Source organism: Pteropus medius, unplaced genomic scaffold (genome assembly GCF_902729225.1).
Source record: "Pteropus medius unplaced genomic scaffold, Ma_sr-lr_union100, whole genome shotgun sequence".
In the NCBI taxonomy this organism is placed as follows: domain Eukaryota; kingdom Metazoa; phylum Chordata; class Mammalia; order Chiroptera; family Pteropodidae; genus Pteropus; species Pteropus medius.
In genome coordinates this window covers 18,281,524-18,353,612 of record NW_024352785.1, presented here as the reverse complement: position 1 = coordinate 18,353,612, position 72,089 = coordinate 18,281,524, and the positions used below count along the sequence as shown (strand labels likewise).

The window sequence follows — 72,089 nt, the reverse complement described above, 5'->3', positions numbered from 1 at the left end:
TGCAAGGTTCCCCATTTATTCAACTCTCTCAACTTTGTCTGTGGTATGCTTTGTTGAACAGAAATCCTTAACTGTGACATGGTCAAATTTTTTTTTTTTCTCATGTCCTATGGGTGGTCTTATTTAAATTTTAGAAGCCCTTCTCATTCCAAAATCATGTAGATAGTCTCCCTTATTTTCTTCTTTTAGATTTATGGTTTTATGTATTACCTTTAGACCTTTAATCTATCTAGAGTTCACCATATATTTGATATAAGGTAGGAATCTAACTTTATCTCCCTAAGCAGGCAGTTTTCCATCACTGTCTACTAAACAAACTCCCTTTCTTCATTTACTTGTGGTGTCACCCGTATCATATGTCCAGTTTCATGTAAACATGGGTCTGTTTTTGCGTAGTCAACCTATGGAGTCAGCCTATTTGTCCATTCTCACATTACTTCACTGTTCTTACTATGGCTTCGTAGTATGTTTCAATATTTAGTGGAATGAGCAACTCATCCCCAATCCCCCGCCAACTTCACTCTATTTTTTTTTTCAAAGTTGACTTTGTTATTTGTGGACAAGCTTTTTATTTTTGTGTGTAAATTTTAGAATAGTTTTGTTAAGTCATATGAAAGGTCTTGATGGAATTTTGATTGAAACCGTATGAATTTATACATTATTTTCATGAAAATTGACGTTTTTATGAGGTTTAGTAATCCCATATGATGATCATAGCATAACACCATTTATTCAGGTGTTCTTTGTGTCCTGAAATAGAGTTTTAATAACAATAAAATTCTTACACATTCTTTGTTAGTTTAATTTCTAAATAGTTTATAACTATGTTACTATTGTAAATATTTTCTATTATCGTCTATTCTCTATCATATTTTCCAGCTGGTTAGTGCTGACATAGAGGAACACTTGTTCTCCTGTGCTAGCACCTTTGCTTAACTCTGGATTAGATCCCCTTCTAAGCCTGCTCTTTCCTGTCTCAGTGCTGTGGCCAGGAGCTCCAGCATGCAAGCTTCCACTGCAGTCCTGCCAGCAGGCATGTGTTTGCTGGTTTCACAGTCTTAAAGCAGGTTCAAAGTCTCTCCACCACGGATATTTATTTTGTTTTTCTTATATAATTTCACTGAGTTATTCTGTTTCTTTTCTATTTCTGGTACTCTGTGAGTTTTAACACTATTGTTTTAAATAACAATTGTTATTTTAAATAACAATTAAATAACAACTAAGTATAACAATTAAACAATTAAATAATAATATTGAGAATGTATGACTCTCTACTTTAATCCTTATAGTAAGTACTGTTGAACCATCCTTTCATTCATGGATAAATCTTAAGACTTTTTCTGTATCTTGTCTATATTCACATTGAAAATGAAGAGTCCCGAACAAAACCACCGATTTCAATCCAATAGCAGAGTTCCATTTATTTTGTCCATTTCCATACTTACAGAGCCCTTTTCTACCGTGAGAAACCTGGCTTTCCTTGCCCGTAATTTATTTACCTATTAATCAATCTCTCTGCATGTAACCCATCTCTCATCCCCACAGCCATCCCCTCCCCTGTGTAGATGTCCCCCTCATCATTCTCAGGCTCTGACACCACATGCCAGGCCACCCCTCTGTGGGGACGCCTGCCTCAGCCCACGCAGATTCTGGTGCAGCCAGTTGATATTTTTCACCTTCATTCGGTCTGTACTTATTTCCTTCTTCATGGTGTTTTATTCCCATTCTCTTCGTTTATTCTTTTGTCTAGCCAATCTGAATTAATGGTGTATTTCATCAAACTTTTTAAAGAATAAGTTTAGAACTTTTTTAATCTTCTTGTTCATCCTCTTTTGTCCTCTGTTTCATTGTTTTTTAATCTTATCTTTATTATTGCTTTCCCTCTGCTTTTTTAAAAAAACCCACTCTTGTTTTAGGCTTTTTTTTTTTTTTTTTTTTTTTTGGTTTTTGGTTAAATGGTTTAGAACTATAAGTTTTGCTCTAAGTATTTCTTTATCTTTCACAATTTTTAAAAATTTTCAATGTTCAAATTTTATCCTAAGTATTTTTAAATTTTTCATGTTTCTTTCTTTAACCCAGGAGTCATCTGCAGTGAGTTTTTTTAGCTTTTAGCAAATGAGCGTCAGGTGGAGAGTGTTATTCTTTTGTATTCCAATTATTATTACATTATGGTAAAAAAAAAAAAACTATGGTCTCGATGTTGTTGAGTCTGAAATTATGGCACTTTTTGTGGCTTAATACATGGTTGATTCTTGCAAATATATAGTATATATATCTATATCTAAATATAGATATAGATATATATGTGTGTGCTCCAAAAAATAAGCTACCATGTATTAATTGTGTAGTTCACATCTATCTTTGCTTTTTTTCATGCTCTGTCAGTTTCTGGAGAGGGGGATAAAAAATTTCTGATTACAATTGTTCATTTATTTATTTTTCTCTTTAGTATTGTTGGTAGCTGCTTTATGTATTTGAGACAATATTTATAGATTTATCTTGGCCATTAGTTCTTCTGGGTATATTGTTCCTCTTACCAAAATTTAATATTCTAATATTCTGCTTGTCCGTTTTGATGTTCTAAAATTCTCTTTTGTCTGAATTAATATTAAACATTTCTGTATCCTTTTATGTCTCCTGTAGGCAGCATACTGTTAAATATTCTTTTTAAAATTTAATCTGAAAATCTCTGTCCTTGGATTCGTGAGTTTAATCCATTTATATTTATTTTACTATTACGTTGGGTCTTAATTCTACCATCTTATTTCATGTCTCATTATTTTTCCCTGTGATCTCATATTCTCCTGGAGATCTTGACTGCCTTGGCTAGGGACGTGTTCCCACAATAGGAGGAGCTAAATCCCTGGGGGGCCAGCAGAGAGTGGGCCAGACACCTAGAGCGGGAGAGTCCCCCGAGCTGCGATTCAGACTCAATCACTCTCCACTCAGCAAGTGGCTCTGCCTCTCAGGGCACATCCTCACCCTTCTATCCCGATCACCATTTTCTAAGTCCCATCTGCCTGGCTTCAATCAACTTGCCTTCGAAGCACAGAGGGCTGGGAGGGGGAACTCCATGTGGCTGGCAGATCTGTCTGCGCACATGTTGTATGCACCTGCCCCTTGGGGAGGTCGAAGCCCGGTGTATGTGGAATGCAGCCCTGGTGTTACCGCCACCTAATGGTGGCACAGGACTGGCGCTGCTCTTCTGTTTTCTGGGATGTGATGAAGTAGGCAATGATCCAGATGTGAGAAAAGAACACGACACCCCGCAATGCCTGTCTTCCAGGTGTGGCATCCAGACCTCTACCCATACTTTCTGTAGACAGAGTGTCTCTTATATTCTTTTTCAGACCCACCATCTAGTCTCTCACTTCTTTAGCACTTCAAGGGTGATAGGGGGAGGGGACAGGGAAACCAAGAGTCAGGGTGAGTTTTCCATACTCTCTGCCATCTCAAAAGTCCTTGGAGCCCTGGAGTTTCTGCAGAGGACAGGGCCTGGAAGGACACCCACATCGTTGGCTCTGGTCCCCCAGCTCCATTCAGCCCCTTTACCTCTCTCTGTAGAGTGGGGATCTGTTTGAAGTCTCTTAGGTCCTTTCTTATTCCACAAATCTGGCTCTCTGGCTCTAAGGGACCCTGTGTTTGCAAAGGACGATGAAGAGCTTGACAGGGAAGGATCTGTGCCACGTGGGTCTCTCCTGTGTAAAAATGACTAGCCATGTGCTCCCTGGCACTCTCCCTCCCCTCCCAGGTTACAGAAAGAAGGCATCTGTGACTTTCAACCCAGCTGCAAATAAGTAACACTTAGTAAGACATGTGAACTGCATTTTATTCTCAGATAGGGCTTAATGGCTGCTGACGTTAGGATTTTTTAAAAGTCAGTCTTGAGATTTGTGAGAGAAAATGTCTAGGAGCTGCTGTGAGGGCAACTCTGCAGAACATCCATTACAGAGCGGCTGGTGCCACTGAGACCCCCTCAAGGCCAGGGAGGTGGCAGAGAGGCCTACGGTGAGGGCGCCCCCCCATGGTGGGCGAGTGGCATTACTTTACAGTATAACAATTGGAACTATGTTTTCCTGCCCTTTAAACATGAAGCTCAGACTGATTTTTGGGAAATTTGCAATCTACTTTACTAACACATATATGTACTTCCACAGAGCTCAAAAATGTCACTGGCTTTTCTCCTTCATTTACCTTCCTTTCACATCCCTGCCTAGTAAACGCAGGGCCGACCATTCTTGATGCCTCCCATTCAGCAGCTGAAGGTGCTGGGAAGCTGATTGGAGTCCACAGGACACCACTCGGAGCGTACCCTCTGCAGGGCCTCTCAGCAGCTAGGGGCTACTGGCAAACCGGCCCCAGAACACGGAGACAGATTCTGGGGTGTCTATGGTAAGTGAGCTAAGACCCGCACGTGGATCTATTCTGTGGTCTCGGTCCTTGTGGACAACATCTTACAACAAAATTAGCAATCGAGTTAGGAGGTCTGTGTATGGAGAGAAACCCCCAACATCACGCACCATTCTGGAAGTGGGGCACAGCCCCTCCGGGCTCAATACGTGGGGCAGCTCTGGCTGGGGCAGCTCTGGAACGCTGCAGAACCTTGCAAATGCTGGGCCTGAAGCTCCTGCCTCAGAAGCCTGTACTAGCTGGTAGGGCGAGAGGAAAGAATTTTTAAAGTTGCTAGTAAATCTGCTTTATCTCTCAGATGAGAAGGACTAGGAATCAGACTCAGGCAAAGTCTGCAAAGATTAAGGGACTTGCAAACATGCACCCTCTTCGAGGAGATTCAAGTGAGGTTACTTTGTTTAATGTACCTGGTGGAAGAAAATACAGTGGCCGTTGTTCATGCCCATGTGCAAGATTTGAGTCCCCTCTATTTATATATTGTACGGGTTCCTCACTCTTATGCAAAGTCTTCAAAAACTGGACACACCTGGTTGGGATCTCTAAATACCTTTTTCCCCCTTAAAAGAAGGAGATCTCCTTGGAGAAATGTCCAACTCTCGGTCAGGGACGAGGAAGTGAGTAAGATGAACCTAGAACACCTTGTCATACCAGAAGCAACGAAAACCACTGGGGGTGTGTCCAGAAGACACGGGATAGAACGTAAGTAGGTTCACACTAGCCTAAGATGGAACTATATGAGCATCAAAAAGAATAACGACTGCACCGATTGTTACACGTACGTCATCTTTGTTAAAATTCATGAGTTTATAATGATACCTAAAAAAAACCCTCACCAGTCACCTTTAGAGCATGCTAAAGAACCAAATCATTATTCCGATAACTGCTTTTTAAAAAGTTATCTTGTGTGCACTGGACCTGGAGGTATAATTGATGAAGGAAAGTTCTTCACAGAAGACTTACACATGTAGAAATAATGTAGAATTTAAATGAAATAGTCCACCTGTCTAACGGTCATTAACAGATGCTAAAACAATTAGCTGACGGGGAACTTCAGAATGGAAGAATCAGACCCTCAACACCTAAACCTGCCAATCAATTTTCACTAAGAAGAGAAAAGCTGACATTAGGTCTCTCTTGATGTGATACAATAGAAAATACACAGAGACACCCACGAGATATTCTTGCCAAAAAACAACCCGAACCTGACCAAGCACTGCTATCATTTATAGGCACTAGAGGGATAAAGAAATGGTTAAATGACGCCAACAACAGGGCTTCTCAACAGCAAATCTGTTAACACTTTGGGCTAAATAATTCCCTTTGAGGAAATAAAAATGTATGAACAAATAATTCACAAAAACCAAATGTGAAAAAAAATTCATGAGACTATCAGGGAAGTTTGAACACTGGCCAACTGGCCTCAGAGCATTTGATTTAAAAAAAACCCATGACCTGCTGAGACTGGAGGGTGCCGGTAAGGCTGCCGCTGATCAGACAGTCCCACTGCTGAGATGAGGCAACCCACTGACTCTGGAAACAAAGAGGAGAAACAGCCACAAGCTCCCCTGAAGCCCCGATTCTACTTTATAAAGTGTGCGGGTGCACCCGCACGCGCCTGGCTTTGGTTCGGAGGCGGCGAAGTGGGTTCAGTGAGGACGGGGATGGTTTTCATCAGCTTGTTCTCAGTGTTCTGTGTGTCACCAGGGCAATGCGGGAAATCCAGGAGGCACTCAGATCGCCAGGATAGATGTGCATGGGCAGGCAGGTCTTTTCTGTGCAAGACTTCCCCAGCCCCGGACTAAAAGTCTCCCCGGTTGTTTAGCAGCAGCTGAGAGGCCCTGGCGGGCAGGCAGAGAGGCCACTTCGGGGGCACATTCTCTGTCATCCATCCCAACATGAGACAAGGAAGGTGGGCCCCAGGGCATAACAGAGGTTTGCCACCCAAAGAACGAAGAGAAGAGAATGCTTTGTGAATCAAACCCCTCTGTGGGCCAATATGAATTTAAAACATCTAGACTGAGGACCAAAAATGGAGTTGTTCTCCTAGAGGAAAACTTACCAATTTAAGATGTTATTCTGAACCTGAAAATACAAACCCGCAAACACACACAAAAGTGCATGCGCACACATCAAAAAACTCCTGTCTCACACGCACGTGCACACACACACGCAGCCTTAAAATAATCCTGCTACAGGCCAACTCTTGCTATCATCGATATCAGCGTGTCTCAAGGTGAAGTCCTCTGAGGCCCCTTTGTCACCTCCCTTCCCCTTCCCATACTCCTGACAGCTCCACGTGGCTAAGCTCAGCACCATTCAAGGAAGAAGTGCCTGGAACAGAGTCGCTTGAGGAGGAAAAAGAACGAAGCAGTTGGTGTGAGAAGCAACGGTCGACCGCGAGAGGATTCGGGGGAGAAGTGGCTGAATGCTCTGCTGGGGTCAGGGCATTAGAGATGAGGAGAGGACACATCTGTCCCCACAACTTCCTGGTAGCTCTTCACAGTGTAACGGAGGTCACAAAGCTCCCAGATGGGGACGATTTGCCATATGATACAAATCAATTAATGGGTAGCACATATGTTCACTTTCCTGCCCCTCCCGTGTCTTCTTGGAACCGAATGAGCCCCTTCAAACGGCGGCCTTCTGGAATCCTGTCAGTTTCCTCGTTTCCCCCCGAGACAGTATCAGTGAGCATTAACTTGTTTCCCAATTATAACCATCCAAAGTCATTCACATCAGGTCAGCCATTGCCTACCAAGCCTGCTGAAGATAACGAACACACTGAAAAACATTGACGGTCTAATCTCAGTACTGTAACGTGGGATTCACGGGCCAAAGATGACAAAGGCACCCCAACGCCTTCTTTTATTTCATAATTCAGTGTTTGCCAACCTTCTATTATTTGCTTTGGGAAAGAGCTGCCAAAAGATCCATAGCTACTTCTTCTCACCACCTGGGTGGGAAGAGAAGGGCAGTCCACCCTGGTTGGGTCGCATGTTGCTTTGGTATGCCAGAGGCCTTGCCCGGTGACACCGCGATCTCCTCGATCCAGTTGAAGGCTTGAATTATTATGTATTTAAATGAAAATCTGAAATCAACCTACAGTCATCATGAAGGACAAGCGAGATCTCGCCATCTCAGTTCCAGGATCTAGCACGGAGTCAGCTCAGCACTTCTGCAGAGCACACAGTAGGAGGACAGCTCTGACTCAGCGGCATGCAGGCCTGTGCACTGCAACAGCACTAAACGAGAAGGATGGCCAACTGGCACAAGCCAGATTTTCTCAGTGTTTGGGTCTCAGTGGAAAACTCAGGAGTAACTGCCAAGTATGTTCCAGAAATCCTGTTTCTCATTTGAGCGCTGAGCACACAGGGCACCTCGACAGTCACTGTCATCTTTGGTTTTAAATAACAGGGGCAAAAGAAGCAATGTGACCAACCTGTCACAAGTACTGACAGTTCACAAATGCCTCCCTCCTGTCAGAAAAAGAGATCCAACAGGGAGACTGCACCTCCACGTGGTGGAGACAAGCCACATGACTAACACGTTTAAATGATTTGGAACAAATCAGTACAAAGGAGACTACTTTGGCAAAGAGCTGACATTTGTCTAACATGGAAAAATCCAAGTGTACGTTCCGAAGCATCAAAGTGGGAAACAGTCGTCCTCCCTCATATAATACTCAATTTTCAAAGGAAAAAAAAAGATCTTGCTATGCCGAGCATTGCTTTAACATGTCTCCAGCCAGCATAGGGTGGGAATGGGGGTGCATTATAAGCTCCTCTCAGGTATGAGTTTCTCTTTGAGGGCGACACAGTCTATCTTTGATCAGCTTTAGATGCAGAAACTCCAAATTTCCAGGTGCCTCCAGGTTCCAGCCCAAGCCCCATCCGTGACAGCAGGAGAAGCGCGTCTCCGAGAACCTCAGGACCCTGGTTCCGCTCAGTCGGCTGGGTGAAGAGCCTCACAGACCTCTCTCACCCCTTCCACTGAAGCCCTCCATCTGACCTGGGCCCTTGCGTTGAGTGCCTGGGAATTTCAAGTCCAGGACCAGTGGGGAGACCAGGGAAATAGGCTGGGCTGCAGGTCAGTGGCAACCCCGTCATTACCCACATAGATTCCACCTGGAATCAGATCACTCTGGCCCCTCTTCTCCACCGTCTCTCTCCACCTGCACGAGAGAGAGCCCTGGCTGGAGTTTGGACTGATTGAACCAGGACTAGTGCAGAATGGCTTCAGGAACCACCTGCCGGATCCCTTAGCTAATACTATGCGAGGTGGTGGTGATCACGGTTTTCAATAAACTCAAATAATCCTAATAGGAAATCAAAGAATTCGAACACAGTGTGATCATAACTGACATGGTTGTCGGGGTTTGTGCAGCTGAATTCTCCCAAGGTGAGAACCGTCGTCTTTGAAACTCAGCCTCCAACTAGACAAATCTCTCCTAAGGGCCGTCCCCACAAGAGACCAGTTGCCCCTGACGCCTTGCTGTATGTGGTGACTCCCTTTCAGAAGCGCACTTAGCACCGCTGTAGGCTTCCATATTTGTGTGGTTATTTGATTGATGTCCGTACTGGGCTGTAAGCTCCGTCAGGGTCAGGACAAGACTGCCTTTTACTCAATATTTTATTGTCAGTGCTTAGTGCACAGCATGGCATTTAGTAAGTGCTTAATAAATATTTGTTGAATTAAAATTTATTCATGACTTGTTAAAATGTGGCGCTTCCAGTATTCTCAGTAGCTTTCCTGGTTTAACCGCCCAATTGGCCAAGAGAAATATTAGCTCTGACCAACACTACTTTCTCTTGTAGACTTACATGCACTAACAGCGACAAACAACCCTGTCATTCTATGAGTCTCACTTTACTTACTCCAATTCCCCTAATCAAAAATGTGAAGTAATCATTAGTTTGAAATTCCTGTTTATTTACTCAGACCTACTATATTGGTATAATCTTTCCACGTGATCCAATTTCAATCTCCCATCAATTCTCTGTATACAACTTTTAGTCTCAATTTACAGATAAGGAAACCGAGAAGCGGAATGTTAGCTTTTTCGGGATCATACCACTAAGTGACAGCAACTCTGTGTCACTGACTGCTGCTCTTACCGGGGGCTTCCCATTCACAGAGCTAAGTTCAAAGGCAAAAACAAGGCTGCTCTCTTCATTCTATTTGCCTGTGGAGAAGGCCCACCTGTGTAGGAAAGTACAAGTTTGGGACATAACCCATGACTACCTTTGGCGTGTTTTAAAGAATGGTTAATAATTGTTTAAAAAATTTTTAACGTCCTTTGTAATCAGAGCTGAATCACCAGTTCCAATAATTCCCGCTATTCAGTCTTCCCCCACTGCCCGCTAGGGTAACTGGGGTTCTCGTACACCCTCGGGGGTGTTTTTAACAGTTTTCAGGTACGTTATCAACATGTTCCTTCACTGAGGCCCAACCTGCTTTCAACCACTTGTCGAGTCCTCCACCACCTGTTTAGCTTACCGAATGGTGACTATCCCCCACAGGAGACTTCTAAATCACGACACTCGGTTAGCTGCCTGATGTCAGGGAAGATGTGCCCGGAAACGCAGCCAGCCCGGGAAAGGGCGGTCGGCGGGCGGCAGCTCGCCGCTCTGAGTTTGCAGAAGGCAGCGCAGCGAGAGGGAGGAAGACGGAAGCAGAGCACGCGCTTGGCTGTGGAAGCCGATTAATCCCTCGCCTGCTCCTAAATCGCATCTCTAGGGGCTGAGAGATACAAATCGGCTAATCCACACGAAAGCATTTTCTAAACTGCACCGTGCAAATACTATTTTTTATATTTACCATTAATTTGAAGAACGTTAGAAACAACAGATTTAAAATAGGGATCTGGGGATTACCTGACAGTTGGAATCGTTCCCATTCATTCGGACAATGAATAGCGCCGCTGTCACTTATAAATGATGTAAATTATTTTCAGAGTGCTGCCTGGGCTAGTAGAATAGGCATCGTCCAAGATACAGACCTGTGTGATCAGACCGCCTACCCAAGAAAACAACTGGGTCGCCCATCGTGGTATTCCTGGTGCTTTGCTAGGCAGTGCCTGACAAAACCAAATCCCCCAGTGAATGGCTGAAGGAATGCTGAGTGAATAAATGACTTAAACTCTGGGTACATTACCCCATCTGCAAAACGAGGATAATGCCGCTTACCCAGCGTGGTACTGGAAGACTGAGAGCCGAGTGCCTGGCTTTGTGAACATTCGGTAATGACCTTTTCCCTTTCTCTCTCCTTCCTTTTTGGATCTTAGGTTGCTTTTCTCTCCTCCTCCATGAGAATGAAACTATTCCATGCACGAGGAAGAGATAACATGGTATCCGTGCTCCCTGTACAGCGTCACAGCGGCACTCATTTCCAGAGCCTGCCCCAGCCAGTTTCCGGGTTGGGTTCCCAACGGTCCCCCAAGTACACGACACAACTTCAGGATCCTAGAGGAATTTCTGGTATGAGGTCAGCCCAGGTCACCCAAAGCATCCCCGTCTTGTGCCCAAACCCCTCCTTCTCCACAAAGGGACCCCTCCCAGATCTGTAAACACAAGCACTCCTTTTCCTGGTGACCCCCCATGGCTGCACCTCCCAGAGTTCAGTCCGAGCCTTCTCTTTCTTTTATGACACAAGGATGATGAGAACTATGCAACAGGCACTCGGTGAATGTCTTCAGCTCTTGTTTTTTCCAAGGTTCAAATTGCCTAATAATCTCTCTCTTAGCAGGACAAAAGCCTAAGAGAAATGATCTAACCGGGCAGCTGGGAAAATGGTTTGTAGAAATACTTGGCCCCAGAAAGAGCTTGGGTCCAGTCCCCGGTTGACACCCATTGGAAGGCAGTTTAACTAAGGAGCGAGGAGCTGGCAGCAAGAGGAAGGCTAGGTCACGATCCCGGGCTTTGGAAGGGAAAGCGCCAGCTGCCAGGCTCCAAGTCAAAAAGTAGTATTGTCAGAGGGCGGTGTGAGCTGGGAGGCTCCCAGGCCCAAATGTAAATAATGGAGGAAGAGAAGGGGAAAAAAAGAAAGAATGGCTTGGGATTCACAGTTTGGAGAAACTAGGTAATGAACAAGTCCTCTGAAGATCACCGTCAGCCAGTAAGGTAGAAAGCCGGTTTCTTCCAAAGGCCAGACCTGCTCAGGACAATGAGGTATCTGTGTCCCTCTGGTGTGGTCACACAGTAGACACTTCGGCTAGCACTTGTGGCTAAACTTGTCATGGGACACAGGACTACATGGAAGGGGGTTGTGGAAATACCCGAATATACTCAACAGACCAAACCAGACAGTTTGTAAAGAATTATCCAGATTGAGTCACAAAATACTGAGGAAAACGAAATACTAGTGAAGGTACCTGCATGCTATTATAGTTATATGGGAGGTCAGCCCCCAAAGCTGGATCCATGGAGAAATTCTGAAGGTTGGCAGATGCTAGGGTGGCAAAGGGGATTTGGGTATGTAACTGTGGGCCAGTAGGTCATGAAAGAAGGCTTAGGAGGCAATTGAGGATTTTCTTACTTTAAATCAAAGAAATTAACACCAATATTGAAGAAAATGGCATACAAAATACAGAGAAATTTGGATCCACAGACTGGGGCCCATTTGAAGTAACACACAGCCAAAGGAGTGTAAAAACCACTGACATGGAACAAGAGCTGCATTTCTCTAAGAGCAAACTTGGCTGGCATTTAAACTGAGTTCCAGTTCAGATTGGTGGAGGAAGCACTCACGTAACAAATCTGGGCGAATATGTGCTTTATTGTTATAAAGTAATTAAGGTACTGAACAAGCTGTCTCCCTAAATTGAGAGGTGCATTTTGTCTCTGGAGAAATGTCAGCACGAGACAGATTTACTGTGCCGCTGAGAGTGAGAAAAAACACATTGTGGAAGTGAGGGGGAGGAGGCAGGAAGTGAGGCGATTTCCCACTGGGTCTGACGTCTCCAGGGTAAAGAGGCTGCGGTCCACCTCCTGTGATCATCCTCCTCTGCCCTCACTCTGACCCTCCAAAACAGCAAAGGAGCATCCACTCCCAGGATGGTTCCCTACTTTCTTCCCATTCAACATTTAAGTGATGCTCTGTCTCCAACAATTTGAAATATGACTTCTGTGAGTTTTACACATTATTTTGCCTAAGTGTTTTCCTCATTCTCACCAATTTGGCTCTGAACATGCCTTTAATAAAGCAGGCAAATGGCAGAAACACGGAATCTTGAATACTGCCTCCTTTGGTGCCCCTCCCCCTCTTTTTTTTTTTTTTTGGCCAGGGAGAGAAGAGTCAGTCCCAATTTCAGAGTTCTGGGTTTTGCCAATTCAGTATCCTGGAAATTTAAGAACCTTACTTCAGAGACTCAAAAGTCTGAACGCTAAGAGTCCTTCTCCTCTGGTGGTACCTCCCAAAATTCATATCCATGCTGCTACTTTCAATTTCTCATTTGGTTTCTAACATGAGTTTTTGGCCAGGAAGAGGAGTATTCAAATAAATTTCTTGGTAAATTTAAGATCCGATGAAAGGGATGGTGGGTAAGAGATTGAAACTGAGAAACATGACTTAGGATAATCATATCTCACTTATACGCATATGCAAATGAATATGTGTATGTATTTATATATGATAGCGGACTAAAGTGACATGGACAATCCTTCCCTCCTTCCATCCATTATAAAACTGATAAAATATAACTGAATTTGTGCTGTAATACAGAGCCAAGCTTAAAAGAACAAGAAATGTCCAGGTGCCATAAAGGAACAAAGAACTGCACTCAAAGTCAAATAGAAGCCTCGGGGGCTAAGAGTAGGAGATAGGAACATGGTTTTGAGTCCACAAAGAGGACCTAGAACAGGGGCTGCTGCACAAAGCACAAAACCTTAAAGTTCTCCCGGCACCTCACATCACCAGAATGCTGCCTGCCATCCCAGAGCAATGGTGAACTTCGGCTGACACTCAGGGTTACCTAGATGTCACCTGTGAAAAACAGAGAACACCCATGCAGTGTCGTAGTGGATTTTCACAACCATAACATGAGAAAACAACGAAAAGGTCTGAACCACTACAATCACTGGGGAGCTGGAATAGGAAAACACCATCAAAACTCTGGGACGTGGACTGCTCACAAAATAAACAACCCTTGCCGAAGATGAGTTTACAATCCTAAAAAACCCCATGAGGAAAACAAATCACCACTGGGGAGTCTTGTTAGCAGCAGATGCAGCTAACAAGAAAATCAGCACCTCTAAGAGCACAAGAAAGAAGAACTAGTTAGACTATAAAATAAATGATTGCAGTTATTTTTAATAGAATAGAAACTATAATGAAAACAGAACAGACGAGTTTGGAAAAGAATCAAAGGCGGCTTCAGAAATGAAAAGTATAGTCAATAAAATTAGAAACTCAATGGGCGGGACGGGACAGATTACACAGGGCTCAGAACAGAATCAGTCAGATAAATACAAAGTACTTACTAAGAATACAGCACAGAGCAATCTAAAACATATTGAAAGAGGACAGATTCAGTAGTCTGAATAGTCTGAAAGAAATCCCAGAAGGGAAGGATAGCAAATGGAAATGAGATAATATTCAATAAAATAAGAACATTCAGAATTTTCTTAGTAAAAACTGAGATCAGAGCTGAACAAGAGTACAAAAATAAATCTGAGTACAAATAGTGGTGAAACTATAATCATCGGACAAAATACGGGAGAGGGGTAAACTCGTGCTTGTCATAAAGTAGTTAAAAAATCCAGAAGTGCATTTTTATATGCTGCATCCCTAACCTCCATTGATAAGGGGATACATTAAGGCACAGAGAAGCAGCATGTGTCTGTCCTTCTGCCTCTCTCATATTCTGTAGGAAGAGCCGTAAGGAAGCTCACGTTCAGAAACCTCAATTTAGTCTAAAGTTTATCCGTCTGAATAGACTTAGTCTACTGCTCACACATTCATGGGCACGAAACTGAGTCCTGGATTTTTACTCTAAATTTCACTAGAGTTTATACTACTCTTCTGTATCACAATTGCCAATTTTTCTTACTTCCTAACTAATTAGTGTTCATTTCTATAACCTAGTTTAATTTATCTAACAATCAAGTACATAGAGTGAATTTTGATGCCTAGAATCCCATCTTGTGACAAAATTTTTCACAATCAGGTTTGGCCATATACTGCACTGCCATTCTCATTCTAAAGATAAATCTGTGTTGAGAAGTTATCATTTTATCTGCTTTACCAGACAGAATTTCTAACCCAGCATTTATCTTGTCTGTAACGGCACCAGAGTACACAGTAAATCTGCAGAGCACAGAAATTCTGGGACTTTGTGAGTGATTTTCAAGTGAAAGCTGGTAGTCTTAGCACAGCTTACTGCAAGAATATTTTAAGAAAAAGGCATACATTGACTCTTGGTTAGCTTCTGAAATGTTATCATCTGTTAGGTAGGATTCAGATATTCTACTTTCTACAAGACAAACTCACTTGGCTGAAGCAATCACAAGACAAAAATTCCCAGCCCATAACAAATGACACCCTAATTACCACCACACCTAACAAAGCTATCCCACACAGCACACACCTGCCTGTATTTCATGTCATTTATACCTTACTCCTCTAAAAGATGGCTTTTACTATCTTTTCCCTGTTTTAAGACAGTAAAACTAGGTTCTAGAAATACAATCTCCATTTTTCCTTTAAAAGGAATATATTCCTCAAAGTCTTCTCCCGCTGCCCCTATGTTCCCATTTTGAAAGGACTATTGTTAGTAAGCTAAAAAATGTCAAGTACTGAGCATAAATTTAAAAAGACAGATTAATATTAAAACAGCTTTTTATTTGTTAATGTCACATAAGAAATTTAAGCAAGTTACACTATCTTAAAAAAACACAACTAACGCATTTTAAGAGAAACCCTTCCCTTCCCCATCCCCACCCCCATACGAATTAAGAATCTAAGAGAACCATAAATAAAGTTTGTGGAATCCTTCATCAGGAGAAAGCAAGAACATACACCCATGTGTCTTTTCATTAAAGATTTTTGTAGTCTTATTTGTTTATTACAAAAATTTTAGTAAAAATTTCTGAGATATTGAAAATGCTTCACAGCACCAAGATTGGAGCATATCATAATCTAGGAGCACCCTAAATTATGCCTGACATATCAGTGAGCTTTTGATCCTCCTTCATAAGAATCTTAAAAAAATACAAAAATGTCATAGTTTAGGACACTTTCCAAAAGAAAATAGAATCTGAAAAGCCTAATTCACACTCAAAATAAACTGTGCCAAAAAAGAAATTAAGGCCATCAGATTCGCAGCTTAAAAATTCACATAAAGGAAATATAAAAATATTCTGTGCTTCTGAGAAGGCTCTGCACTGTATGTAGGTAAGGATTACCATACTTCTTTATTTTGAGGAAGACAGTTGACTTGAGAAGTTTACATAATTGCACAGCTTTTATTGGATGCTCTCGGGGCTCCCTGATGAGGAAGACAGAAAGAAAAATTAGCGCTAAGAAAATGGATCACAGTATTTTAAAATAAGACAAATAGTACAAATCCATATTACTTATCTTCAAATGGACCCCCATCATTTCTCACTTATCCTTTTTAACCATCTTTAAGGGACTTCCTCCCCCTAAAACTCCAACAAATTCCACAACAGCAATTCTCAACTCCAGCTACTTGTTCCGATGAGCTGGGGAGAGGAATCTAATCTAGGTCCCTAGGTCAATTAAATGATAACTTCTCATTTAACTGGAAGAGTATCTATTTGTATAAAATTGTAAAGCTTCCGAGGGTTACAGACAGGGTTAAGGACAGAGCTAGGGACAGAGTTAAAAAAAAAAAATTGTAAAGCTCCCTAAGTAATTCCAATGTACAACTGAAGTTGAAAACCACTGTTCGTGAACCTCCTTTTGTAACTTAGGAAAGAGCAGATAAGTGGACTCCATTCCTAACGAACACATCAGAGAACCCGCTGGCTGGATCTTCAACCCTCATATCCCGAATGTAAAATGAGGTTCATCCTCAAGTATGAAGGTCACCAAAAAAACTTCTCATCAACTCGAAAGGCCACTGGATTCATTCTCTACAACATGAAGGCAAGCCAGCTGATGTGCCTTTCCATCTTCCCTCTTTTGAACCTGGATGTCATTATTTTCTCTGATCCCCAAAGCTAAAGACCTCACGGATCTTTAACTTTTTTTCTTCTCTCACCCTCAGGTTCAGCCACTAATGCCTTAATGAATCTCCATTCATGTAATCCCTCAGGGTCTGCAATCTCCATTCCAGAGTGTCTCAATTTCTCCTCTGCACCCAAGTGTGCAGCACCACTTGCCTAGGCATTCCAGACTGTGTCAACCTAACACCAACCTTCCAACTTCGTTTATCTCTCACACGCGCCCTACAATGGACTAACTTGGTGCTCAAGTCTTGACATATCCCCTATGATGAATTAAAGAGCTTCACAAATTCGTTACCACTCCTCCCATAAGTGAAGAGTGGAGACTGTTTACCCTCCCCTGGAACTGGAGCTGCCTTGTAACTTACTTGGACCAAGGGAATATGGGAAGGGACATTGCCATTTCTGGGCCCAGCCTTTGAGAGATCTAGCGCTCTTTGTTTTCACTTTCTTGGAAGCCAGCTGCCATGTTGTGAAGCTTGAGCTAAACTACTGAATGATGGGAAGCCACATGGAGAGAGATGCAGAGAACATTCTAGCCCCAGCCAAGCTCTCTGCTGAATGCACCTGCACGACTGACTTCAGTCTCCATTTGTGGAGCAAAAATTTTGCCCAGGTTAGCACAGTCAAACCACAGAATCATGGGAAGCAAGAAATTATTGTTTTAGGGTGGTCTGTTAATGTAACAACAGATAATTCAATCACCCTCAGAACACCATCATCTGCCTTCTCATAACCAAATAAATGCCCATCCTTCAAAATACTGGACAGCACATTTCCCACATATCTTCTCTACTGTTCTGGTGACTTCTCCAGCATCTGACCTACTAGAACTCATGATCTGAGCCACCTGTCTGGCACCTCGAGACATCTTACATGGTTATTTTACTTCTAGTCATTAATAGTGCTTCTAATAAGGGCAGGAAATGGATCCTATGCTGGTTTCTTATTAAAGCCAAGTCTAAAGTATCTGTTCTTAAATATTCCTCCAAAATATATGAGGAAGTACCCAAGCCAAAAATTCATTCTACCTCATATAACCCACCTCAACCATGGTTCTCAACCATGGGAGCTAAACGTGAACATAATGTTTATTTGGAGTAGGACTGGGGCTAATGAAACAAAATAAACAGATTTCTAAATCTAGAGACAAAGTCTTTTAAGGACAAGGATAGGAATTTTGATTAATGATGAGAATCAAACAGCTTGAGAATATAAACTGAAGGCTCATTAGTTATTAATAATTCCAACTTAATTAATTAAAATTAAATGTGGAGCTTCTTTATTTCAAGGGTTCTCAAAAGCCCACGCATCAGCTAAAATCTATCTTGCAATTAGATGATTAGCAACTTAATACAGCAGTAATTTTGTTTCGTGCAGAAGTTAAATATTGCTTTGTTTTTTTTAAGTTTTTAAGTTTACATGCAGATGCTTGCTCTAATTTAGTGATCTAAACTCACGGAACCCTTAAGAGTAAATAATTTTGAGCATGCATACCAATCTGTATATACTTATTTATAAGCGACATACATGTCCCACGAGAACACATTATGTACATTATAAAACAAAAGGCAAAACTGAAATTTGATATAAAGAAAAAAAAAATTTTTAAGGAGTGCTAACATTCTCTTCCAGTACCTATCCTGAATATCATCTAAGGAAAAACAAAAACTCGTGTAGATCATGGATCTGGTTCATCAAACAATAGGGGAAGAAAACCAAACTCCACAATTAGTTTTGGTTTTCATGCAATTAATTGTTAGTAAAATTTAAAACAAACATTAAAGTAATACCTGCTGGTGGAAAATTTCTTCCTCCACAACCACTTCAGCTGCTGCTTCCTCCTCCTCCTCCTCTTCAGGTATGGTTGTTTTAAAGACTGTACTTCTTTGAGCAACCTCCTAAAACAAGAGTTGTTTGATTTTAAGTTAAAGCCACATTTAAAATCACAAAGGTTAGGGGGAAGGAAACCATTCCTTTGCTTAAGTTTAAGAAATAGCATTCCTACATCAGAGATTTTTTTTTTTTTTTAAGTGGTTAATCAGTAGCTTTAACTACTGAGCAGGAATTTGTGCATTAATTAGATCTTCAATATTCCCTGCAGGGGAGCTATTGGTATCCAATTTGAAATACCTGCTGAGAAGTTTCTACTGCTTTTTATTCCATTTTGTTACTTAAGAATTCTGTAAATGATTTGGCACACTAAATTCTTATAACATTGAACATAAATTCAGAGGAAAGCTATCAGGTTCCTGGCAAAGACAAGGTGCTAAATAAAAGCTGAATGAAGTTGGAGGCCAACTGCTGTGATCTTTAGGGACCACGGTGACAACAGGACCACCTGATGAGTGAGATGAAAAGGACAAGCTCCTTTCATTCCCTCAGCAACTGGCTCCTCTTAACCAAGACACATAAGCCCTACTTACACACGGGTGCTACTCTTGTACATAAGCTACATCTCCTGTCATTCACTGGCGGGACACAAAGTAATCATTTCCATTTTCTACTTAAAGGCTCAAATACAGATGACTTTCCTGTAGAGAATGCTGACTTGCACAATGCAGCAGTGTTTTTGTGTAAGCACAAGGCTAACCTGATGATCTGGCATCAAGTACACAAGTGTCCTAGACAGTGCTACTGAGCAGCTAATTTTACTCTGTACCAATGTCCTAAGGTCTCTCAAGAAAAATAACTCCTTTCTTTAGAGGAAGAGGAAGACACTAAAATAATGTCAGCAAAAGTTTATCTGAAATTGAACAGACCAGCTACTTTAAAAGGGCAGAGGAAGAAAACCAAAAGTGTCATAGAAATGAGACTTCAATTTTTAAAATGTCCATGTGGATACACTCTGCGCATGAAGTAAGGCAGTGCAGTAGTATTCTGTGAGGAATTTGGTAATTGTTGTAGGGCCAAGATGGACCATTTTGAGTTACTCATTTAGCTGGAAACTTCAGTTCTGTGAGCTCGGTCTTTGTTAACACACACAAACAGCCATTTCACAAATATCAACCAGCCTGCCTTAGCCAAATTAGCCCTAAAAAAAAGCATGTAACCCTTGGATCAATTACAATTCTTTGAACTCAGATATCGATTTGCGGGGATGGTGGCATACAAAACAGAAAAGATTCTCAAGGTACCCATCCAGCTTTCCTCAACTCATCTTAAAATAAAGCAGGGCGGGGTGTGGGGAGGAAGTCAAAGAAAATCTGTTACAGAATTCTCACCTTATAACGGGCTCTTAAAGAAAGCTAGCTCGTGATGCAACTTAAGACTATTAGCCTCAAATGAGAAGCTTAGAAAGCAGCAACTTGCCCAACTTCATTAATTATTAATCGCTTCAACATAACTACTTTTAATGTAAGCCTGTGGTTAAGCACTTTTCATTTAAGAACATTTAAAAACCAATTACTCTAATGCAGAAAGCTTATATGGAAAATGAGTGAGCTAAATAATGTCTAAAACTTTAGAAAGAAAATAAGAAAACAAACTTAGAACCAAAAAGTTGTTAGGAAGCTAAGCCCAGGAAACTGTTATTAGTCAAAGTACAATAGGTGTCTTTACTAAAAAAATTCCTCTCAGCAAGATACCCAACCCTACCAAGTACCCTGAAAGGCCCACATAAATGGACTCTATATAAAATACATTATCAGTCTGCCCTGATAAGGCCTTGGGCACAGGAAGGCACACGCATCTAAATCTACTCTGGGACCAGCTAATGAGCTCATCTCTTTACCACTCTGGGCTCAGTAATGGCGCACTGGTGGCCTTAAATCACCATGGTAGGAGTAGTTACACCACAGAAATCAGTACTACATGCTACAAATCAGAGTGGTTTTTAGGAATGGAGGAGCCGATTGTTAAACTACAATATCTCTGTATACTTAACTAATCATTTCCATATACAAAAGTTTCAGTTATTCCTATATTCTAGAAGATACAGAGACGCTTTTATTTTTTATTTTACTCATACAAAACTGTTTTATTTACCATGGTGACATTTGCTGTTTTTAATCATTTAGTACCCCCTCCCTCATCTCCCAGGAAGAGCCCCCAGTTTCACGTGGGTACCTATCTCTCCCCATGGAGATGTGATAGGTGTGTCACAAGGAGCCAAGTGTGACCCAGCTGTGGAGGGAGAAAGAAGGCTCAAGCTCTAGCTCTGTCCTCCTGGCTCCAGGAATTGGTTTAGAGGTGGGCATGTGACCCAAGCTGGTACAGTAAGGATGGGGACCTCATGGGGGAAGATGCTCTTTCCCACAAGAAGCTAGCCGGGAGCTATGCACCTCCAGGAGCCGCCGGCCACCCTCCCAAATCCACCAGGGAGACAACACAGGAAGCAGAGACAGCAGAGAGAGCAGAGAGATCTGCCGCAGTCCAGCCACGACAGGATCCAGGGGGCCCCGAAGGTGGGCAAGGCGTCGGCGCGGGAGACAGTCGACTACACAGCTCAGAGGCGGTGTGACACTGTTCCGTTTTATTGTGATTTGAGTACAACTTTTATACTTTTTATTTGGCACTTGATTATACTTTGTTGTTAAGGTAGCAGGGAGTTAAATTTTTGTGGTTAGGCGGGGCAGAAAATCTTATAGAGTATATTATTATTAATGTTCATGATTAACTAGTACATTTTTCTCTCAATCATTAGAACAGAACTACCTGATGGAACAATCTAAACTTTTAATTATTATATCTATTACGTAAGATACAGTTTGATTTAAGTAAAGGTGATAGATAGATGTATTCATAACAGCAAGTATTGGCTTGTGGGCAGACATTGTTCTTCTTTCTGCCTGAAGAAATCTTTTAAATGCTATTTGATTTATGCTATATCTAAAGTTCAAGCTGAACCTTTCTCATAGCTGTTCAAAAGTTTCCTTGGTGCAGTAATGAGGAAAATATTTATAAAAATCAGTTTTACAAAGCTGCTTTCATAAGCTAAGTTTTTGTTCCTTTGTTTTTAAACACCAAGGAGATCCCGACCTAGCCAGCCTTTCTATGAAACTTAAACTACTATAAGGCACATGAATTCTATCTTTATTCACTACATGTATACTATCTTTATTATAAGCTTCTGAATAAGGCAAAGGAAGATCAGGTAATCTTTTCATACTATTAGCCCCCCTAGGTGGATACCAGAGTTTTCTATTTATCCACTAGGCCACAAAAGGAGGCCCTTCTATAGTAGGCACAGGCTTATGAGTAAATTTCTTATCCTTTACTAATTTTTCTACTAACTGCATGGGCACAGGAGTATAAACTGGTTCTAGTAATTCAGCTTGTTATAATTTATTCATAATATCTTTAAGAGGCGCGTCAAAAGGAATTTCCCTTAATAATTGTTCAAATAAAGGGTTTACGCATTCTGGACACGTCAGGGTGACTAGAGCTGATTCCATACGCGGGGAATTTACTATATTTTCCTCAGAGCCAATTTTGAGGAAATCCATTTGTATAGCGTTTACACTTACTAAAATTTGTGCTACCCAAATTCCCCCTCTTAATAGGATCATTTCTAAGAAACCAATTATCCCTAAACACATGCCACGTCCTCGTTCTTGACGATGCATTCCTTGAAGCCTCTGTCCCCATCTCCGGACCTTGTCACGCAGTAGGGTAGAAAGAGGACGCGGCAGAGATCCTTGAGGATACTGGGTAAGCCAATGGATCACTACTACTATCTTTAGATTTCTGGTTTTGTGAAACCAGATATTCCAATTATTTTAAACCCAATTTAATTAGGTTTTTTGTCATTTTCAACAACTCAGCAAAAAGAAAATATACATAAAAAACTAAGCCGATTTAAGCCAATTACTTTCAATCTTACAGAAAAGTGGTCTTTTTGGTGGTAATTATAGATTTTTGCAAATATGGTCTGGGACCTACTAATAAATATGGTCTTACATAATTAAATAAATAAATGCCAAAAGCAGTCATCTGACAATCACAGAAATAAATAAAGACTATATTCTTAATACTTTCCTCATTCCTAAAAGTCACTTACTTAATAGGACCTAGCAAAGAGGAAGTCGAAGTTTGTTAAAAGAACAGACAAACCAACCAACTAATCTGACAGTGAGTGGTCTGAATTATGAAGGGAAATCTGAGCTTCAGTTAGCTTTATGGGACGTCACAGGTAAAACAACAAGATATGTCCCATGTCGTGGTATCTACTTTGTTCCCACTGTCACTGTATCTACTGTGTGTGCTTTTAACCCTGCTGCATTCCAAATATCCTCCTATTAGTTCTAACTTGGAACACATTTTCACTCAGAAAAAAAATGCTATGGCAACTAGATTCCGTGGCTCACAAACGCCTATTTCATCTGTTTTATGATCTGAGCGATTTACCACTCACAACAATGTTCTGACAGAGACATGTGCTCTGCCAACTTCAGATGTCAGGGGCACTACCAGCCTCGGAGCTAATGCCTGCACTTGGGTGACAGGTGGGAAGGATTCCAAAGTGCCACAGGCAAGAAGCAAGTCAGGGTTTCTGCACAGAGAACTAGAGGAAGACCCAACACCCTGAAGTTTCTGACTTATTGAAGGCATTTGTGAACACTTCCCGACCCTGAGAACCCAGCGAGTATTTGGAGGCGAATTCCCCAGGTGCACCCCAAAACCTTGCACTACTATACCGAGGTCTAGAGAAAAAGTCAGATGCCATTTCATTTTCAGTCTCAGTCTGAGATTAGGGACACTCTTCATTCAGTAGACAATGAATTCCTAAGTATCAGCAGATGTTTACAGTGAGGAAAGACGAGAAGTTGGCCAGGGACTGGACTTCTTATGCAAATATCTCAGACCCCTGTAATGAATGCTGTTAATTACTTGATTTCTCTGAACTTTAAGTGAAAGTCCATGTTTGATTTTTTAAAAAATTTTTCCAGTAAATTCTAAGTGGATACCTATTATGTGTCAGGCGCACTGCCAAGAAAAAACCAGAATCGGTCCATGCCCTCAATGTACATACTGCTCTGGTGAGAGAGGACAGCCTGGCCAGGGCCGTGCACCTGGCACTGTGGGAGCGGGGAGGAATCCGTATGGGAACAGCGATTAGACCCGCAACCACTCCTTTCTTTACAGAAACTTTTATCTCTTGGTGGGTGTGCGGGTGGTGGGGGCACCACGGTACCTTTACGTGACAGTGGAGGAGGTAAGGTTCTTTGACAAGAATTCTAGGATTGACATGTTGAAAACATACACATCAAGCAGATCTTCAAACTCCACAATCTTCAAACTCAGAGTTTCGCAAACACTCTGAGAGCTAGTCACAAGGTTAACAACATAAGCACTTAATAGAGTCCAGATACTGTTCCGAGCATCTTCCAAAAATTGTTTCATTTATATTATTCTCATTATATTATCTCATTTATATTGTCTTATTATCTCTATTTTAAAGTAAGAAAAGAGGTGAAGGAACTAGCCCAAAGTCACAAAGCCAGTGTGTAAGTGGAGACAGGTGCTGAACTAGCAAGCAGTACTCTACGATACACTCATATTCATTCCTAAAATCTGAAGTCAGCTTTGAATTACTCAGCAGCCTTGGTCTGATTTAACCAGTTACTTCATATTTCAGTCTGAGTTTTGCAAAGAAGTCACACTTGCCAGATGAACTTTATTTATTTATTTTCTTATTATTTATGCCTACAGCACCTGGTCTTCCTAGGTGGTTTCCCATCCAAGTACTAACCAGGCTCAACCCTGCTTATCTTCCGAGATCAAACATCGGGCTTGTTCAGGGTGGCATGGCCATAGACCATGGAACATGGGTCCACTGGGGCGCAAACGCAGGACCTTCTGCGTGTAAAGCAGATGTGCTAACCACTACACTATGGAACCACATCCGCCAGATGAACTTTAGAGTGAAACTGCCACCCACTGTAGTGATACTAATAAAATGGTCATACCTCTCCCTGAGAATTTTTCAATATAACCTTCACATCTTCACCAGTGCCCCAGGAGTTCTGGTTCTTCCAGATGAGGTCTGTAGGAGGACTGGCTGTGACACCAGCATTTGCAGCCCAGATCTGGAAAAAAAAAAAACGTCAGTCTACTCAGAGGCTAGCGATCCTGTGTGCCAGTGACAACAACATTATGATGAGATCTGAACACCTGTAGGACTGATTCTAAAGTCTCAGAACTGTGTCCTACCCTCAGACTTGCTATATTAACTAGCCGTGTCAAGAAGAACCCACAGAGCTTATCTACGCCTCAGCTTCTCTATCTGATAAATGAAAATGATGACACACAGGGCTCTGAAGTGAAGTTGCCTACATTCACATCCTAGCTCCTCTACATGGCAACTGACTTGAGAAAATTATCTTACTTCTGTCATCCATAAAATAGGACAGAAATGGTACCTATAACATGTGAGATGTTGTGAAGAACAAGTGATTACCCACACAGAGTGGCTAGCTCACTCAGAGAATATTAGCTCTCATTGTTAGTGTTCTATTTTTCTATGGGTTTTATGGACCATCCTACACTAAGGGCACATTCTTACACCCTCCAACAGTATCCTCCAGCTACCTATAGCAAGAATGTGGAGATGACTAACTTCTCTCAAATCTATCACAGCAGACAGCCTATCTAGAATATTCTTACAGAAACTGGTATGTCTCCAACCAGGAATGGTGTATCACAATACCATGGAGTATCTGAGATTAAACTCCAAAAAGAATACAGGAAATGGACAAACCACCCACTGTTCAATGAATAATATGACTGCTGCTGAAACAGGCAAGACAAAGAAAATAATTATGTTTCCCATCTCATCGGCATGGAAATTCTGCCATATTTTTAATGTATTTATTGGCAGAAGAGTATGGGTAAAGCGAAAAAAACTTTAGAGTCAGAAAACATAGGTTTGAATCCTGGACAAATCACTACACTCAATGTCCTCATCTATAGGGACACTACTACCGGCCCTGATCTTTCTAAAAGATCATATGAAAAGTGTTTTACCCCATAAATTGTTTTACAGTATAAAGGGCTTTATGATGGCAAAAGGAAGACTGGAGATGGTAGAGGCAGTAAAGTTTTAAGAAAGAAGTATCTATGACTTAACTGACTGGGAGAGAGCCCTTCCTCCTTAGACGGTCACTTGAAGCTTCCAGATCTCCCACCAGCATGATAAATGGAAAGAAAGGGGTATCAAGCATTTACTGGGACAAAACTGAAAGAAGGAACTGGATCTGGGCAGACTTCCAGATTATATGAAATGTAAGTATTTTCCTAATTTCAAGCAATACTTTTCACTAGTCCATATGGAATCATGTATTTGGTTTAGCGTTAATAATAATCGTAAAATGTCAGTCATCTCACTAAGTAATTTAACCCCAAAATAATATGTCCTAGAGCTGTGTTCTTCAATATGGTAGCCATATGTGGCTTGTGAGCACTTGAAATGTGGCTAGTCCAATTTGAGATGTGCTGTAAGGATATCGAAGTTTAAAGACTCAGTTCAAAAAAAAAGAAGATAAAATATCTGACATAATTTTTTTATATTGATCACATGTTGAAATGATAATATTTTAGATATAGTGGGGTAAATAAAATGTAGTACCAAAGATAATTTCACATCTTTACTTTTTAAAATTACATATGTAGTTCTCTTATTTCCGTTCTAAAGTTTTAAAGTCATCTTTGCTACTGCCTTGTACAATTTTACAGAACAATTACTTATCACTGCCATGCTCCAAAGAGCTTTTTATCAAATTTAATGCTGGTTATCAAAGGAAAAAAATGCATTACATTATTTTATATAACTGAGTTCTCCGCTAGACCTATAGAATATATATCTATTTAGACCCCGAGGAACTCTATCCAGTGGAAAACAAATGATTGGCATAATGGTTTCACATTACTTTAGAGAGTAGAGAGTACACTCAAATCTGAGTCTTCAGAATTGAAATGTCAGACACTTTGCACTACATTATGCAGCTTCTGTAAGACACATAATAAGACTGAGCAATTTGCTCTCACTATACTAATTACTAAGGAAAAATTACTAAGGATAATGAAGTCAGTCTATTTGTTCCCATTTTTACCTATTATTGTAAAATTAGCATCTGATATCCTCACAATGTGGCATCAAGCTTTATAAATATACTTTTTTAAAGAGAAGTTCTAACCTGTTGAGCCTTTGCTCTTAAATATTGAGGGTTGTACCAGTCAAAATTAAAACGTGTCTAATAAAAGGAATCGATAAGAGTCATCTCTATATTCTTTAAGACTGAAAACAGTGACTTCTTTAAAATTTATATCAAAACATATTTTATTGTTTGCTAAATCTACTTACTAAGAGGAACCTTGTGTTTGCTCAACAAAGCATACTTCTCCAAAAACTGAGCAAATGATATTTAGTAACTACTGAAGACTCCGTATTTCAGAACATAGCAACAGAGAATCATTTGGAACTCAGAATAGATTCCAATGGCACACTGCCCACCTCTGTAAATCTAGACCCTTAGATACTATGTAAAAATCACATTATTCTTGCTAAAATATTATGTTTAAAGAAGCGACTCTTTAGAACAGTGCCTAGCACCTAATGAATTTTGTTGAAAACGAAGGTCCCTATGCCAACACCAGAGATGGTAACTAAGGGTGAGGTGGGGGCTGGACAGCAAAACACTGCCCAGATGATTCTGATGCTCATCTAAGCCTGAAGACTATGGCTTTAAGGCATACTCCAGCATTAACAGACTGTCTCCCAAACTGTTCTTTGTGTCAAGCGGTATCTCCCGAATTAACACTGGGCTACAATTGTCAGTCAAGAGACAGCTGTTTTATATCTACCAGAGTATACAAAATAAAAAGAATTCATAGGTCAATTTTTTCACTTTTAATACAATTACCACTCTCAATAAGATAAAACTTTTAAAATCTTTAATAGCACATGTGATTCCCTAGTAATGTCAAAGATGTTTTAAAGGTCATTTCTAAAATGCTTCTCTTTAAGTCAAAAATTTTCTCGAATTACTTTAACTGTTAGTTGAGACAATGAAGTTAAATGATAACTAAATTCACTTACTGTAACAGTCTGGCCTGCCTTCAGTACATATCTTGAGGTATATTTGTAAGTGACTGATGTGTCTCCAATTTTTCTGATCATTTCCCAGCCTCCCATTGGCTGATCCTATTGACAGAACAAAATAAAAGAAGGTCACTTTGAACATACAGAAGTTATGGAATAATCAAATAAATTAACCTATCAATACAGGCAGTTAAACTAGCTTTATGGCCATCTTCCTATGATTCATATTTTCCTATTATAAAAAAACAACATGGCTTTGTCATTCTGCAAAACAGTAACTTTGACAATGCTGCAATTTGAATTATTAAGGTACTTAATTTTAAAGGGACAAAACTAGAAGAAAAGGGATGTGAACCAAATTAAATGGTCATGTTCATGGCTGAATCAGGCGAGTCTTAAATTTACAACACAATCTAGCTGTCATATAAACATCTAATACTTATTACTTTAAGCTTTTAAAATACAGGCACAGAAGCTTAGAACAGAAGGAAGAAAATTGTATCCCTTTTACTCTGCATCTGTACCACTTCTGCCCATTTAACTCTTACCTTAAAGCATAAGGGGCTCAAAAAGAGTCAATGACACAATGAGCCAATCCCAAGTGCTAGCTAACAACTCTAGGCACCAAGCCGCGCAGGCCTGTCTGACACCTGGGAAAGGTACAGGATATTGAAGAAATTAGCTACACTAATTTATATTCATCTCCAACTCAAAGACAAGAATAAACCAGGCTGACAGCCAGCCTCAGAATAGCTCCAAACAGGGCTGCCACACCTTTCGAAAAACCACCAAACTATAACAATGAAGCAGTACACTACTCTGTTCTTCAACATTTAAAGTCATGACAAAGAAGGCTTAGAACCTACTCTCTTGAGTATCAGAACTGCTAGGGTTCCTTTGCCCATCAAATTATTTCTTCATCCACATCCAAGATAATTTTTTAATAGTTCCGGTGAGAAACAGAGTGATTTCCACAGACAACGTTTGACAAATCCTGAACATACTTTTCCGGAAGTAACATCCATCTCATTGCATCCCCACTACACCCCCAGACCTGCCTCCCTCTACATTGGCTCACACCCCTTCACAGCCCCTAACTCCGTGATGCCTAGGTCAGGGAGGACCTTCACTACCAAGCTCTAGAAAGCCCCAGCTCAAAACTTCAGAATTCCCTATATTTTATGTTTACTCTTAAATAGTTTCAAGACACGGCTTCATACTATTCTTGATATAAATTAAATCATTAACATTCATTTCTTCATTCATGTAGAGAGAAAACACTCCCTGCATATATCTGAGTCTGGTTCATATTCTTTTCATGAAATTAACTGCTATGAAAGAATATCCACCATTTATACTCAAACTTCAACTTTTTCACAAATCTGGCTAGGGCAGGGAGTAACAATTCATCCTTAGGAAGGCCACTGTGACAAAATGACCAGGCGTGAGGAAAAAGGCCTAGCTCTGTAAAGACGGGCTAACAAAAATAATCTTTAAACCACTAAGAACACCAACTTCTCTTCCCCCTCCTATTTTAATTTATACTTTCTTCATGAATTTGCGTAAAGAGAAGGAGGGAAACTCTTATTTCATGAAGACTACAAAATCCAAATACAGGCTAAGGAGTTATTACATGGCAAGATTTACACCAGTCCACAAAGCCTTGCTGGAAAAAGAAATGAGTCTGTTTTTCACCTGTTCAGAAGTGTTCTTCAAGCGGATAAATTTCCCATCAACATCTATCTCTTCAATGCAGACATTCCCAGTGGCTGAGGCGGAATGAGAGATGCTAACACTACTGCTCGCCTCTGATTCTTCCACATCGACTCTCTTCCGTTTTCCTCTAGTTGTACGCACGCTGCGACTTGAGGATGCTCGTGATACTGTCACACGGGAAGAAGGGCTTGGAGAAAGCTTCAATCTACATGGGAAAAATAAAATATTCCGTTTATGAAACATATGCCCTTCCTCCCTTAAAAAAATGGGTATTGCTATCCTGTACGTGCATTTCTAAAGCAAAACATTACTGATGATGTTAGACAAAGCTGATACACACCTTAACTAAGATAACTAGGATACCACCCTTCAATTTTCTTTTTAAAAATAATTTGAATGTTTTTCCTAGGAATAGAATAAAACCATAATGCAGAAGGTTTGCAAAACAGGGGAGGAAACCAACCCATCTACTATCACCCTACCATGACCACTGTTATATTTAGTATATTTATCTTAATCTTTTCATACATTTTCTTTTTTACAAAATTATAAACACAGTGTACGTTCCTTTGGAACTTTTTCTGAGAAAAAGGGTGAAAAGGATTTATACAACTAACCAGATTTGAAAAATAAGTATGAAGTCTTTCGGCAAATCCAATATTTTACAACACATTAAATTATCAAAACATTCAAAATCTCAAATGAAAGAATCCATCCTGATGCAGTCCAGCATTTATAATAATTTATAATAATAACGATAGTAGTAGGAGGAGTAATAAAAAGATTGCTTGAGCAACAATTTTTGTTGCTGAGGTAGAAATATGATCTATTACTACCTACCTCTACACCTAGGTTTTAAAAGAAATGACAGAAATTATTTAAAGTTGCCTTAATTGTTTTAAAATAAAACACAATCCTATATACTTTTCTTTAAATAAAAAGGGCAGGGGCAAAAAGTAGACTAAAAGTAGGTGATAGCTGTTACTTACCTCTCTTCTTCACCTTCTAATAGTTTCCTATAAGCACTGATTTCCATGTCCAGGGCTAACTTTACATCAAGAAGTTGTTCATAATCGTTCAGCTGTTGCTGCATCTGATCCCTTATTTCTGCCATCTCTCTCTCTTTGTCAGACAGCATGCGCCGAGAGTTGTCTCTTTCTTTAGCAAGCAAGTCCTCCAACTCTTGAATCCTCTCCAAACATGCTCTAGACTTCAGATTCAAGGGAACATATCTTACTTTCTAGGAACATTTCCATATTCGCACAAGGCAGCTATTTTAAACCACAAACCATTTCCTGGACTGGAAAGGAAATAGAACTAAGGAATGGCTAACATTAGAATTCAAGAGATTTTGATTTTAATAAATTAAATACTAAAATTCCTCCAATATAAAATACAGCCTACAGGAAAGCTTTGGCTTATAAAGACTAAAAAAAAAAGATGTATTCATCAAACGTAAGTGTCATAAATGTACGTATAATTTTTCTGCATTTGGCCAATATAAAACATTTTGGAACTGTGGTTTTAATAAAAGTCTGGTTCCCCTACAAGCCTTTTAGCTCAGAAATACAAATTAACAAAAGTAAAGAACTAAAAAGATGGGAAACTCACTGACAGAAGAAACTCACTGACAAAAGAAAAAAAAATGTAGGTATGTTTTGGAGAATTGCTGAAAACTATTCAGAACTGAAAAAAAGGGATTATGGTTATCCCTTTAGGACTGCTGTGCTCTCTCCATGCTCAATTAGCACACGAAGACTATACAATATGGTGTGGTCTATAAATATTGTTATAAATATAAAAATTATATATTTAATATTTAAAAAGTGAGAAATCACACATCCTATACCAGAAGGTTCATCTTAGAAACCTGTGACTCATTAGGTAATTATTCTGCGTTTCTCCAAGACAGAATTCATCTCAGTTGCCTCCGAAAATGACAAAGGTAATCAACTCAAAAAGACTGATGGATAGCTTAGGATCAGAGCAGGGGAGAAAGGGTACCCTACTGTGCAAAAATTAAGTCTGGAAGGCTAGAGACAAAAAGGAGCTTTACATTGTGCAGAAACACTACACCTAAGTAATAAATTTATTTCTCACAAGGGTTGGGTTAAAAACTTTGAAACTGTTTTAATCAGTAAACAGGATGGTAGAAACCAGGTTTCTTACTCGCAGAGAGAAAAGTTACAGATAAGCGAGAAAGGAAGCCTAAAATGAACCCTGTAGTATGGGGTTAGAGTCCGAAACATCAGCACAAACTGGTATTTAGTTTAATGTAAATATAAGTAAACAGGTATGTGTACAAACATGGGTTAGCATACATCCTTGTATCACCTAGCTCTGCCTGGAAGAGGGCCTAGAAGCAATGACACCCTAGTACCAGTGATCACACTGAAAGCCCAGATCTCAATTTCTATATACCTTTCTCCAGTAAAAGGAACCAGGGCTCCTTGGAGAAATGGTTTATTCTAGGGCTGGAGCAGGAAAAATATAAGATAAGCCTGGAGCATCTTAGAGTATCAGAAAGTAAAGATGTATCCCAATACAGGGGGACACAGTAGCCAATCTGACCAAACTCCTAATGGCCAAAGTGAGAACAATCTGAGCCAATAAAATAATGTAGCATTGGATTATAACCCAAAGTAGAAAATAAATATCCATGAGTCCAGACTGAAATAAACAAATAAATGAATAAATTTACAAATAAATAGGAGAAGAAAAAACTTTTACATAAGAAATCCACTTAATAAATGTAGATGCTCTCCCTTCAGGATGTGAAGTTGAATTCTTGTCCTTTGCCCTAATAGCAGACCGGACTTAGTGACTTGCTTCTCAAGAACAGAGTATGGAAAAGGACAAATAGTAATCTGAACAGTGGAAAAACTTGGCGAACACTACCCTAACCGATGATGAAGGTTAACATCACAAATAATGTAACACAGATGTTATATAATCCCTGGTATGTGTCAAGAAGGGCACTTAAAACAGATAACCCATGAGAAAAGCACCAGATGAACCCAGACTAGGGGACAGTCTACTAGGTACCTGGCCAGTCCTCCTCAAAACTGTTAAGGTCATAAAAAACAAGGAAAGTCTGACAAACTGTCACAGACCAGGGACTAGGGAGATATGTGGTACCCTGAAACAGAAAAATGACAGTAACAAGAAATGTGGTGAAATGCAAATAGTCTAGAGTCTAGTTAATAGTAATGCACCGATGTCAACTTTTTAGTTTTGACAAACGTACCATGATAACATAAGATACTAAAAATGGAGGACACCTGGGCGAGAAAGATAGGGGAACTCTATGTACTATCCAACTTTCCTATAAATCTAGAATTATGCCAAAATAAAAAAGTCGTTGACAAAATAACCAATCAATCAATTATTATAGTTCAGAGTAGCATCTGACATTCCATATCAGAAGCAGGCATTCATCTCAAGAGTGATACTAAAGCCAATCCCTGCCTGAAAGAACTTGCATTTAACTGCATCTGCAAAAAAACATGCTATAAACTGAGAAATTCTTTGTTCTTCTTGGGCTTTATATTTTTTTTCCTCCAAAAGAAAAAATATATGTTTAAATGTCTCCTCTTCAATCAATCTCTTCGGTTTATTTCCCTTGTGGGAGGTAGACAGAATGGACAGCAAGGACGAATCTAAAGGAAAGCTGATGAGAAACATAAACTATCCAAGAATAAAAGAGAACTCTGAGCCTAGATTTGGAAACCCCAAAGTGTGCCTATTTGTCTGTCTTTGATGCCAGATTTCTTTAAGAAGGAAAAATTAAAATGTAGGTATAAAAAAATTTTAAGGTTACTGTGAATCATTTTGTATTTAAATAGAAATATTTAAATCGTATTTTAAATAGCTGTACTACATCTGTTATGTAATAAAAAAAAACCAGAATGCAACATGAGAGACAGACCTAGATTCTTCTTCCCAGTTCTGCCATTAACTACATATGAGACTCCTGGCACTCACTAAACTACTATCCACATTTGGAAAACAAAGATGTCCGACTAGATTATCTGTAAGATCCTACCTCTAACTCTGAAATGTTATGAACGACTCCTAATGGTCTTGGTTATTTAATTTTATAGTATGTAACAGTTTATTGTACTAGTTTATTATGTTCTAGGTACAACAGACGTTTCCAGAGGCTGGGTGTTAGGAAAACAAAAAATTAGAGGTGCTTTCTAAGTGCCTCTGAAGACTCCCACAAGCCAAACAGACTCTGAGCAACCAATTAATTTGGACAAAGTAAAAATTCTAGATAGAAATGATAAATACTGTTAGTGATATGTGAAATTCCGAATTCTAAATGCTACAGTATCATTAAATAATTTTTCTAACATCGGCTATATCAATTTTAAGTAAAATTTAAGAAGTACTTCATTAACATGAGTCATATAACCAAAAGGAAATTCTATGGCCTAAGAGGCAACATGATGAAATTGCTATGACTCAACAACAAATGCTGTTAAGATATACAATAGGAGAATATTGAGACAGATGGCTTACTTCTTTTTTTAAATAATCTAAGGCTAAAATTTATCAACTAATAGATTTCCTCAAGATATATTATTTATCATAAAATCTGATACCAGCAATAAATTCAGCAAAGGAGCCCACTTTTCTGCCCTCCCAGCCCCACGTAAGACAGAGAAATTTAAAACTATTCCAGTTGAAGGAGATGCTTCTCTCCTATTTCCTAAGGAGTTAGCTCCTGGAAACCCCCAGGTCCTGTCTAACATTGTTTAAAGTCTACTAAACTGAAGTTAACAACAACAAAAAAAACTTGCAAGGATAGCGATGAACTTGCACACAGTGAAACAGCCCTGAACCTAAGTCAGAACACGTAGCTACAAGTCTCACGGCCTGCTACTACTAACCACAGACAAGTCTCCATCCCATCTGTAAAACATCTGTACCTAGCATCATCAGGATTAAGCAGCAGCCAAATTAAAAATTTTAAATAAAAAGGTAGGGAAATGTAAAATTGAAGGAAAGCAGATAACTAAAATATAATTTATTAAATGGAGAAAAGTAGTAAATGTCACTTCAGAGTAAGAACAGAATGCCTATTTTTAGAACAGTGGCTGTTAAGAAGCTATAATGGCGGGATGGGGGGTGGGGGAGATTATCTGTTAAATTCCTACAAGAAAATCTTTAAGGAGAGTGAGGTGTAAAGTGAAAACTGGAAACTAGGAGAGAAACCCGCCTACCGGTGTGCATCAGTGTGCAGCCTCACGAGTCAATAAACTCACCTAAGTCTAAGGTCAGACTGGGTGAGCTCAAAGACCGTTCCGGCTTCAGTGTTACAGAGAAACTTCAAAATACCACTATCAGGACAAAATAGGGCTAAATAATTTTTAAATTTATGTTGTAAGCAATGAAATGCAACTGATAGGCAATGTAAAAGCTTCAACTTTAATTTTTTCATTACCCTATTTTATGTAACTCATTGTCTTCTTTGTTTTCTAAATTTCTGCAATGTCTTCAGTTTCATAATCAGAAAAATATTTTACTAAAAATAAAAGAAAAAGAAAAGCTTACCCAAAAAAAAAATAAAGTTTATTCTTAAGGGGAAAATTTTAAATAATAAAATTTCTTCCCTTAAGGAAAACAGAAGCTGAATGAAATTACTTTGCAAGTAATTAAGGTGAACAGAGTAGGTTAGTGAAACATTATGAATATCTATATGGTGGTATATGTATTTTGCATCCACGACAGCACTCTTAGATTGAAACAGATTTCAAACAGTGTGTACACCTGCTTAAGCCGCATGTTGAATGCACCATTATGTACAGATAGGCACCTAGTTAACACAACCAGCAATGTCATTTATCACTTTGGTGTACCAATGAATGAACGAGGCACTAAATTCTTAACTAATACACAAATTAATACTACTTCCTAAGATACTAATTATTAAGTAGTTCATGTACTGAATTTATCTAGAAACATAAATCATTTACCACTCACAAAGAATTTTTGCATGTTTTCTTCATTGTGGTTTCCAAATGAGATGATGAAAGGGAGTATGTTGGGAAGAGCTCTGTGTGGAAATGAGGCTGCTGGATGAGCCAGAAAACCTGGGTCCGGGGTCAGGCCAGGAGATAAACCAGCAGGTTGCTTCCTCAAGTGCAATTCCCTTAGCTCTGGATAATCTATTCATTTAGGGATCATAGTCTCCTGCTTGGAAGACGTTTATACAATGCAAAATGAAAAAAGTCTGAGGAGCACTGTGAAACCACAGTGCAGAAAAACACTGCCATATTTGAAAAGTGGCATTGGGAAGAGCAAAGCAGGTAGACTACTGTGGTGGAAGTGGCTTTCAAGTTGAACTTCGATTCTTCTTAGGAGAAGATACTTACCTCCTTCTGTAGATTAGAAAGCTGAGATGAAAGACTCTCAATTCTCATACGACTTTCCATCAGTTCTTCCCTGGCACTGTTGACAGTAGAAGTATTCATCTCTGATGACAGCCGAGCATTCTCGAGCTAAAAGAAGGAGCAAACCATAGTCAGTCTTATCTAGTGAATTAGAACAAACAAAGAAGGAAGCAAATTCATCTGAAGGTATTTCATTTCAAACCTAAGTTCTGCTGGTAACTGGCTGATGAAACAGGAAAAGCATCATGAAGCAGGCTGACGTAGGATGAATTAACGTAGTCCTTCAATGTATGAGCTATAACAATGCTAATATACCTAAGTCTTTACCCAAAGTTTACTACTTTAATATTTCAACCATTATATCTCTAATGTCTCAGATAATACTGCTAATAAGGAGAGTCGGCAGTTAACAACTTAACGGCAGTGATGTTTGCAAGAAAACAAACATCACATGTCCCTAACCCACCAAATCTCATATAGAATATAAAGCAACAAGCAGAAAGTACTATCTATAGATCATTGCAAAACAAATGGAAACACTTCCTTTCAGAAGCAAAAAACAGCTCCTCAGGTAGAAATGATACCCTGGTTCCCCCGAAAGCCAATAACAGTCAGTTCTGCGTGTGTCTCGGGCACATTTTTCTGTATGTTGTCTCTCCCTTTGAGGCCACTGTCTATGTGACTCACCAATCCTTACTTTAGCTCCCTCAAGGCCTAGCACAATGCCTAGCACTGAACAAATGTCAGACAATTGAATGTAGAGTTTAAAAGATCTTTCCCTTTCTCCAGCCAATTACTATGAAATGGGTTAAATAAAAGCAACACGAACAGTTTGAGGCCTTGCAATGAAAATATTTTTCAACAGCTCTATGGCTCTAAGTTTCTAAGCCCTCCACCAATAATTCTTTTTAATCAAATCATGTAACATTTAACACACTGGGGTAAAATCATTTACTAAGAAAGCCTGTACTCAGTGATTTTACAGTTTTTTGCATGGTCTGCTTATACAAGTGGGAAGTTTCCATAATATTCTTTAAATGAATAACTGTGGCAGAGGAAGAAATATCAGAGCCTTTCACTTGGCCTTTGTTCAAAAAAGCCCCAAGTGTGGTGGTGACAACCTATGTACAAGAATGACAAGTGAAAATTAAATGCAGTCCAGAAAATTAACTATTAAATGGATGTGCAGGACAGCATGATTAGTATTTATTAGTAGTAGAAAAGCATTTTCACATGGTTTGGGCTTAACTACTATTATATGACATGAATGATCAATGGTACAAAGATAAACCCTTAGCTCAGATAAAATTAGAATAACCCTACTTTCTTTGAATAGTTTCCAGTAACATTTACTTTATAGACATCTGCTTTTTAAAAACTCAATTTTCTATTTTCATGGAGACTAGGAGAATTCATTTAACAAAACTAGAACAACGCAAACATCAGCTCATGTTCCTCAGGATGACTGTGAAATAATGGCTAAGAGTTTAAACCAGTCCTCAGAAGAGGCTGCTCACTTTGGCATGGTAAGTCTGTTCCAACTCCTCCTTGTACAGCTTGACTTGGGCATCATGTTGCTCTCTCATCTCATGAAGGGCCTGAGCCAGCTTGTACTCGTACTCGATCTGACGCCCAGAATCCACCTCTACCAAGCGAGTTTCGTGCTTCCTTCTGGTCTCATTAATCTCCTAGGAAAAAAATAATATGAAACCAAATTACTTATCATAGCTGCACTGGTACAAGTCTGAGTGACATCAGAGCCACCTCAAGCTTTACACACCAACTTCCTCATGTCTGTCCTAGGGTAGGCATGTGAATAGATACTTTTTCTGCCTTTGTTTTCAAATGAGAAGACTTTTGAAATGAAACTAATGACAGAAATAGCAGTATCTCAAGCCCTGGGAATTTTGTTTCTTTTTAGTGGCAAGGCTATTTATTTTTCTGACGGCAAGGAATGGCCTGGAAGACTTACTGAAGTACCATGCATTCGTGGATAAATATGCACACTGAACAGTAATTGTTTTTATAAACTTGTTGTACTGACAAGCCTAAGGATGTCCCTGAAAAAAATCCACATGAAAAGTTAAACTTGTTGGGACGTCAACTAGGAGACTTATGTATAATAAAACTATTTTCTTTAACATACTAGGATGAATAGTAGGCATAGCAAGCTAATTTACATGACTTATTTTAAGAGCTGGTGCTAAGGTATCAATATCAACTGATACAGAATTTTATTAACAGTATTACTTTACTATCTCAAGTACATATGACAATTCACTACTAAAAAATAGAAATATAGCCAGAATCCTTCGCTTTATGTTTTAAGGAACTATCCAAAACTAGAATGGCTAGGAACACAAGTCCAAGAATAAAATTTCCATTCAAGTTTCCAGCTTTGAAATTACAACATACCTGTCATTAACGGCAATAATTAAAGAGGCCACAAGAGGGAGATATAACCCACTGAAGATCTTGTTTCTGTATCATCTTACTGCATGTGCTTTTTCTATGCCTTTCCTCATCTTTCTTTCAGTTCTTTGCAGAGGAAAATGCACTTGACAGAATCAGAAAACCGGGTTCAAATTCCAGTTCTCCTATTAACCTCCTAGGGCTCACAGCTATTTAATAAAGTGAAAAACATGCAAATGAAAGATTTTAGTTCAACAAACGTTGAGCACCTACTAATAATTTTGCCCTTTGTCTACCTCCCTTCTTCTTCTTCCTGGTTTTCTCCTTCCTTTTCTTGCCCCTTTAATTGTTCCTAATAAGGAACATAGGTATATTTATTGAGTAGAATTATATCTTCCATGTTAAAATATATGTATTTTAAATTCATTCTCAATAAAAACAAAAATCAAACCTCTAAAGATGCTACCCAAACACTCTAAAAATATTAAATTACTTTTTTATTGATGCCACTTTTCACTTATTACTGTGTGTAAAGTCAATGACTTAGGAAAAAAAAACACTACTCCTTGTGTAAAGATGCAGAAATCCACACATGCGGAATCTAAAGAACAAAATAAACGACAAACAAAACAGAAATAGACTCATAGAAAAAAATGATGGTCACCTGAGGGGGATTGGGGGAGTAGGTGAAAAGGTGAAGGGATTAAAAAGTACAAATTGGTAGTTACAAAATAGTCAAGGAGATGTCAAGTGTAGCATAAGAAATAAAGTCACTAATATAATAACTATAGTGTCAGGTAGGGACTAGTGGGGCAAATCATTTTATAAATTATATAAATTTACCTAACCACTATGCTGTACACCTGAAACTAATATAATATTTAATATCAATTGTAATTGAAAAATAAAAATTAAAAAGAAAACTAAGCAGTGATAGAACAATTTTAACAAAATAAAATTGTTAACTTAATATAAAAATATCTCCATTTACGAAGTAAAACTGGAGTTAACAATTATATGACAGCAATTACTATAGTTTACAAGGAGCTTTTGCACACAGTATTCCACTCTAATCCTCACACCACTCCTTGAAGAAAAAAACAGGTTTGGTATTTCGTTTTTAAATAAGAAACTGACTTGAGAGTTGTCCAAAGTGTGACTGCTTGTCCAGTGAGTGCACTTGGCACTGATACCTATTTTAATACTATATTACTATAAAAATGGTCAGATTTCTATTATTTTTTTCTCCGTTTAAAAAAAATTTAACTTATACAAAAAGTTCTTATTTTAAAATCATTGCTAGTCACTGTTTTCAAAATTATATTACTTCTAAAAGCATTTAAGTATTTAAATGCAAGTTCTTCACATTGGGTTAATTCCAACCCTCTTCAATTTTGAGAAATATACATTCCCCTTTAATTTTATTACCTCTTTTTTGGCAACAGTTGCTGCCTTCAACCCCCAAGGTTTGATCACAGATGTTAAGGCTCATAAATGGTATTTTAAAATATACATATATAACTATAAATGCTGCAGGTAGCCAGCCTTCAAGATGGACCCCAAAGGTTGCTGCCTCCTGATATTCACACCATTGTGTAAAGTCTCCACACTGTATCATGGTTGGTATGGTACAGTGATGGTGTGGTGTGATGGACAGTGATGGCATATCCCTTTAGGGATCAGTTTACAGAAGATGAGGCTTCTGTCTTGCACTCTCTCCCTCATCATTTACTCTTGGGAGAAGCCCTACGGAGAAGCGCATACTGAACTAGCACACCCTGGCAGCAGCCTGTGAATGAGCTCAGCAGCAGTCCCTCCAGCCTAGATTGAAAGCCTGACTATAACCTCGTGAGAGACCCTGAAACATAACCATTAGGTCAAGCAACTCTCAGATTCTTGGATCTTCAGAAACCGTGAGATAATAAAGGTCTATGGTTTTAAGCTGCTAAATTTTGGAGTAATGTGTCAGGCAGCAATAGATAACTAATACAAATGCTTATACAGATTGACAGTAATTAACTGCTGTGACCAAGCCTTTATAAATCAGATGAAGTAATAAAATCATATGTTTAACCTAAAGGCTTGAATTCTTATATGCAGCCTTTTCACAGCAGTACCTTGAATAATTTACCTACAAAATTTCTCCCAATTTTTATATCTACAGTTATAAGTTTAGGGGGAACCCCTCCATTTCTCAAAAGAGTAAAATTATACATAGTTACCTCCTCATACATGTTTTTACGAAACTCCAAATCTTCAGTCAAGCTCTGACAGCGATTCTCCAAATCCACTTTAAGTAAAGTTTCATCAGCTAACTGCTTTTTGGCAGCAGTTAAGGAGGCTTCCAACTAACATAAGGAAAAAGAATTGATGAAAATTATATGGCAATCATTTAGTAATGAATTTAACTGACATCTACAAATTGAATCAAGTCAAATATTACAACTTCTATATATTTACAAATGTCTGAGAGCCCCTCATTATAACCTTTAAAACAGAACTAGTGTTCAATTGCTGGTCCTACCCTCAGAGTGCCACATCGAAAACATCTCTCAAATTTGGTAAGTGGCAACAGGGAATGAACAGAGGCCTCTGACTTACATTTCAAAACTCAAACCAATGATTTTAGCTACTGCTTTCATTTCTTCCTGTGTGCACAGCACCATTATGACACCTACTCTCTTCCTACCTCTCACATTTTGGTACAATAATTGAACAGGCTTTGAGAGCAAGAAACAGAATGAGTATTAGCACAACAGAGAGGAAGAAGAGCAGCAACAAGATCTGCATAATCAAGATATGATGAAGAGTGAAGGCACTTTGTGTGTTAGCGACCTCAAGACTCTTTCAGATAAGCCATAAAAAAAAAAAACAAATTAATAAATGTTTTAAAATCTAACTTTTAAAACCAATCAAGCAGTTAGGACAGGTAAGGCAATTAAACTGCCAACTATGGTTCAGCAGCAGTGTTTACCTTAAACTCACCTGGGCAATCTGATCTTTCATATCCTCCAGTTCTCCCTCTAAACTTTTTTTGTCACCAAGTGCAGTGGCCAGAGCTGCATCTTTAGAATTCAGTGCTGCTTCATATTCTCGAAGCTTAATCTGAGCTCCATTAAGATCAGATTCTTTTTTAGCATAACTGTAAAACATTTGAAAAAGTGCAAGACATTGGATTACACTTCTGACCTGAATCCTTCTCCCTCCCTGCTTAATGGGGAAACAAAAGAGGCAGTTTAAATAAAGGCTGCCATAATCTGCATAAAATTAGATGAGCAATTCAGGAGCATTATATCTAGAGTTTTTTGTAGATAACATCTTTCTCTTTCATTGATTTCCTTTCCATGATTACTAATAACTACAGGTCACAGAAGTCCAAAGGACCAATGTACCAGAATCCTGGTTGTCTCTGAGCGAGAACATGTCCTCCTTGTTCTATAAAGAGGCACTACGTTTCAGTAAAAAGACATTTTTAAAGAAATGAGTATTTATTATTTTAAAATACAATTAATATTATAAACCAAGATGTACAGGAGACAGAAATCAAGATATAAAATATATGAGATTAAATAAATGAAGTTATTTTAAAAGGTATTTTTATAATTTAAAGATATATCATACTCCCTTGATACTATAATAAGAACTGACCCTGAGCTCGCAAGCACTTTCCAATGCTTAGATAAGAGGTGATTTTAATATTTCCCTAACTATAAATAAGGGCGTCCCTAAAATCTGAAGAAAAATTAATTACTTCGGTTTATATTAACTACCCAAAAATGAGATCCAAATTGAGGTTTTTCTTCTAAATATCACTTTTTATTAAATGGAGCTCTACATTATAAAATTAAAGTTCCTCTGGATATATTTTGTCAAATATTTACATTTTAAAGAACAATATTTTTTATCCAAGTAATTCTATTATTAGTGACACCAGAAAAGCCTTAATAATATCAAAATTCACAATACCTGTTCTTAATTAAAACTGCAATTGTACAAGAGCATTTCTACTACTAATGTTTGACGTGGGCTAAAAAAGGAATTTTTAATTTATAGAAATAAAAAAAAAAATCTGTGATATTAAAATAAAATGAAGAAAAATATCTGTCCAAAGGATAAGCAAATGTAATTTGAAGAGAAGATTTAATAGTATTTTTACTCATTTTGGTATCATTAAAAAAAAATCTCAGCAGTCATATCAATAATTTTTTCTTAAGTCCTGTATTTTTAAAAACCACAAGATGGCAGCCTTTCACTGAAGACTTGTTTAGGTGGGGAGGAAAATCAACTGTTAAAAAAAGATACCATACGGTCATTAATTTATAACAAACATGCTTGTTCCAACAAGTGCTGGGTCCTAAGTCTGACAATTCCATAGAACAGAGCTAATGTCTGTGGAGGAGCCATTATTTTATACCACTACACAAATGACCAGAGCTGGGCAGGGATACATATAATAAACATATAATATACATAAGATTTTTTATTTAGAGTATTACACAATATTTACAAAATCCAGACTCAAAATTTCCTACTTAACAATTATAAAAAATTCTACTATAGCACTGTCAAATATTTAAGTCTCAGATCACAATGTGGTGCTTCTCAATCAGTGCCCCCGGGGCAGGAGAGTGAACCCATGCTTCCCAGAAACCAAAATGGCCCGCCGAAGATACCGAATTTAAAAAAAAAAATCGCACCAACTTTACAGGCTATTGCATGTTCTGTGTGTTTGATTTGACTGATTTAGTGGATAGTAATATATGTACATGGTTCCAAATTCAGAATGTTAAACTACAAGTGAAAGATACTGTGCAACATCTTAAGTGCAGTAAATATGAGAAGCCAAATATTAAGAAGGTAAACCTAAATGTCTAGAATATGGTGATTTATTTAGCGAAAATCAAGACCAGTTAAGACAAGAAGTGGTGGACTAAAAGGGATGAGTACGACCTGCTATTTATTTGTGGAACCTTGAGCCACCCAATGGTATCAAGTGAAATTTGATGTCAAATTCTTAGTCACTTATATCATTGTTATTCTGTGAAATGTATACATTGTCCCATTACAAATTCTTTCTTAAAGCTGTAACTTTCACATTACTGAACAAATTAGGCAGATACAAATCAGAAATTAGACATGTGCTTAAAACTGCAAATAAAAGCGATCCTTATATGCCCCGGCTCAGGAGGGAAAAGGAGGAGTGGAACACGACGCCTGCATCTAGCACGTACTTACATTACACTATCGTACAAACCCACTAGTGCATGTACTCGGCCACCTTGAGACCGAGAACTCTCTGAGGGCAAGGATCACGACCTACTATTCCTTTATCTTCTACATAGACAACTTGTAGATAATGACTGTTTTGTTAATTGTTGTTTAAAAAAAAAAAAACTCTCCCATATATTCCCCCCAAAAAACCCATTCTGTTTTTTTTACGCTACGTAAAATATCATGTCTTTTCCTAGGAAAAAAGATTGTAACACTTTTATAATTTCTAAAAGTCACATTCCTAGATGTCCTCCCTTATCACCTGCCAATTTCCTAGGCAGGATAGATCATGAAAAACTTCTTAAGATGACACTCAAGTCTTCTTCTGATCAGAAGCCATAACTCAGTGGGTTTTAATGCCACATGAGCTGCCGATCTCAAAAGGCCATGCAGCAACTTTACATCCTGAACATAATCTAGTCATAGTTTTTTAACCATACTATCATTTTTCATTCATTAAATACAATACAGGAAGTCCTGGTCTATCAGACCATGGTCAAAGTGCAGAAACCTGCAGGACTGACATGCTAAAACATATGCACGTGAATTGGCTGCAGCTCTCTCCTAAGCTCATAGTAACATCTGACAATGCCCAGGAACAAAGAGCAACTTAGATGGGAACCCAAAGTCACCAGAAGCTATCATCACTCAAACAGTTGGTGGGCATTGTTCTTTGACTATTTTTCCTAAATGGATTTGTTCAGTGTTACCGATCAGCCTAAGCTATTCCTACCTCCAGATCAGGAGATCGTCCTGTGTTTTCATTTAAATTCAACATGCGAGTCTAACACTAGAAATATGCACAGTGCTGAATATAAGTCAAAATACATACCCACTTACTGCAGATATTTACAGAAGAACCCAAACTCCAATTTCAGCTAGAAAAAATGTTTTATAAAATGTAGTTGATACTCTATCCTAATTAAGAATGTCCTCCTTTAATAAAATTAGCTTTCATTTCAAGTAAGTTTGAATTTCACCAGTCATAATAAGCAACCAGGCCTTGACAAATATCTGCCATTAAAAAAAAAAAAACTCCAGTTGGAAAGGACAGATTTAGATTGCTTTTAACATTCTATAGAGTGACTCAGAGTAACAGATACAGTTCAGTAATACAGTATGGATGTACTTTCCCAACAGAATCTGGGACCATTAACCATCTGGGACCATCCTACCCTCTCCTGAAGCCTGTAGGACTAACCTAAATGCATCTGGTTACTCGCTACTCTCTTAATTACTCCTGATCTGACCCTTCCTACCACCAGCAAGCCATATCATAGTACTTTATTGCTTTACTCATCTTGGTTTTTCCAACCCTCCAGCTTCTTGGCCTTCACTTGTTTGGGGATCATCATCTCAAATCTCACTTCTGCATTGAACTACTTGGCTATGGAACTCAGCGAACTTGGTGTCCGCTTGAACTTTACTTGGCCTCTGCACTACTCTTTCCGTTTGGATAACTCGAGTCTCCCACGCCCTGAGTAGCCTTCACTTCTCTAGGTGTACTCCATTCCAGACTAGTCCTGATAAAGAAGTGGAGATAAGAAAATGCACCCAATTACAGAATCCCTGGAAAATGAATGCTCAAAGGAATTCCTAGGGGAAATACATCATTAATAGGCAATAACTATAGAAGCTTATTTTAAATAAAGTCAAACTGCAGATACAACATAGAAAATCACTTAAGACCTTCCTGTGTGAAACAAATCAAGAAGTAAACTCACAGGGACAAATACTTAGAACATAATCTGAAACTCAATCTAGAAGTTTTAATTCCTTAGGCTTTGGCAAATTATTGCCTTTCGATTAACATTTCCTCAATCAGCTTATATCACACAGGTCAGTTTACACCACAAATGCTCAGCTGAATGAAGTGTCTAGTTTGGCCAGTAACACAACCACAAAAGAAATTCTTCAGTTCAGCCTGTGTAAAACACCAACAATGTACCTATGAACAAAGAACCTGTGTTCATTTTCAGGAGAGGATCTATACCCATGCCAGAATCTGCTTTCCCTCTTTTACAAATGCCATAATTTTCACTATTTTCTCAAGTACCTCAGTCCTTGATCTTTAATTTTCATATACAGTAATATAGGTACAGAGAGTTATATTAAGTAATTCAAAATAAGAGACCCAAATTATAGATGATCACTTAGTCCATGGAATAATTACATGCCTAGAAAAAGCCATGTAAATTTAGTTTCTAGCAATTAAATGTCACTTCCATGAAGTTTACCAAGAATAATTATACTGCATATATATCAGAATGGACAAAGACAAGAAAGTGTTCAATAAATGTTTGCAAAATGAATAAAATCTGTTGGAGATATGTGTTCTTATAGAACAATCCATCTAAGGTATAATATTGACAGACTTAATATAGACTTTTAAAAGCTACACATTTGAAATAAACTAGACAACAACAACAACAAAAAATCCGATAACACAAAAGAAACCATTCTATATTTGTTACTTCGAATTACATCCACAAAACAAGGATTTTTAAATTCCTCAAAACAGACCCAGTCAACACGGAGAGCAGGCCAATTGGGACCAGCTGTTTAAACTCTGTGTTTTAATTCACCTTAAAGTTCTTCTCAACAGCTATCTGGTGGCAGCTGGACACCACTCAACACTAGTGTGGTTATTCAAGTGACTGTCGGATAATCCAGCTTCTGAGAGGCTCTCTTCATACTCAGAGTTCAGAATCAACATGCCCTTTATATCTAGCCATAGATGAGACTTTTAGAGAAAAAAATAAACTTTATTTTTTTTGAAACTGATTAAAGTAAAGGTTATTAATATTCCCACACAAAAACCTTCTGTCCTAAAATAATCCATTTCATAAAATTATAGACTCAAACTGCATATTAAATGTGTTCCCTCAACATTCATTCACCAGCTTCAATACTGTCCTCAAATTATTTTCCCCTCCAAAGGGAGAAGGTATGTGATCCACAATATTTCTACTGAGGGAAAAAACTTCTCTGTGATTAAGATAAATGTAATTTAATACACAAAATCTCCAGAAAGTCATGCAATCACAATTCTTGTTAAGAAGGGTCTCCTCTTGCATAAGCAAAAAGACTATGATGCTTTTGCAAACTCAAAAGTGCAATGAGTAATTTTTGGTGGCGATAAAAGTCTGCCACACATTTAATAAACTAAGCCATCAACAAGTTAGCAACAACCCAATAAAAAGAGGCAAACCCTAATTGAAATCAATAAAATTAGGAAAAATACTAAGTAAGACTGGACCACAGAACCATTTCTTTAACAGAAAAAAAAAATCACTTACATAAATAGGCACATGAGTGGAGAATGGACACTTACAGCTTAAGTCCTAGTAAAAAATGGCTTATTCTCCAACAAAAAAAACTGTTAGAATAAATGAATTCAGTTGCAGGACACGAAATATATAAAAATCTGTGACATTTCTATACACTAATTACTATTGAAAAGAAATTAAGATAACTATTTATAATTGCATCAAAAAGAATAAAATACCTCTGAATAAATTTAACCAAGGAGGTGAAAGACCTGTGCACTGAAAACCCTAAGACACTGATGAAAGAAACTGAAGCCAGAGGTATCATACTCCCTAATTTCAAACTATACTACAAAGCAACCAAAACAGTATGGTATTGGAACAAAAACAGATACAGACTAATTAAACAGAATTGAGAACCTGGAAATAAACCCACATATATGGCAAATTAGGCCTTTAACTAATGCATCTATAAGCAATATGAAAGAAGTGTCATGGGGCCACCTTCTTTGTCCTTGTGCAATTTTTCCGCTAACAAGCAAGATCCTTAAAATCTGCAGTTTGTCTGTCCTTATCTTATGTCCATACTACATTATAGTAAGTTTTGAAATCAAGAATTGAGCCTTCCACAATCCTGTCTGATCTCGGAAGTTAAGCTGGGTCGGGCCTGGTTAGTACATGGATGGGAGACCACCCACCTAGGAAGACCAGGTGCTGTAGGCGTGAAAAATAAAAAATAAGGGATTATAAGATGACAAAGTCTTTGCAATCTGTGAGGGCAACCAAGGGTTGCCTTGCCTCTAAAAAAAAAAAAAATTGAGTCCTCCAATTTTGTTCTTTGTCAAAATTGCTTTGGCTATTCTGAGTATCATGCATTTCCATACATATTTTAGGGTTAGCCTATCGATTTCTGCAAAAAAAGGTAGCTGTGATTTTGATAGTTTGCATTGAATCTATAAGTCGACTGGGGAAGAATTGCCATCTTAATATTAAGTCCTTCGATCGATGAACATGAAACATTTTTACACTTTAGGTATTCTTTAAATTCTCACAATGTTTTGTAATTTTCAGTGTATAAGTCTTGCACTGCACTTCCTCCGTTTAGCTTATTCCTAAGTGTTTCATTCTCTGATGCTCTTGAAAATGAAGTTTTCTTTATTTCATCTTTGGACTGACTGTTCATTGCTAGTGTACAGGAATACAATCGAGTTTTATATATTGCTCTCATATCCTGAACCTTGCTGAACTTGTTTATTAGCTCTCCAGAGTTTTTTGCTTTTTACAGATTCCTTAATACTTAACTATTTACAAGATTATGTGATCTGCAAACAGAGATAGTTTTACTTCCTTTCCAATCCAAACACATTATATTTCTTTTTCTTGCCTAATTGCCCTGGCTAGAACCTCCTACACAATGTTGAATAAAAATGGTGAGTGGGCATGGCATCCTTGTCTTATTCCTGATCTCAGAGAGAAAGCAGACAGTCTTTACCATTAAGCATGACATGATTCATAGGTTTTTCATAAATACCCTTTATGAGGTTAAGAAGTTCTTTATCTCTCATTTGAAAATTTTTATTATGAAAGAGTGTATTTTGTCAAATGCTTTTTCTGCATCTGTTGAGATGATAGTAGGGCTTTTGTACTTTTGTACTTTCATTCTATTAATACTACATTGTTGACTTTCAAAGACTGAGCCAATCTTGCGTTCCCAGGACAGAGTCTACTTGGTGATGACATATAATACTTTCACTTATTGGTGGGTTTAGTCTGCTAGCATTCTGTTGGGAATTTTTACACCTATATTCATAAGGAATATTGGTCTGTGAAATTTTTCTGAAACAGTGTTCCAAAGTCCATTCTCCAGTTCGCTGGGTGCCGTAAGACAGTTGTTCGTACCATAGCAGTGGCAGCTTCCTGGTCCTGAACTATAGCTATACATTGCTTTCTTAAATTCAATAGTTCCAGTAGTGGCCTCAATATAAAAGCTCCCAAAGGTCAGTTTTACAGTATTCTCAGCATTGTCCCTGCTCTTCCAGCTCTTCTAATAATTTTTTCTGAGCACCAATATCCCACATTGTTTTCCTTTCTGCTTAAAATACCTAGTGTTTTCCATTTCCTATACTGACTGATACAAAGACCTAAATACAAAGACTTCTGAAAAAAATAATACCGCATCCATGAAATTTAAACAAGACCAGTATTCTACTAAAAAAAAAAAACATTCAACAAGGACAAAAAGCTACTAGAAATTTAAAATAAGATAGCAAAAATGGAAGATGAAATTGAGAACATACAGTAGAGAAAAAAATTTTTAAGAAAACTAGAGGATAAATGTGAAAGGTCCAAGATTTAACCAACAGGAGTCAGAATGTAATAAAAGAGGAGAAAATGCCCATAAAATAATTTAAGTTTCCAAGAACTGAAAGGCATGACTTTCCAGACTAAAAAATTCCCACCAAATGACCAACACAATGGATGGAAAGAGAGCCACACCAAGAAACATCCTTGTGAAATTTCAGTACAGGACCAAAAAGATCCTACGAGCTTTCAATTTTCACTCATCAATACTTCTCAGCTACAAAGAAAGCCTTCAATACCATGAAGAAATATTATTTACAACTTAGAATTCTATACCAAAATTACCAATGCTTACACAATGCAACTAAACTAGAACACATCTTCAAAAGATACTTCTTTAATAAAACAAAACTAATAGGAAATCTCATGATTCCAAAAGACTTGGCGTTTTAACAACTGCTGTATAGTCTTCCTATATAATTATATAAAACTAAGTGGAAAAAAATGCTATTTTTGTAGGTAATCAAAAGGTGATACAGTAAAGAAAAACTAATCGTATACTACTGAGTTCTGCTGGGGTTTCCTGTTCATACAGTATAAGAATTTCTGCTATAACACAATATATGTATTCCTGAAAACTCTTGCATTCTGCACACATCAAAAGTTAACAGCAAATGGAAAAAATAAGGTTAGAACAAACCACTCCAAACCTATGCAGTTTTGTAACCAGAGCAGTAGCAATAACATAAATAATAATTAGTAGCTCAGGATATGACTTGGACAACCCAGGCAGTCAGTCAGTGTGGCCAGAGCTGCCTCAAGAGATGCTTAAAATAAAAACAGTGAACATGCTGGCTTGCAGGGATCGAGACAATAGAGACAGGAGTGGAGCTGTAAGAACAAAGTTGGGGTGCACCTTTCTGAGGGAGGAAACCCTGGGTGTAAGCACTCACTTTTCAATTTCTTAAAAGAGAGTTAAAAGCGAAGCTGAGGGCTTTCTTTCCCTCTGAATTCTCGCTTGCTTTCCTGGCTCCCCTTTACTTTTCATATATAAATCAACACAACTTTCAATTTTAATATCATTTCTCTATTTACCAGTCACGAAGGAGCTAATTGGTATTATAGAAGCATTTGTGGATGGCACTGAATTAATACTTTAAATACCAAAAGCTGATCTACACTAAAATGTAATGTATGACCACTGGATAAGGGGAAGAAAAATATAAAGAACAGAATGAAAAACTCAATTTCTTATCTTCCACAGCACAAAGTCAATAGTGTCCCATACCAGTTAGGTATAAATACCAAAGGAGAAGTGAAATAGTTGAAGATAATCCTTTTCATGAGAAGCCTTGGAGAACTCTCTTTGAGTCCTTAAATTATGTACACACACACACTGCTAGCTAGTCATAGGTTCGCTTTTATCAAGGCTCGTATTAGAGAAATCTGATAGTTGGGGAAGACTTCCCTAAGAAACGAACAGAATGAAGATCTGAGGGATGAGGAGTTAACCCAATGATGAGAGAAGTCCCGAAAAAGGAAACCCCATATGCAAAGGCCTTATGTTAAGAGGGAGCATGTGAGCGGGACTGAATAAAGGACGTGATGGTTAGAGAGGAAAGAGCAAAACGAAGAGTGGTGTGAGGTGAAACTGGAGTTAGGCAGGAGCCAGCTGATGCAGGAAAGAACTTTAAGGTAGGATGACCCTTACGTCCCAGAGTTTGCCCAGGACAATTTCCATTTGTGCCAGTTGTCCCAGAAAAATTATTAATAGCTCCCTCTTTCACACACAGTTGTATCCCTGTTTGGATGCTAAATTATATATGGTCACCCTACGACTAGGTAACACTGAGGATTTTAGTCTGTATCCTAGAAGCTACTAAAGTGTTTTAAGCAAATGTGATCACTTTTGTTAAGTACAAAATCTTAAAGGGATAAGTGTTCTGATGTCCTACCCGATGTTTTGTTACATAAGCATCAAGTAAGACTCTACTTAAAATCAACCTTTAAGAACGTCTCCTTCCCTTCACAGCCAACATTCTTTTCACATGATCTAAGCTCATGATCTTTCTTCCCAATCCTTCCTCAAGCACAGTCAGTGGCTTTGACCCCTCTGCTCTTCACTAGCGTCAAGCTCTCCCAGACACCAGTCAGTGAGTACTTTTTAGGACTTACCAAACCAAAACTACACCAGCATTCCTTAGTAAATCTCCTTATTCCATGACTCAATTCCTTCCTTACCTCTCTTATTAATTATCATTTCCAGCGTTGGTTTTCTTTCCTCTACCTAGTCCTCTTATGTAGATGTTTCTCATGTTTCTGACTTTGCCCTCTCTTCTCTTCTCTCTCTACACCCAAATATCGCCCATGCTTCTGAAACTGTCTCTCCAATCCATGTCTCTCTTCAGAGCTCCGGAGTACCCCAAACTGTCGACTGACATCTCCACCTGGAGTCCAACAAACACCACTAACACCGCTAGCCCTGAATAAGATCTTCCGAACCTGCTCCTTCCCTATCAATCTCTCTTAAGATCAACCCTATCTCCCTAGACACCGATGCGAAGAAGCAGTCACCCTAGACTCTAGTCTCCCTAATTTCTCATGCTCAATATCTCTTAAATCTACCTTCTGTCCTTTCCTACTGCCTATCTCAGTTCAGAAGTTATTGCCTCGTTACTCCCCAAGTGTCCGAAGTAGTGTTTTTACCTCTACTCTTTATCTCCACAGAATAGACAGACTGATCACGTCACTCTACTGGCTGAAATTCTTGAGGCTCTTCATTACACTAAAGTATACCACCCCACCCCACACACACACAAACTTCTATACTTGTTTATATATATATGGCTTCAGTTCAATAACATATTTGCCATTCAGTGCAGCACCCACTCCGAACAGTTTTCCTTTAGACATCAACTCCCAACACTTACCTCAGCTATCACTGACTCCCCAATTCCCCTGGGTTGTCTTTCAAAACTTCACAAGTCTCCTAGTATGCCTTAGGTGGTATTCTCTGTCTCTACATAGCTCTATGTGGCTGCTGCTATCATAGCACTTATTACATTGTATTAGTGTATCACATTTATAGTATCACAATACTCTAGTGTTTATTTTGTCTTCCACACTAGACTATAAGCGACCTGATAACAGGGACTGAGCACCCATTTCTATTCCCAGCATTCCAGTTCAAGGCCTGGCACATAGTACAGGTTCCACAAATGTGCACTTAATAAAAATGAAAAGAATATTTCTGTCATGACAACTAAAGACTTATTTAGAACTTTCTTTGAAAATCATTATTAAAGCATGGAGTAAAGCAGAAAAGTCGCTTTCTAAGAGAAAAAGTCTTTCAGTAATTCATCTTTACTCTTTCCTAATTAGTACATGAAGCCCTCAGTTAGTATTTCAAACAGTGGCTTCAATTACTATGCTCTTCCTGACAAATTCAAAGTTACCATAGGGGCTATGAACCAGCAATGTGAAAAACATACATCTAGTACCATTTCCAAAAATTAACACGCAAATGGATTTGAAAATTAACTGTCCTATGTAAGATTTCAAGTCTCAAAAATACATGACAGTACTGTGAGCCTGCTTCAGCTGGTAAACTGAATAATGCCTGCAGAACAGCACTGATGTAAGGATCAAATGAGACGATATAAATATAAAAACCCTATGACCTGCTAGAAGACAGAGCTATGATCTATTCTAGCTCTACCATTTATCTGTTAAGTAATTCTATGCAAAATACTTAGCTACTCTGAACTTCAGGTTTCCTCACTCATCAACTAAGTTATAAGCCTTAAGAGTGTCTATAAAGCACATAGCATTGTACCTTGCAAGCAGAATAAGCACAAAAGAAATGTTAGGTCTTTTTGTCCTGTATCTTGCACAAGTATTTTAATCTCTCTAGGTCTCAATTTCTGTGTCTACAAAATGAGTTGGTTAGATTAGATGATCTAAGACCCCTCCTAGCAGTAAAAAATGCTATAATTCTATAATCGATAAGTCTGCATGCAGTGAAGGCAAAAAATTAAAAATTTAAAGGCCCAGGTGAATAGATCAGCCAAGGAAATCTCACTTATCATGTACCCTACGATAAAAATATCGGCAGGGAAAAAAAGGAGTTAAAACTCTGATAAGAAAAATTCCTTAGATCCCCAAATGGGAACTTCAGTTAGACTGGGTTCCATCACCCAAATGACAACTAAGGCTCATTCTCACTATCTGCGCATGAAATAGGCCTACACAGAAGATAACAAAATCTAAAGATCTCTAACTCAGACATATCAAAGGTGACATCACCTGGACAAATGAAAGAACAAACCTAACAGACAGTGCAGAGGAAAAAGACTCAGCAGCATTATTTTTATACTGCTTTATTTTTCACTTTGTATCTTTACTTCCTTGAATCTGGGTACACCAAAAGATTACCTAGTCTAATACCCTAGGTTAAATAAACAACTCCAAAAGATATCTTGCTCTACCAAACATCCTTTGAAAGCAAGGGAAGGAAGTGTCATGACAGTTTAATTACTTAGGACCTGCTTCCTAGACTTTAAACAGCAATTTTAGGGATTTCATCCTTCCAGTTCTTCCCTTGAAAATTAAAGTATATTTAACATGAAGTTTTACAGCTCTCATATTAAGGCCAGAGTGTTACTGTCAAAGTGCTTCTACCAGGACAAAATCAGGACATAAAAAATGAAAGCCCAAGTAATACACAGAATAAAGGTTTTTATTTTTCAATTAATCATCTTATGTACAAAGAAAACTCCCTAAAGCAGATAGATTAGCATTTATTACTTTAGATTTGAAAACTGAAAAATATAAATGTTAAAACAACTCTGAAGATTTTGTTTAGCCTATGTGCATTTCGTAAATTTCATTCGATGACCAAAATATATAGAAATCCAACAGAGTAAATATATATTAAGTTCAAATAAATAGTAAATCCCCACCCCCTTTCTCCACTAAGAAACAGAAAATAAGTTTATCATAATTACATTTCAGTATGCCTCTTAATTTCTTCAAATTCCTAATTTGGATAAAATTCATCCATTATTATGAGACAAGTAAATGACAGAATAGAAAAGGTCTGTTTTTTCATTCTTCCTGAGATTCAGAAAACTATTGCTTACTACTTGCCCCAATTATACAAATGAGGAATGAGGGCTCAAAGAGTTAAGTGCCTGTCCCAAGTCACCAAAAGTAGAAAGCTGCAACTGCAGGTAGTGCTTCTGCTTGATACTACTCTATCTCAGACTATTATAATAGACACTGTCCCAATTATACTTGCTAGTAGCATGTCAGCATCTGTACGCATTTTTTAAATGAAAACATACAAATCCAAATTTCCCATTAGAGGTTTCCTTACTAATGTATTGAGAAAGCAAAATCAAAAGAATGCTGTTTTCCCCAAAGGGATCAAGCCCAACTTCAAACCCACCCTCCTCAATGCAAGGATGTTTGTGGATAGAAGGAGGAAGACTACAAATCTTCAGGTCTATATATACCATGAAAAAAACACAATCAACATTATATTTTATTCTGTTTGGAAGGGAAAAAAACCTTTTTATTTCCATAAAATAAATATTTTTGAAAAGCACCGACTGGGTCTACGGCCATGCTACCCTGAACAAGCCCGATCCTGTCTGATCTCAGAAGCTAAGCAGGGTTGGGCCTGGTTAGTACTTGGATGGGAGACCACCTAGAAGACCAGGTGCTGTGTAGGCGTAAAAAATAAAAAAATAAGGGACTATAAGCTGACAAGGTCCTTGCAATCTGTGAAGTCAATCAAAGGTTGCCTCGCCTAAAAAATAAATAAAATAAATTTAAAAAAAAATTTTTTAAAGCACTGATGATATTCTGCTTTAAATAACAAAACTTTTGTACAATATCTCAAATATTGGCTCTAAGGGCTTATGCCTATTAAGATGTTAAACTGTTTCTTAGAACAACCTTTAAAAAAAATTTTTAATGAAAGGACAGTAAATTCGCTTGCTCAACATTTCAAACAATCCTACAATCTTATTATATAGTAGATAATACCAATGAGCCCCTATCACCATTTTCCTGATTCGGTCATAATTCTCAAAGAAAAACTCAGTTAATTTTGCATATTTTCAAGCTTTAATGCTTACTATAAACCAAATGAGGAATAAAAGACAACTTCTAGAATCTGATGAGTCAAGTGAACATAATAAGCAGTCAATTTAAAACACAAATCCACAATCTCTTACATGCACTTTCAGAGTTCTAAAAATTAAATTTTTCGTAATTCATTTGGTGACAAAACCAGACCTGAATGGATGTTGAGTCTATTTGTAGTGGTCTTTCTGTACTTACTGTGACTATTCACATCTCTCCCTGCAGAAATAACTGTTTTACTATGAAGGGCTATCCCAAACCCCATTGAAGGTGCTGTGTACAATATGTGCACATCATATTACCTTCTTAAAATTGGAATTGCTTTTATTTCCAAAACATATATGGCCATAAGGATTTTACATAAAAGATTATGGACCTGTATCACTGAAGGAAAAAGAAACGTATACATCTACAAAATTAGTTACTGAAAGATAATCAACACAGTCAATTTACTCTTATATCTAGTTTCCTGCATATTTAGTTAATACTGAAATTCTGAAATAAGTCAATCTTTCTTTACTTTTTGTTTGAAGTGCTGACTGATGGCATTCATCATCATTCTTTTCAGAAATTGTTCCCAAAAAACCTTCCAACAAAATATAATTAGACTTGGACTGAATTGGAGTAGCATTATCTTAGAAATCTGAGGTCTCTTTTCTTGTGGATACGAAGACCACCTTCATGGAAGCTTTGTCAAATTCTCTACAGCAGGACCAAGTGTCTCCACAAATTCTGTCTTTGAGGAATGTTGTGTGCTGGAGAACCAAAAGAGGACTTAGTAATTTCTGAACCATAATTCTCTCAAGACTACTTCCTTAATCTAAATCTACCTAAATGATAGACTAATTACAAAGACTCTGGCTCCAATAAAGTAAATACGGAAAATTATTTTTAAGCAAATAAAAGACCTTAAAGGACCCAAACACACAATAAGACATTTCTTTCTTTTCATCTTATAAATTAAACTTCAATTATTGCTAAAAATTAACTGATTTCCAAGGTGATAGCTTACTACACACAGGCATTAGCCTCCCCACTAGACCCTAATAAAAAATCAGTAAAGCATACTATGTAATATAAATCCATAGCACCAAAATAAACAGGAAAGGGATCATTAGCAGACATTTCAACAAATTTCTAGAAGAAATGTAGACAAAAGTACACTTCACAGAACATTTACACAGGGGCTACAGAGGATAGTGAGGCAAACTTAGATTAATTCATGGAACAGCTTTGCATGTGGCCTTCCTCAGTTTAAATGCAAACTCTCCAACAAGCTGGCCAACAACACATCCCATTCATATCTAAAAAAGTCCTAATTTGTTCCTCTATTCGGAAAATGCATGAAGGGCTACCTGAACAATAACAGCAGTTAATAAGTTAATACTCGACCAGACATTATTTGTTAAATATAGGATCAAACCAAGGATCAAACTCAGTAGCCAAAAAAAAAAAAAAAAAAAAAAAGCAAACAAAATGACCAGGGAGGAAGAGATAATCCAATTAACTAAAGGGAAATTTAAAAAGAAAACCCTAAATATTATATTCAACTAAAGAAAACAATGCATTTTGAAAATAGAAACAAGCTGAATAAAAGAAATAACTATACCAAAAGATCTCAGAATTTAAAATATGATTTCTGCCTTTAAAATATCACTACTGTGATGGAGAAGAGAAAGTAATTTCAGAGAATGCCAAAATATATATATATATGAGAAAACAAGAAACAAAGGGGCTTGAAATTCCAACTAGAGAAAACAAAGAAAATAGAACAGAGAAAAGGTATGGAATAAAGTAAGTTTCCCAAAGCTAAACAGAAATCAAGCCTTTAAACTGAAAGGACTCACTTATAACAGCTGGATACATGACAGAATATCCATATTTAGACCTATCACCATGTAATTTCAGAAAACCAGAATAAAAGAATTCCAAAAGCTTCCAGAGAGAAAAAACAAAAACAATTACCGAAAGAAAATAACTGACTGGCATTAGACCGACATTAACAATACTAGATGCTAAAACACAATGGAGCAATATGGTAATTTCCAAATTCTAAGGAAAAATGTTAAACCAGTATTCTATACCTAGCCCAACTTTCAATTCGGCATGCGACAAAACAAACTTATTTTCAAACACATAGGAGTCGGAAAGTTTATCTCCTGCCATCTTTTCTGAATAAATTACTTAAAAATGTTCTCCAACAAAATGAGGAAAGAAACCAAGGAAAGGAAAATATATGACCCAGGAGGAAACTGGATCTAAATCCAGTAAATTCCTAGGATGTCAGCTACACGTCTTAAAGTGCAGAGAGTTCCACAGAAGGCAGACTATGTAACAGGTATTATGATTACATATCTTTAAAGAGTTTGAAGACATGCAGAAGACAAATATTTCTTTAGTTAACAACAACAAAAAAATTAAAGGCTATTTAGGGACAAAATTGTATAAGGAAAGTTAGAGTTGAAATATGAAACAAAGGAAAATGGGGCATGTTTTGAGCAACTGATGGCATATTAGGAAAAAAAAAATACAGCAGCCCCCATCCATGGATTCACTTTCCAAGATTTCAGTTACCCACAGTCAACCGCAGTCCAAAACTATCTAATGGAAAATTCCAGAAATACACAATAAGTTTTAAATTGCAAGCCATTCTGAGTAAATATGAAATTTCGTGCTGCCTTCCATTTCACCTGTGGTGTAACTCATCTCTTTGTCCAGCAAATCCAAGCTGTATTCACTAACCACCTATTATTAGTCACTTAGTAGCCCTCTTGGTTGTCAGATTGACTTTTGAAGTATCACAGTGTGTATGTTCATGTAACCCTTATATACTTAATAATAGCCCCCAAATGCGGCAGTAGTGATGCTGGCAATTCAAATATGCCAAAGAGAAGCTATAAAGTGCTTCCCTTAAGCAAAAAGGTGAAAGGTCTCAACTTAATAAGTAGAAAAAAAAAAATCTTGAGGTTGCTAAATCTACACTAAGAATGACTCTTCTATATGTGAAATTGTAAAGGAAAAAGAAATCTGTGCTAGTTTTGATGCCCAACCCGAAACTGCAAAAATTTCAGCTACAGTGCATAATAAATTAAGATGGAAAAGCCATTCAATTTGTTTGTGAAAGACAGAAAACATACTGATTGATGGCAACATGTTGCACCAGAATGCAAAGAACCTATGTGAAGACTTCAGCAAGGGATACATTGAAATGTATGACCACAATCACATAACTTTTATTACAGTATATTGTTAGAACTGTTCTATTTTATTATCAGTTGTTTTAATCTCTTACTATTCCTAATTTATAAATTAAACTATCATAGGTACGTATGTACTGGGAAGAACATAACGTATATAGGGTTTGGCACTCTCCACTGGTGGGGGGGGTGAGGGGGGGTATTCTTGGAACATATCCCCCTCATATAAGAGGAGACTATTGTACACCTAATCCTGACAACACGAATATATGTACAGACTTAAGAAAAATATAATCCCAGGACACTATTTGGCATCTGAGATTATTTTCGTCAGTCTCTCAGACTTAACCACACTATCCCTTCACCTGCTTTATTTTTATTGCCTAGTATCTGTTATTACCCAATATTAAGTCACATACATTATTTCATTGATTCTAATACACACATTCTTCACACTTTAATCCTAATGAAAACCAGCATACACTTTACAATCCATACACAGTATTTTACAACTACATCAGCCAGGTGGCAGTCTTGTTACTGGGTGAAAAACTGTCAATGGATACCTTCCAGAAAGATTATAAAAGTACCAGCATCAAAATGCCTCAGATTAGATGAAATGCAATATTTATTTGCTTGCTGGGTACCTCCTCTACTGTGTTCTCAGAAACATAAGGTCAGTAACTTTTTTCTTTTTAAACTCTGTATCCTCCTTACACAGAACAGTAACTGGCACTTAATCACTGTCACATTTTAACATCTCTGAAACTAGAATGGGTCTAACAAGATGGGTTCTACATAACTGGCCCTGATGGTTTTTTTTCTTCTTAGTGGTACCCATAATAATGGTGGGTCATACAAGCAATGGTATCTAAGATTTCAATAAATTCAGTAACAAAACATGTGGAGGAAGATGGAGACAGTGGTGTCAGTGAATGGACCCATTGCAAAATATGACTCTAAAGACTGGTAACTTCAAGAAACAAATACAAGCTTATTATTTTTGAGATATGGAACTAAATACTTAAAAACATGATTGTCCCCTGGAAAGAGGTAGATTATTTTCATGTTTCACTATAAACCAGTTCATATATATATATATATATACACATATATATGTGTGTGTGTATATATACACACATATATATATTTTACCAAGTGCACATACGTTTTTACAAGTATTTAATAAAGGAGTAAGTACAGATTCAAACATACAAAATCAGAGACTGAGACAGGGACATTCGCACGGATAAAGACAGAAAGACATCCAGGGGCAAACGGAATCAAAGTCAAAATCGATTTTTATTTGGCAAAATTTTAATTAGCAACGGGGATAGAGACCGTGAATTCTGGACTCAAATTTAGCAAACCTCTGAGCATGAAATCAACATTAAGTTGCCCAACGATGACGATTATGCCACTTTGCTCATCAGAAAGTCAAAGCAGGATCAGCAAAGGTTTGCAAGTTTACCTCTGTACAATAGAATTAAAACTCAGAGGCCCCTAGATGAAATAATTACAAAGCCACAACACTCCACATTTACACACCCTTTCATTTGTCCTGGCCTGTCAGCACAATGACAGACATAGGGACTGAGCAAGGTCTTTCCATGACCCGAAATACCATTATTATGGGGGTGCAAAAGCTGAGGGAGGTACTGCTGCCTTGGGGGTAGGCGGTTTACGGATCGGAGAACGGTGGCCATGTCACGCAAAACTCCAGCTGACGAGTCCCGTGCACCCAAGGGCATCCCGCCTGTCTCCGCAGAAAGGATAACCTTCCCCCGTGAAAACTAACGAGCCTGAAAACCCAACTTGCCCTGGGCCGGCAGTGGCGCGAGTTCAGACCCCGCCCCTCCCTCCTCTCTCAAGGCAGGCGCAGAACGATCACAAAATGTCACAGGGCCAAGACTAAGCGCGCCAAAGCGAGACCCACCCCTAGGAGACCGGGACGCTTAAGGAAGGTCCCTCCCCTTCCTCCTCCCTCCGCCGCGCGCGGTGCTCATTCATTCTTGAGGCGGACAGCAATTCTTCCCCGGCCGGCCACCCCGGCACTGCAAACCCACTAGATGCTTTGTCTCGCGCCCGGCCGGAAACCGGGTTGCGCATTCGAGTGCGCGCCCGGGCGCCACCTCCCGGCACCTGGGGCCCCGGTACCCCGGCGTAAGATGACCCTTCTTTATAGAGGGATCCGAAGCTCGAAGCCGGGCGCTCCTGCAGCTCCAGGCGCGCACATCGCCGGGTCCTGCTGAGTAGCCACATTCAGGAAATATGCCTCCCAGTCCCACCATCGCTACAACTCAAGCCCCCTTTGCAACCCCTGCACCCGCTAAGAAATACTAGATTCTTTCTCCATCCAGGAGACCGAGACCCAGCCTCTTCCGAAGGCCGTGGGCACGCGGGCCCTAGCTCTCCTCCAGAGTTCTCGAGGCTGCCGCGAGCTGCGTCCCCAGCCCCTCGCGCGCGCGCTAACACGGTGGCCAAGCGAGCACTCACTTGAGGAGCAGCTGGTCGTGCTCGGCCTTGAACTTGCCCAGCTCTATCTGCAGCTTGGCGCGCTCGCGGGCGGTGTCGTCAAGCGCGCGTCGCGCGTCCGCCAGCTCCGTCTCGTAGAGCGCCTTGAGGCCGGTGAGCTCGCGGCCGCGCACCTCCTCACGCTCCGTCACCTGCAGCTGCAGCGCGCTGTTCTCCGTCTCCAGGCTGCGCACCTTGTCGATGTACACTGCCAGCCGATCGTTGAGTTCACGCAGCTCCTCCTTCTCCTGCAGCCGCGACAGCCGCGTGGGGCTCAGCGGCGTGGAGGGGCCGCCGGCGCGGCTGCCGGTCCGCGGCGGCACGGGGGTCGCGGTCGCCATGGCAGGCAGCGGGGCGATCGGCGGGGAGAGCGGTGCGGGGAGGCCGCGGGCGGCACAGGGACACGGAGCAGGTTGAGGGGAGCGAAGCCGGGACTGAAGGCACAAACTGGCGTTCTGCGATCGCGCAGAAGCCGGCGTGGGTAGGGAGAAGCACCTGGGATGGCGGGAGCGGGGTTACAGCACAAAGGGCAAAGGGGGAGGACTACGAATCAATCGATCAAAAAATGCCCTTTGTAAGAAAACGCGCGCGCGCGCGCACACACACACACACACACGCACACACACACACGATAGGGGGCGAGGGTGACCGGGAGGGCCGAGCCGGGTCCGTGCGCCGCCGACGCCGAGTATCCCGCCCGCAGCACTTTGTTTCCTTTCTGGGGGGGAGGAGGGGCTGGAAGCGAGCCGCGGGGAGGGGGGGGCGGGCGGAGGTGGCGCGGGACCCAGAGCAGCACTACTCAACATGGCGGGTGCGGTTCAGTGGTCCACGTGACCACTGCCGGCCAATGGGAAGCCGGCAGAGTGCTCCTGCCGCTCGGGGGCCGGGTTTGTAAATTCAAAATCAGGCCCTTGGGCAACGGTCCGCTCCGCGCGCGGGGCTGGGCGTGGCGTAGGAAGGACTGAGGCGGGCGGGGCGCCTAGGACTGCTCGTCTGCTGCCCTGGGCACAGCGCTGGCGGGACACTCACACCACCCGGTGGAGACCCCTGGAGGGGCGGGGTCCGCGAGTGGCGGGAAGGAGCCCGGAGATTTCCGGGGCGGATCCGCGCCGCCGCCCACAGCCGGCGGTTCAGGGAAATTCAAATATAAACGTCTTTTACAGCCACACGCAAAACCCGAAGAAGCCAGGGCGACCGCGGGCGTTGTAACCTTATCCCCGCCGGTGTACGGGGCTCGGAAAACAGCCTGGAGGCCCCGGGTTACGTAATGGGCGCTGGTGTTGGAGATAAAAAACCCAGTGCGTGCTGGTTCCTAGTGCAAGCCTTTATTTTTCTCTCAGAAGGGAAACAGTGTATCGAAACACCTTCCCGTCAAATTAATGTACGCGTGTCTTGAAGCCGACAGATAAAGAACACAAAAACCAGAAGCCCTGACTTTAAATCATTTACTACCAGTGCTGATGGGCGGTCCCCAATCCGTTTATTTCTTAATTTAGGAGTTTATTAAATCAAAACCACCTCACAAGTGATGTGATTATTATGTGACTGAGTAAATAGCACAAGCTGTTAATTGGCATGCTTCGCTAAAATACAATGTATCAAAGTCTAAACTCGTGAAAATTTAAGTAGAAGTGACTTTCCTTTAAAAATGGAGTCTCCTAAAATGTAATTGACAACTGGTTCTAATAGAATGTCCATTAATCCCTTTGAAAGATTAACTTTCCGGCTAACATTAATCGGGATTTAATATGTTTCCTGCACTGGGCTTTTGGTGGATTTTCAGCCTACACAGCCGCTTTGAGGTGTGGGAACTGGATTATTTCCATTTGAAAATTCATCCATTTTATAGATGAAATTCCTTAAAGCCACCCAGCAAGTGACAGGACTGTATTTGAACTCAGGCGGTTTCACTTGACTCTAATGCCTCATCCTTAACTATAAACCAGAAGGCCACCTCGCAACCTAGTAGGAACACATCTGTAGAGAAAGTTCAGGTTGGTTACTTGAATAATGGCAGAAATAAAGACCAGTGTGTCAAATATTAATCAAGTCCCAGACATATAAATTAGTGAAGGGCACCTGGCTGTGAATTTCTGGGCACTCTGTGAGTCATGATACCGTCCTTAATGGTTCTATTTCCTGCCCCCTTATCGCAAATACAGTAGACTCCTAAATAACGGTTTGAACCTCCCGGGTCCACCTATACTTCCCCCCTCACCCCCAATAAATATAAAGTAAGCCCTCTTATCCTTGAATTTGGCATTTGCGGATTCGCTGATGGAAAACAGTATTCTCATCCAGCGGTTAGGAATGGGCGTTTATGAATTAGCAAATGCAGAGGGCCGGCTTAAATCATACCCTGATTTTCACTTTCAACTGCACAGTGTAGACTCACCTAATCTTAGTGTTGTTCTAGGGTCAACTCTACTTCCTTTCTTAACCTTCTATTTTGAAGTTGGTGTTAGGAGTTTATGAGTAAGTATTCAGATAATTTTAATAACTTTAAAGTATCCAGAAAATTCAAATTACTGAGGAAGAAGTGAGGCCTAAGGAAGGTGAATGTTGGGTCCAAGGTGGTAGAATCAGGATTTGGAATGTAAATCACCTCTGGTTGAGGCCCTGGCCAATACATCGATGGTTTGATTTTACTGTGCACTCCCCTTTATCTCGGACTTTAAGAAAATATTTGGAAATTTTCTTTTAAAATTATTTTATCCATTTTTGAAGTTTTAAGACTATGCAAAGTGATTTCACATGTGAGCTCTACTGCTATCAACCCCATGAAGCTTCTCTTGATAGAATCCCTCAGTCTCCTAAAAAGGAGACTCATTATGTATCCTGTTATCAGAAACAACAAATAGATTGGAATCAGACAATTGAAGATTTGTTATTGATAGCTGTGTAACGTCATGGAAGTTATTCCTTAGTTTCCTCATAGGAAAATGGATAATTCCTACCTTGCATGGATTTTTTAAAATTAAGATCAGTATATACTGTTAGACATATTATATGTGATGGCAGAGTAGCAATTCTTATTAATAGTAATTCTGTGTCTTCAATCAAAAGCAATGAAAAAAAATGGAAAATCTCTTAGCCTTACAATTAGGCAATTGTTCAAATGTTTGGTCAAGTACTTTACTAAATATACATTTCCCTTATTCTCTTGGCTTTTCTCATGCCTAACTGTACCTGGAGTAAGGCCTATTTCTTCCTTGCTCTTTCAAAATATGACATTGTCCAGCCCTCTTCATTTAACTCCTAAAATCCTTGCCTGCCAATGTTTTCCCCAATGAATCAGAAGAGAAATAAATACTATATGAGTTTGGTGACAATGCTTCTGCATTCATAAGGACAATTGTAATTTCAAGTATTCTCTGCCTTGTTTTTCCTATAAACCTTCACTTACTTGTCAGGGCACATGTTCTGATTATTGGTTAGGCCATGTACATCCCCACCAAGCTTCAGCTTGCCATGTCATCATTTCCCTCTTCAATACTCTGCCCATGATACACAGCTACCTCACTACTGCTTATTTGACATGTGCCCTGCTTTCTGTATGTCATTTGGATTTGAGACAGAAAAATATAGGACGCTTACCAGATCTGGGCAGAAAGGAGCCCAAACTAGGATGGGGATAGAGAGGCGGAGACAGGGAAAGGAGAGACTGAAGGCTAGCAGTAACCACTTTTGTCCCAGGAGAGGGGAGTGACAGCTGGCAGATAGTTGACTATACAATGCAAACAATGAGATAGCTAGGGCTGCAGTACAAAATGTAGAAAAATCTTAAGTGGTATCTCTCAATATATATTTGCTGGATAAATGAATGAATAAATTAATACATGGCCTACTACTAGGCCAGGATTCTATTTAATATACTTTGCAAAGTTAATACTTTTTTTAGTTATAAAAGTATAAGAATAAATCATGTTTCAGAAATTGAAGTGACTATCCAGAATTCCTTCCAACTTTGATTTTGATTTTTATATTTTAAAAAGAGCTTAAATGTTTTAAGGGTGTGTTTATCATCTTCAATAGGATTCTTCTTTAAGCCCAGCCTCATGAAGTTTATACACTGCTCAAAATTTTTTTCTAAAGTGCTTGTTAAGATCTGGGTATTTGGCAATAGTAGAACTGGTAGAGGTATTTTAACTCAGTGGTTCATCTTACTGATAGCTTATGCTAATTTGCACTCTTGCATTTTAGTTTTGTTATGCCAATATATGGTCATAACACTACAACACTTTTCTTTAAAAATCTTTAAAGCATTCTTAAACTGGTATTTATGCATCTGATTTTTAACCGTTTTTTTAATCTTACAAAAGTATGCCCCTTCACCCTGTATTCTGCATCTTTGCCTTTAGACTGGTTAAAATAACAGTAGAAACTGGTGCTAAGGTATAATAAGGCTTATATATAATTCGGCTGTTTCTGCTCTGGTTGGAACTGACCCCACCCAAAGAGTTAAGGATTTTCCTTTTTATTATGATTAGTCTTTAGCCAGCCACTTTATTTATCTTGACGTATGGGTTATTCCTACCCCGTAACACTTCAGTTTAGTCATTTAATTCTTAGGCTGTAGAGTTGAGATTTTTCTTGCCTAAAATATCTTCCCCACCATCCTTCCTCTTTCATTTTGCCTGAAATTTCTCCATAAGACTTAGTCTTTTGGGTCAATCTAGAAAAGTTAAGGCACCATTTCTAGCCCCTACAACTGAGTTCAAGAAAGCAGAGGAAAAAGGAAAATACAATATTTGCATAGATGATATGGTTAAAGAAGAGAGAGAGAGAGAGAGAGAGAAGAGAGAGAAAGGCAATCCGGCTGAACCGATCCCCTCCATCCCTTCTTCCCATTCCTACCACCCCAGCCCCAATAAAAGCCTCCTGTCTGGGGAAGGAAGGAGAGTTTGAAACCAGATGCACTATGGAAGTCGTGCTCCCTTGTCCACCCCTGAGGTGAGGGTAAGGATTGAGGATCCAAGAGTAGAGATGGTTTGTACCTCACAGCAAAGTCCCCTGTTTTCCTTCACCTTGGTGCAGCAAAGCAGAATCCAAAAGCAGCCTTCTCCAGAGCCATGGCAGACAGTAGCCTTAAAAAGTGACAAGGAATGTGAAAAGTCGAGTGCAGAACAGCCTAACCTGTGATGGTTAATTTTATGTGTCAACTTGGCTGGGCCATGGTGCCCAGATATGTGGTCAAACATTATCTAGTTGTTTCTATGAAGGTGTTTTAGATGAGATTAATGTATAAATATGTGGACTTTGAGTAAAGCACACTGCACTCCATAATGTAGCTGGGCCTCATCCAGTCAGTTGAAGGCTTGAACAGAACAACAGACAGACCTCTCTTGAGCAAGATGAAATTCTAACAGCAGACAACCTTCAGACTTGAACTGCAACACTGACTTCTCCTGAGTCTCCAGCCTGCTGGCCTACCCCACAGATTTTGAACTTGTCAGCCTCCATAATCATGTGAGCTAGCTTCTTAAAATAAATCTCTCTCTCTCTCTCTCTCTCCATATATATATATAGGGAGATGTGTATATATAGATGTGTATATATAGAGACACACATATATATGTATAAACATATATGTGTGTATATATAGATGTGTGTAGATATATGTAGACATACATATGTCTATACATATATGTGTATATGTATGTATGTATGTATGTATATAGACATACACACACATCCCATTGGATCTGTTTCTCTGGAGAACCCTGACTAATACACCTTCCCAATGCCCATGAGAATGATGTAGAGGGGCTAAGGAAAGCCAGCAGAGTTAAATAGGAGAAAAAGACAGAGAAGCTGCAGACCGACCTGGGTGAACTGACCACAAGGCATGGTGGAACTGTGGACACTCAGCAGAAGCATTGACAACAGACGAGACAGAGGCCAACATACTCATGAACCTCAATAAGTCACATCTAGAGAAGGCCAGCACAGAATGGAGGCAGAGTAAAAACCAAGAAGCAGATGGCTCTCCCTATAGTAGTTAAATCTCCTTGGACTTAAAATCAACCTCAGGTAGGACAGGAAAGATAAAAAATCAGAGGGGTATTAAACTTTAATATGATTGAAACATAAACATAAACTGGTCTATGCCACTTGGAGATTGCAACCCCATCACCAAAATGTTCTACATTTCTTCATACTGCTTTTCTCCACCAGTGGGTTTGGTTCCAACATATGACTCCCTCCACAAGGTGGAAAAGCTGGCGTCTGGGAACCCCAAGCCTAAGTTCTCCTATTTGCTCACAATATAACAAATCTCAAGATAACTGATATGCCTGTTTGGGTCACCTGCTCAGCCCTGAACCAATTACTGTGTCCAGAGCTGGGATGTTCTCTGTTTGGCCAAGCCCAAGCCGAATTCCACCCTTTGAGAGGCAAGGTTGGGGGAGAGTCAGGAGTCCAGGCTGCCCTCACCAAGCCACATTGGTTGGGTTTCCATTAAGAATCAGGAGTACATCCCAAAAAGGGTAAAGGGATGCTGGGCAAACAAGAATAATATATATCTACCTCATGGAAGGAGAGTAAAAGAATTAACCTAAATAGTTCTTTTCTGGCCTAAAATTCTCCAGAGATTTATAGTTTTTAATTGTAAAAGAGAAACTCTTAAAGATTTAGGATACCTAAAAAGTTTTATGTGCTCACTCATTAATTGATACTTTTTTTCATCAAACATTTGTGGAGGACTTACTATATGCAGAGCAAGAATAACTAAGGTACATGATCCTTGCTTTGAGGAACTCAGCGGCCCAATTGTAGACGGACAAACATACATCTAAACAATTGCTGCCTCATAGTGCAGCAAAGGAGGCATGAACAAAGTAGTATAGGTATGCCAAGGACCAGACAGGCCTCATCATCAGGGATGAGGAAATCACTTGCAGATAGATGATCTCTGAGCTAGGTTTCAAAGAATATCTGCCTCCAGGGATTGGCAAATGGATCCGGTACTTTATGAGACCTGTAAGTGGCAACCCACAGCCCCCAGGGAGAATTAGAGGGAAACCCCAGATGGAATTCCTCATCTCCTTATGGTATGCTTTTTATTTCAAACCGCACTGCATAGGGGATTCTTTAAACTAGGAATTAGGTGATAAGAAAAGCCAGTCTTAGCTTTAGCCCTGGCTTACTTTAGTCAAGAAAAATGGTAAATTGAGGATATTATTATTTAAAAAAGTAATTTACTTAAGCTGATTCATAAAATAAGTTATGCCTTGCCTGAAGCAAAACAAAAATAGAAAACCAATTAAATAGGAAATTTTATCGAGTAACTTCTGTAAGCAAGGCACTGCACTGAATGCTATGAAAGGTGTTTTTTTTTTAAATATGAAATGTAATTTGTTCTCTCAATAAAGGTATTGTATTGTGTGTGGAAATGAAATGTATACACATGAATAAATAGGTTAAGCAATCAAGCCATGAATGACAAAGGCCTCAAAGAGAAACACAGTTATGACAAGTGTCCAATCACTGGGACTGCTAACATTTAGTGAATGAAAAAAATTCTTTCAGGCCAGGACAATGTAAGATTATATACCTGGGATTTAATACTACCCAAAACATTTTGTTAAAGTCTCTGAAAAGAGATGACACTGAAAAGTGATTAGAGACCTCTCTGATTTGCATATATATTGAGTAAAGGAACAACTGAGATTTTGACATATTGCTGATAGGAGTGTAAAGTAGTACAACCACTTCAGAAAACTCTTTGATGGTCTCTTATAAAGTTAAAAATGCACCTTCTCTGTAGTCCAGCAATTCTACTCTCAAGACAAACGAGAGCTCATGTCTACTAAAAGACTTGTGCAAGAAGTTTATAATAGCTTCATTCATAATAGCCCAAACTGGAATGAATCCAAATGCCCATCAATGGGGGAACAGACAAATAAATCGTGACATAAGTACTATTCAGCAATTAAAAAGAATGAGCCATGGATACATGCAGCAACATGGATGAGTCTCACGAACATTACATTGAATGATGACAGTATGTTTTATATGATTACATATTTGGGCACTGACTATTCTATTGATCATACTCAAATACTGGTCTCTAGTAATCCAGAGACTTAAATTCTTTTAATAATATAACAACTTTCTGAGTAACTAAAGATGCACCACTAGATTAATTCAATAAAGGTAGAGAAGTAATTTTAAAGGGTGGTGGGAAAGAAGGGAAGAAAAAGGGAGTTATCAGAATCTGGGGTAGCAGAAAAAATTACCTATTGTTTTAACAATACCTACTAAAAGTTTGACTAAATCTTGGCCAGACAGGCTTTGTGAAAGCTGTGATTCTCAACTGAGTGTGTGTGTGTGTGTGTGTGTGTGTGTGTGTGTGTGTGTGTAGTGTGTGTGTGTGTGTATTCTTGGGGGAATGTGGGGGGAGGGGTCAAGGGTTAGGAGGAGAAACATAAAGCTCCATGTTCCTAAGGGGCTTTCTCAGGTTTGGGGAGAAGATGAGATTTTTATGTTTATCAAAAGAGATCATGGGATGAAAAAGTTATGAGAGAACATACAGGAAGTACAGCACAGAGCTTCCGTCCTTAGTCTCGCCGGGGCTATGGAATTACATCCAGAACCATGGAAGCCTATATTCTATTACATACCAGAAGTAACTAGGTCAGACAACCTGCCATGACAGCCATGACTGCAGAAAAATTCTGTCACTCACTGTGACATTCAATTGGAAAAATCACTCTGTAGTAACTGGAATGAACTTCTTCACAAGGTTTTCAGAAACCTGTTGTCATTTAAAAGAAATTGGTTTCATTTCTCTAATCTTAACTTCTGAGTTTTTTTCATTTATTATATACTTCCTTTAAGGGATTTAAGTTGAGTTGATTTCAAGTGAGGGTTGGAGAAGCGAGGTCTTACTTGTCATAGGGAAAAGGGAAGTCACAGGGATGAGTCCAGAATTTTTATTTTTAAAGGTAAAGTGAATCCAAAAATGTCTGCTTCACCCCAAAATAATTAAGATGTCGTTCCTCCTATGAACCCTCATAGCATAATCATCTATAGCAGTCATTTGAAACCACGCATATTGCTTTTTGGTCTATCATTTCCACTAAATCATAAGACTCAAAGACAGCACAATTTTCCTGGGGAACAATGTCAATGATGAAGTGTTGTTCATGGCACCCATATGGGAGTAGAGCAATATGTAATAATGAGTGATCTAAGTACGTTGGCCTTTCACCAATATTTCAATTCTCATAATGAGTCTACCTTATCTAATAATAGATCCTTTTGCATACTTTCTTTGAGCAAAAAACTGTACTAGGCATGAGTCAAGAGATACTCTTAAAACTTCTCAAAATAACTATTTTTAAAACTTTGTAAGAATTCTATTTGGAAAACTTATTTTCTATTACTTTTATCTGAAAATAAAAGTCTGATCTATAATGTTTATTTTAGTGACTATTACTGATAAAATAGTACCAAGTATAGTAAATAGCAACATATAATGCAAAACTTTTCTCCTTAAATACAAACAGCCTATTTCAGCTTCAGTTTTACCGTGTCATCTCAAATGCTTCCAGCAAACTTGGCCATGATCGTTAATGAAGAAATTGGAGAAAATCATTCACTCAATTAAGAATGAATATTTAGAAAATTGAGTATGGCATGCTAAGCAATGAGAAAGAGAACCATAGATGTTTCACTAGAAGCAAAGGAAATCTGGTTAGCATTGGACATGTTGCTATATCTAAAAGATTTTCAGCCAATAGGATACATATCAAAGACAAGAATAAGATATATGTATCATATATTAGCAAGCACAAGACGAATGTGAATGTTGGAAATTTGGTAGAAGGGAATTACAGAATTGCACTTTAGGATCAGAATGAATGCTCTGTTCATCTCCAGCAATATGACTGGACTACTCTTTCACTTTCCATTTGTCTTATAAAGCTCCAAAAATGATTTGAACATAGGAGAGCAAAGCAGTTGAAGACCTGAGTGTCAGATCTCTTTCCGCCATTCAGACTGGGGCAAGAAAGAAAGCATAGAATGCTTTAGCAGTAGAGTGGGTTGATTTAACCAGTCACTGCACAAACAAAACAATATTTGGGGGACCAATGGAAATATTGGGATCAGGTAGAATAAAGGCAGGACAGTGCAGGCTTTAGAGTCAGGCATACCCAAGTGTGACTCTTGCTCAGTCATTCATTATGTGACCTCTAGCAATTTACTTAATATCTGTGAACCTTAATTTCCTCATCTGTAAAAAACAGAGAAAGAACTACCTTATAGGGATGTTGAAAGGATTAAATACATTAATGTATGTTAAATGTACCTGGTACATCAGTGTTTAGTAAATATTTATTACTTTCCCTTTTTCTACAAAAATAGATATTAGAAGCTTCCCAATTTTGGAAGCTACTATTTAAGTTAGCATATAAAGCATTACAGCAGTATTGAGAAAACCAGTGCCTATTACAATATTGCATTTTCAAAATGTTAACTGTTTTACTTTGTCATTCTTACTAATGTTTATGTTGGAATAAAGTCAATAATTATATTATGGATTAGTGCATGTAGTGATTGACTTATAACAACTTGCTTCCATTTAGCAGACTTTTAGTGAATACCTTTATGGCCAGCTCAAGAGAAATTACAAAATGAGCAAGGCGCAGTCCGCATTCCACAGAAACCAATGTGAGTACCTCTGACATGTGTTCTGCTGAAACTTTTTACAATTATCTGTAAGCCAACTAATCTCCAAATACAAGATGATAGATATTGCTTTTGAGTTTGGAATTCCTAGCCAGTTTTATCATTTTGTCAATTATTTTTTAGACAGCCAAACACAATTTGATTAGTTGGATCGATTTTTGTAATAGAAAGGACAAATCACTTTCAGTTGGTGTTGTCAAAATACGAATGGGCATTTAGTTATTGCAAAAGATGGAAGGAGATAAGATCTCTTTTTCTTAGATACATATAATATTTAAATCTAGATTTTCCCTTTGTATGTTCCTCCACCACTTCCACATTTTAAAGAGAAAAAAAAAAGTACATGCTTTCTGCATTACCACAAGATCAACCACTACCGCCTGCTGGACAGAAAAAGGGTGTTATTGGGGGTACAGCCATCTGCTTGCCACTGGCTTTCAGTGAGGCAAAAAAAGCTAATTAGCACCCCCAACCTCCCCCTCATCCCCACCTCCTCTCCATGCCTCTGCCATCTGGCTGGCCTCCCCTTC

At 38.9% G+C, this 72,089-nt stretch overlaps 1 protein-coding gene and 2 pseudogenes across 1 annotated transcript; 1 reads left to right on the top strand and 2 right to left on the bottom strand.

Moving 5' to 3' along the window:
• Nucleotides 1–15,784: 15,784 nt before the first annotated feature.
• LMNB1 (lamin B1) lies at nt 15,785–61,598 on the bottom strand. Its single transcript, XM_039848591.1, has 11 exons — nt 60,847–61,598; nt 41,148–41,304; nt 40,385–40,510; nt 37,268–37,438; nt 35,733–35,858; nt 30,342–30,562; nt 29,332–29,557; nt 27,634–27,738; nt 24,506–24,625; nt 18,389–18,496; nt 15,785–15,892 (listed from the first exon to the last, which is right to left on the bottom strand). The coding sequence occupies exons 1-11, from the start codon at nt 61,203–61,205 to the stop codon at nt 15,851–15,853; spliced, it is 1,761 nt and encodes a 586-aa protein (XP_039704525.1). The 5' UTR covers nt 61,206–61,598; the 3' UTR covers nt 15,785–15,850.
• LOC120590991 (uncharacterized) lies at nt 24,240–24,355 on the bottom strand (annotated as a pseudogene).
• LOC120590985 (uncharacterized) lies at nt 54,620–54,737 on the top strand (annotated as a pseudogene).
• Nucleotides 61,599–72,089: the final 10,491 nt, after the last annotated feature.

Coding starts and splice junctions, on each gene's coding strand:
- LMNB1 (XM_039848591.1), bottom strand. CDS start 61,205: ATGGCGACCGCGACCCCCGTGCCGCCGCGGACCGGCAGCCGCGCCGGC. Junction 40,511..41,147: donor TGAAAGATCAGATTGCCCAG/GTGAGTTTAAGG, acceptor TCCTTATGTTAG/TTGGAAGCCTCCTTAACTGC. Junction 37,439..40,384: donor GTAAAAACATGTATGAGGAG/GTAACTATGTAT, acceptor TTTTTTTCCTAG/GAGATTAATGAGACCAGAAG.